Below are 72,089 nucleotides of genomic sequence, written 5' to 3'. Positions count from 1 at the left end.
CTCGTGACATGTATCCCCCACCACCTACAATCCATCAGATAACTCTTGACATCCATTTGCTTCCTTCCTGTCTCTCCTATAGGCCTTTGCGTCTGGAAGATGGTCTGAGCTGTTAATGCTAACTAATGCCCTGAAGGGACAACAAGCACCTGTAACCCAAGACTGCAGCAGGTGTCGGATGCTGAGCCTGCTTAAGGAGGCCAAATGTACCCACTCCCCATAGCTAAGATTGACTCTGAGAGTGGAGCAGTATAATTCTAGCTTCAGGCAGCTCTTCTGGGTGGCTGCTTCCAAAAGCGTAGCTTCAAGATGCACTGCTGGTCTCCGGTCCAACAAGGATGCATTTCCCTGCTATGCCTATCTCCCTGGTAATACAGAAATCTTTTGAGAGAAGGCTACAGCCTGGGTATACTGCGTTACAACTTTTGTATTTAATTTTCCTAAATGTTATGTGCTAAACAACTTTAAAATACACTACATGTGATGGTTGTAGTTTGGAAACAAGCAGACAAAGAGATACAAATCAGAGTGACTCTTTGTAAATGTTAAAGGCCCTCAGGATAATACCACAGCATAAATATAGACATCTGTACAATTCCAGCAGCAATTAAGAAACAAAAGCATCGTATTAAAATCCGCAATCAAATACACATTGCAGCTCTCACTCATACAGACAAACTAAATCTTCTCATCAAAAAACCACAAGACTATATCTATCACCTCACAGTCATTTATACACCCTTAAACTACATTAAACACAACATTAAGATTGTAATACAACAAGTAATAATATACCAGCATGTTTAAGCTATTCAAACATTTTATTGCTCCACCTCTTACTTCTCTTTGTAACCTCTCCCTCAGCACAAACACAATTCCAAAAGTATGGAAGTCTGCTTATGTCTTGCCTTTACTGAAACGAGGGGAGGCAACTATTTTAAATAACTATAGGCCAATCTCTAAATTGTCAGTTCTGGCTAAGGTTCTTGAACGCCTAGTGAGTGAACAGGTAAAGGAGTTTTTATGTACAAATTACATCCTGTCTAATCATCAGTCAGGCTTCAGAAAGAAACACAGCACCATCACTGCCACAATGAAAGTGGTAAATGACATTACTAGTATTAGATAATAAGCAGAGTTGTGCAGCTCTGTTTATTGACCTTTCCAAAGCGTTTGACACCGTTGATCATCGCATTTTAAAGCAGAGGCTAGCCAGTATAGGCATATCCAGCCTTGCAGTGGGGTGGTTTGTGAATTACCTCTCTGAAAGGTCCCAATGTGTTCATTTTGATGGACTGTCTTCTGAGTGGTTAAACATTTCTAATGGTGTACCACAAGGTTCTGTTTTAGGACCACTTTTATTCTCCATATATATTAACAGCGTCGGTGATAATGTGGATGAAGCTACTTTACATTTTTATGCGGATGATACTGTGATGCAGGTCCCACCATTAAGGAGGCTGTTGTTAAATTACAGGCTGTTTTTAACACTATTCAGACTCAGTTCTCTGAATTAAAGCTTTTTTTAAATGTGGATAAAACCAAGGTAATGCTCTTTTCAAAAGCAAAAAAGACACCAGAGCCTGTTTTAGATATTGTAACTATGCAAGGAACAAAACTTGAAGTTGTTGCCTGTTACAAATACCTTGGTATCTGGCTTGATGATTGTCTCTCTTTTAAACTTCATGTCAATAACCTGCTAAAAAAACTGAGGGTTAGGCTAGGTTTCTTTTTCAGAAACAAGTCCTGTTTCTCGCTTGAGGCCAGGAAAAGGCTAGTCACTGTGACCTTTTTACCTGTGCTGGACTATGGTGATTTGATGTATATGAATGCACCTGCCAATTGCCTGGTCAAGTTAGATGCTGTGTATCACAGTGAACTGAGATTTGTGACAAACTGTAAAGCATTAACCCATCACTGTACCCTGTATGCAAGGGCTGGTTTGCTTTCACTAACTGTACGGAGGCTCAGTCACTGGTATATTTTTATATACAAAGCCATGTTAGGGAAACTTCCATCTTATATCTGCTCCCTGATCTCACGGAGAATTGTAAGTGGCTACTGCCTGAGATCGAATGCTGTGGTTTTATTAAATGTGCCAACTGCTAGGACTGTCTTAGGGAAGACAGCTTTTAGATGCGCAGCTCCTCTGTCTTGGAATAGTCTGCAAATTAAATGGAAACTTAACAATCTGGTGCCACTAAATGTTTTTAAAGCTCGGTTGGATGCTACTCAATCGGAAGCTATTGGTACCTGTTTATGTGGATAATTTTGTAAATGATGCTGTATGATGTCCTTTTGTTGTTCTGTTTATGTTTTTATGTTTCATGTGGAACTACTTGAGCAGGTCTCCCTTGGAAAAGAGATCAATGATCTCAATGGGATTTTATCTGTATAAATAAAGGTTTGAAATGAAATGAAATGTAAGATACAAAATAAAAACACTATGTAAGCCTATAAGACTGTACTCAGGTAATATAAACACAAACACCCACGGTGCGGCGACTAACCTGCCTGCAAGACAGTACTCAGCTGACATTAACACAAACTACGGTGGCCCTGAAGTGCAAGACACCACAGCATTTCAGAAAACACCACAGCATTTCACAAAACACTACAGCATTTCAGAAAACACCACAGCATTTCACAAAACACTACAGCATTTCACAAAACTCCACAGCATTTCAGAAAACACTACAGCATTTCAGAAAACACCACAGCATTTCACAAAACACTACAGCATTTCACAAAACTCCACAGCATTTCAGAAAACACTACAGCATTTCAGAAAACACCACAGCATTTCACAAAACACTACAGCATTTCAGAAAACACCACAGCATTTCACATTGGACGGAAAGGGTATTCCTTTAGGGAGAACACTTCTTGTTTGTGATTGGACAGAGCCAGAGAAGCACTGCTGTGATTGGTTGTTTTTGCTGCCAGTCAAGAAATGACGCTTCGTGATTAGTCAACACAGCGAAATATGTCCCAACACATCAGCCGTTAGCACACACTCAGATCTCACAGCTCCTCATATCTGTTCAGAAACTGGACAAAAGTTAAACATGTACAAACCACAGACTGTCTATGTCATGGTGAATACAGTCGCTGCTTTATTTATGTCTGTATGATGTTGTTGTGAGTGTGGACGGAGCAGCTACAGGTTAGTTTAGCCCAGCGTTTCTCAAAGTGTGGGGCGCGCCCCACTGGTGGGGCGCAGAGATGTGATAGGTGGGTCGCGAACAAAAAAAAATTATTTAAAAAAAAAAAAATTCAAATTTGTTTTTACATTTTTTTTCCACATTTATTTATTATTTATACACTGGTGGAATATCAAAACGACGTCCGCCCGGGGTGCAACACGTATCAATGAAAAGCGACCCTCTACCACACAAAACAACACCTGTAGATAACCCAATTTGTGTTCTTTGAAATTGAAAAGGATATTGCATTGTGTTTGTTACTTTCGTTGCAGTTGTATGTCTTAAGTGTAATTTGGCATGCTTTTACTTTGAAGGCAAGTTTACGCTGTTGACAGTTGTTGTTGCTATGGAAACAAGAAACGTTTCACAGCGGGCGGAACTTGTCATAAAGTCCGCGATAATAAAGCCCACCCATTTAGAGGGAAGATATGATTGGTCAATTGTACTGTCATTTGACATTACTCTCGTTCAGTTACTATAGCTGGCCCTCTGTGAATTCATAGCTGGACGTCCAATCAGCTCCTGTCTTCACAGACTCGCAGATTCACATTCAAACAGAAACTGAATAGGCAGATTCAAAGGATTTATTTCTTTGGAAATGTTATTTTAAATACAATTTAATCAAGTTATTTTTGGTAAAACTATTGACAAATATTACTAAAAACATATTTAAAAAAAATATATAAAGAAAAATATAATTTGTTTTAATGTTTTTAAATATTATTTTGTAGAATATCTTAGGCCCTCAGAGACAGGCTCGCCACTGGTAAACATCTCTCATACACACATGTGAAACGCTCTCACAGACACACACACAACAGCGTTGCAGTTGGGAAGAAAAGCAATGTGGAGCGAGAGAGCGAGAGAGCAAGAGAGAGAGCACACCTTCATCTATTTAATAAAGTTGTACAAAATAAAGTAAGAAATCATTCCAATGTGTACTATAAGACAGTAAAAAGTTTAAAGGGGGAGTGATTAGTCAAATATGCATAAATAAAAAGAAAGAATGCTAACTAGGTAACATAAGATAAGAATAAACAAGTTTAAATGATTTGTTGTGATCATATTCTAAAGATGTTTGGATTATTGAAAAGAATACAGCTCCCTTTCATCCGAGTGTTGAGAGCTGTATCCATAATTCATGTTGGGCTCAAAGTAGGGCTGCTCGATTATGGCAAAATCATAATCTCGATTATTTGGGTCAATAATTGATATCACGATTATTAAAAACGATTAACCATTTACTTTGAAAAACATTAATTTATTGAAGAAAATAATTTGAAAAGTATGTTTTAACAGTTGATTACCCTGAACTTTAAGTATAATTCAACTGAAAAACCTATTTAAAAAATAAATAAAATCGTTTTATTTCGATTATGTTGTTCTCATAATCGTTGCAAGCCAAAATCGTAATTGCGATTAAAATACGATTTAATTGAGTAGCCCTAGCTCAAAGTGCACCAGATTGATGCATTCCACTTCAACATTTAAAAATAATCTTCCTGGGGGTGCATGCCCCCGGACCCTCGAGGATGTGACATCCACCACCAAATAAAGCAGGTTAAAATAATTAAATTGCATACATTTTATTTTAGTAAACACTGAAAACGGGTCCCACAGACCCAAACAGCACTCAAAGGTTAAAGGTAGCATATAATAATGTTAAAATGTGCTAAATATATACACTGCAAAAAAACAAAAAAGAGGAGTAAAAGTAGCTCACGACTTGTTTTATTTTTTGAAAGTAACCCTCATCCTAAAAAAGGTTGGAGACCCCTGTTATAGAACGATACATTTGACAATTTTAAGCTTGGCCTACCATTTTATTGGAGCGATGAGGAACAGGTGGGGAATGAAAAGGACCAGCTGTTCAAAGTGGGGAATGACAGAAAAAGTTTGAGAACCACTGGTTTAGCCTGATGAATCCGATTCAGAAAACACGCATTTTAAAAGCTTTTCGCCTGCCGTCTTGTCTGCAGACTTGTCAAAGCGTTAATTCATGGTTTTTACTAACTTTTATCAGTATGTAGTTACTTCGGCATCACTTTGAAACGTGTATTACAATTAAATCACGGTCAAATATGTTCATTTTGTTGTAGGATTTACATGGAGATACGCCCCGTCCCCTCTCCAGCGCCTCTTGTTTGAATGACAGCATTGACAGGAGCAAACACAGCTGACAGCCGCGGTGAAACTCGAGCGATTAGAGCGATGCGAATATTGGGTGGTCTACCATAGTATTTACATGGAGATAAGCCCTTTAAAAACCATGAGTTAATAAAGCATTAATTCTGTATTTACTCCTGTCATTCAAAGAAGACGCTGGAGAGGGGGCGGGCCGTATCTCCATGTAAATCCTATCGGAATCGGATCCATCAGGCTGAGCTAACCTGTAGCTGCTCCGTCCACACTCACAACAACGTTATACAGACATAAATAAAGCAGCGACTGTATTCACCATGACATAGACAGTCTGTGGTTTGTACATGTTTAACTTTTGTCCAGTTTCTGAACAGATATGAGGAGCTGTGAGCTCTGAGTGTGTGCTAACAGCTAACAGCTGATGTGTTGGGCTAATCACAAGCGTCATTTCTTGACTGGCAGCAAAAACAACCAATCACAGCAGTGCTTCTCTGGCTGGCTCTGTCCAATCACAAACAAGAAGTGTTCTCCCTAAAGGAATACCTTTTCCGTCCAATGTGAAATGCTGTGGTGTTTTGTGAAATGCTGTGGCGTTTTCTGAAATGCTGTGGTGTTTTGTGAAATGCTGCGGAGTTTTCTGAAATGCTGTGGTGTTTTGTGAAATGCTGCGGAGTTTTCTGAAATGCTGTAGTGGTTTGTGAAATGCTGTGGTGTTTTCTGAAATGGTGTGGTGTCTTGCACTTCAGGGCGACCGTAACAAACACCTGCAATGGTCGGCATATTGGCTTACCTGCCGATAACGTCGCAATATCAAAGTTTATAAAGTTCCACACAAATGTTCAAAACGATGTCAAAAGATGTGTGTAAACCCTCGCCATTACAGCACAGCGTGAAGAAGTTGACATTGATCAATTTAAACCACCACTCACCTGTAAAATGTAAATCAGTTCGTCATCGAGATTGCGTCTGAGGCAACCTGATCTCACCAGAATGCGTGACTCCACCACGACTCCTTAACACCACAATGCGTGGTGGAGTCACGAACTTTGTTACATTTACGTGTCGGCACCACGCAAACAACCCCAATGTAAAGTGAATGAGGCTCCTTTGTCGTGGTGCACACACGCATTTCTACAACGTCCCGCAGTGAGCTTTTATTCTATACAACGTTTTTTAAATCTACTTTATAGCGTGTAGTAACTCACGGGAGGCTTCTTTTATTTTATTTGTATTCATAATAATTTTTATTTTTCGTCAGAATGTAAAAATTACATTAGTTACGAATTTGTGTTCTCAAAAAACAGTGCATTGTGTGTAATGCAACTGTGATTTTTATTAAATTAGTTTGTTTTTAAGGAAGGCCAGAGCTTCAGCTGTGTCAAATAGATTGTTCCCTTCAGTTAACGTTATTTAAAAGATAATGATCATGTCTTGTATTACGAGCGTCCATTCGCATTGGATAACGGAGAATTTTACACCTGGAAGTAAGTAGCCTATTCTCCTTACTGTCGATTGATTTTACAGTGATATCTGCACTACTCATCGACTAAAAAACACCAAATTGTCCATCTTAATTACACAACATTGATTGGTTTGAATTGTGTACAATGCTTTTGTATTTTCCCCCTTCGATTCGGAGAAACAAATATTTTTTCGGAGTTTTTGGACGGCAGAAGACACTACACTACCCAGAATCCTCAGCTATCGTTGGGACTACACCATGAACCCCGTGATCAGCCCTCAAGCTCTTTGATTGGTTGACCTCCAACTGCATTCCATATAAAAAAAACGTTTCGTAAAAGAGAAAATCATACTTTATTCAGCAGTGCTTGCTTTACTCTTTGATAGTCATCACATTAATGCATTGTAATAAATGGTTTGGCTGTATTAAATATTACACATCTGTCTTAGTTCTTTATTTATCTACAGAGATCGGGCATCAGAATAGAAAGGAAACTATTCTTTTACCGTTCTGTTTTAATTTCACAATAAAGTTAGTAGTAATATTTTGTTTTGATATTATTGTTTTTTATTAACTACTAGACGACTGGGTCATGTTAAGACCATCTTTTTTTGGTTGCTATGGGTTTTTTCTAGAGCCGGGACTCGATTAAAAAAATTAATCTAATTAATTAGAGGCTTTGTAATTAATTAATCGAAATTAATCGCATTTTTAATCGCATTTTTTTAAATCGCATTTTTAAGCACAGGGCCATCTAAGCTAATTTACAGATGGCCCTGAGCCCAATAGAGATTGCCCTGAAAAATGCATGCGGACGAAATGGCACGAAGGGTTTGGGGGGCCTCCCCCTAGACATTTTTTCATTTTTGCAGGTCTTAGATGCTGTCTGGTGCATTCTCTAGACTGAATTATAAGATGAACCACCACAATATTATATTGTACAATTTCAATTGTATTCTTCATTTCACTTGTTTGTTTGTTCTTGTTTGTGTTTGCTCGCTTCCTGCATAGCTATAAGAAACACTTAAGTTGTTGGTCAAAACACTTTCTATCTGATGAAGGCAAATGCCTTCCCAGATGGAAAAAAGTAGAAAACATTACATTCAGTTATAACTGCCAAAACAAACATTATTTACACTATTATGGCCCCTGTTAAAAATGTTTGTAATGTTAACTACTGTAAATTGGTCGAACGAATGCCTCCTCATCCGGAAGCTGACCGAGCAGACCCGAGCAGCAGTCGAGAGGAGCCGAGCGCATCCGCGAAGCACACGTCAGAGTTCCCGTTAGCCGGCAAATCTAAATATCTTCGGTCAAAATAATTTCCCTTTAGAGCAATACCGCTTCAGTTGCGCCACTTATGTGACAGACAAGAAGAGTATGTGACAGACAAGAATAGTCAACTCTAATGTCTAACACTTAATGTGGAGAAAGAGATGTCCTGTGTGGGTTGATTGTGCGTTGATCTGTTGGTAATGCCTCGGGGTTCCGGTGGGCATGTAAACAAATGCATAATGCTGTGCTATACTTTGTGGCCTCATCCAGTTGCATAGTGACACTTATTGTGTAGTTGTCTTTTAATAAGCAGGTAGTCTATCATTAGCTAGAACTAGCTGCATCTGATCGATATGGACATAAACGCGAGTGAAGTCTAATCTGACGGGAGAGAGAGATCAGCTGCTGCTGACGAGTCGAGACTCGACACGCAGCTCTGCATGATCGCATGCAGCGGTGAGCGGAACAAAAGTAACACACACTTCAGGTTAGAATATCACACGTAGCTATTTTAATTACCTCTCAAACTACCTAAACTAGTTATACTGTAGATATGTTTAGTTTTACTGTCGGGTCACTCATTACTGGATCCGCGAGCTGCATGATACTGGCATAATAGGTTGCCCGATCGGGCAACCAGCAGGTGAGGCTTCATTGCCCGAGCTAAATGCTAGATGGCCCCGGGCCATCGGGCAGTCCTTAATGTCGAGCCCAGTGACAATCCAGTGAGCTGGTTATTTTCTCAGACGTGGACTTACTTATCCTGGCCCTGAAACCAGTCATCTGGTTGAGTTTGGGTTGGGTCAGGGTGTGGTTCCTTGCACTCGGAGTCGGGCTAACGTCCACGCTAGCTGCTACATGCTTTGCATTTAGGTGATACTTTAGGCTTGATGTGCTGCGGTGAGATGCACATTCTTTTTTGCATAATTTGCACACAGCCGTGCTCTTATCGACGCTTCCATCCGTCCGTTTTTTAAAACAAAATGTCCCATCCACGGGGCCGACCAAAGCGGTCTCATCAGCTTGTTCGTTCATGTTTGACTATTGATCACCGTGGTTTGTTGTTGTTTGAAGTCCCATGCTGAAGTCATGAACGTTAGTTGGTGCTCCAGTATAATCGGTACGCTTGAAACTCATCCAGTGAGAAACGTTCCGCTGTGCAAAAATAAGTGCGATTAAAGTGCGTTAATTTTTTTTAACGCGTTAATTTTTGTGTAATTAATTAACGCGTTAAAGTCCCGGCCCTAGTTTTTTTCCATCGCTTTTGTGTTACAAATATCAAAACAATAACAAAATACTATTCGTCGTAAACTAAACCGGAAACAGCAGTATATTTTATTTTGTTAACACTGTAAACTTGACAGCCTTTTAACCTATGCTTTTAACCCAAACCACCTACTGGTTAAAGCACGTTATTACACGTTTAGAGTAATTGCAATGCAGGAAGATTGTGTTGCTTTTTAATGACTGTTTAAAATGCCTTTTTCTTAATGTCTTTCATTTTTGTAACGCACTTTTGAATGTGTTATATTTTATGAAAACATTCAAATATTAAGAGTACATACAAAATAGTGGGAAAGTAGAAGGTCAATTATATAAATATAGAATAGAAAATATCAAGAAGATACTCAAATGATATCTAGAGTAAAACAGTTTAGTGCCTGATAGGAGGATGTGCTAACTAATAAGGCTTTAATTAAAGAAATGTGCAGAATACGACAGTGTAATGGTGGAAGTATACACACATTGATAGATGTCTTGTAATGCACTGTTGATAAACCTGTGACCCAAGTTTGTCATTCATTGCATAACTACGCTATTGTGTATATGATATGTCAATAAACCTTAGAAAATCTTGAAATCTTGAAAGGGATGTGCAAAATAGCAATTATATACAGTCTTTAATGAACTATTAGAGAATAACGAGTAATGAATATGCTTTAAACGGATCTGCAGATAAATATTTAGTCTTCTCAAGCACCAACTATCAAATATCTCGCCTGATTGTTGGCACTTGACAATCACCTTCACTGAATTTCATTCAGGTGTAACTAAAGTCTGATTTAAGGGTTGTTTATATTTCACATCATTAATCCAAATCTGTAAAGTAACTCAAATAAATGTAGTGGAGTAAAAATACCAGGTTAACCTTAAAGAAAGCCCTCAGGATTATAAAAGACCACCATCACCCCAGCCACAAACGGTTCTGTCTGCTGCAGTCTGGCAGGCGGTACCACAGCATTCGGACTAAAACCACCAGACACAGAGACAGCTTCATCCCACAGGCCAGAAGACTATTAAACACCTGAACTTAGAAATAACATTCATCTGGCTGCTACTTAGAAATTATTTATCTAATATATCATATTCCAATCACTTGTATATAGACTCTTATTGCACTATTTCACTATTTTTTCTGTGTATCTGTTTTATTGCGTAGCACTGTTGGAGGAGCCTGTGACCTGGGGGGGGGAGGGGGGTAGGACACGTTCGATTCCTGTTTTGAATAGTGTGCCGTCGATGGGTTTCATTCCATTTCAAAGTCCTTTTGGACTCTCTGTGTAAACGTCGCGCATCCAATCACAGAGGTTGAGGACTGATCACGGGGTTTGTCAAGCTAAGCACATGGGCTGCAGTCGGATAGTTTAAAAATCAGCTCCTAAGTTCTAACCCTATCGTCTATTCCTTGACCTCTGAGTGAAACGTCACGGGGTTAAGGGATAGTGGACAGGAGAATTCAAAAGGACTTAGGAGAAGAGACTGCTTCAGAGAATCCGAATGCACTTTCACTATCCGACGTGTTTATGATGCGCCAGCGGACGTCATTGTGTGCGTCTGCTGCTGTGGGGAAACTATGGAAACTACAGTTTTCTATACAGCGGACTACAACATGGATGTTTAATAAGAACGAGGGACTACTGTGAACTCATCTAGAGACTATGCACCGTGCTCTGAAGCTGCTGCTTTGCTTTATGAACGTGGACAACAGAGAAACATATTCTTCATGACCAAAGTTGGAATTGAAATAAAAAAGGAAAGTGAAACTTATGCTCGCCACCCTCTCCCTCCGGTCCACATTAATACCAATGATCCCAATACGTATGATTGTATGAACTAAAGATCTTAAAATCAATACAGATGTATTTATTATAAACATTAGTCCTTAACATCTATCACTGTGTATATCACCATTCAAGCATCTTTTAAAAGTTGAACAAACCCCACACAGCTCAGTAAAGACTGTGAAATGTTGACTTTATTTGATAACTTCAGTGAAAACTAACGTTCATATTTCTCTTTTTGAGTATAATACTGATGAACGTTCAAAACAAAGCACTTTGGCAACTTACCACCTATGTTTTAAAAAGCTTAATAAGCACCGTAACTCTCATGATACAATTTCTCGGTCATAATCGGTTGTTTCCGTGAACGGCCGACTGTTGAGTGACGGCAAATGCTGCGGCTGCAAGGCATTGTGGGGCAGCATTTTCGCTTCTCCTGCTGGTTAGGGAGGTCCAGTGGTTCCTAAGCTAAAGGAGGTTATAAAGGAAGTTTGAAACCTCCTTTCCTATCATTCTCATCATTCTAGAGCAGGGGTCTCCAACACGTCGATCGCGAGCTACCGGTAGCTCGCGGGCAGCTTTTCAGTAGCTCGCCGCTCGATTATCGATTATAGCGTAGGTTGCTTCTTGATTTTTCGGCCGCCGCTGGACAATAACGTTTTTTTATTTTAGAATTGTTTCTGTCACACGAATATCAAATTGGTCGGTGACGCAGAGATCAAGGAACAGACGTGACAGCGGCACAGCGACACCACACATGGAGCAGTCTGCTTTATCCAGCAACACCAGTCCAGAACCAACAGCGACACGGCCCGCTCTGAATCAGGCCGCGTCGCTGCGGCTCAGAGACACACAGGGAGGGATTTGTGTTTTTGAAAAACACTCGTTATCGTCATGTCAGGTTTTTGGTGGATTTAATCAAGTCTTGGATTGCAGAGTATGAATGTCCTCTTGCTATTTTCAGTTGATAACACTAAAGTTTGTGAAGGCAAGGGGAAAGCTTCCGCGATCACCGTCTCCTCCGTTCCTCCAAGCCCCGCCCCCTCCCTGAAAATAATGAGTGACAGGCTGACAGTGACCCGATAGAAACTTTATTATTCACTTAATCACTGATTGAGATATGATGAAGCTAACTTAGTCTCATACATTCATGGGATTCATGTAACAGTAAGACAGAGAATGTGAGTGTGCACCCACATGCACTATTTTAGTTTTTATACTCCTGTTGTCTGCTGTGTTCAGACTCAAGTCATGTGTGTGATGCCACATTCAGGACATTCAGTGTACTTTTTTAACATAAGACCGTAGCTAGAAGCTGCAGCTCGACTGCAGAAGCATTATTTTTTTGTTTTTGAGGATGGAACAACTTCACACACAGATATATGGAGGCTAGACCTACAGTTGATTTATTATGGTTTAAAATGTCATGTCAAGACGAAGAAGAAGATGAAAAAGATGGCTGAACTGTTCAGTGTCAATCCTGTGGAGATGGAGATGGAGGTTATACATCTCCAAAATCATGCTCAGCTGAAGTCTCAGCAAAACTCACAACATTTCTGGAGCCTTGAAGACCCAGAAAACTATAAGAACATTCACCAAGCAGCACTGAACACGTCTGCTTTGGTTGGTTCTGTTCTACAGACCTTTGTGAAGCAGCTTTTTCTGACATGAATGAAATCTAAATACAGAACAAGGCTGACTGATGAACATGAAAATGACTCTATTAGAGTGAACCTAAGTGGCTACACTTCAGCATACACCTATGGTGGACTCCATGCAGCGCCAGTCCTCTCACTGACTGTAACAAAGAGTGAATGCACTTATTTGACCATAAGTGCCATAAGATGCTTGTCAGGTGGTGATTAAGGACATGTATGTGAATTCTCAGTGAAGTACTCACTTTGTGGGCCATAATAATATGTGAGACATTTTCGTTTTCTTGGACCTTGATGTGAAGTTAAGATTTGTGTTAAGCTTGAGGTATTGCAATTGCACACGTGTACAAAAGTATAGCTTAATTAAACTGATGAGCGCTATGTGAATAAATGTAAGCGATGTGATGCAAGTAGCTCTTGGCCACTTTCATTTTTTCAAAGTAGCTCTCAGATGAAGAAAGGTTGGAGACCCCTGTTCTAGAGAATTCGAACGGCACTTATCATGGCTGCCACTGAGGGACTTCCGGGTCATTTCACTCCTTTAGGAAGGTTCCTAAGCTAAATGGACTATTCGACTTCAGCCATAGTGTAGTCCCAAACGATAGCTGAGGATTCTGGGTAGTGTAGTGTCTTCGGCCATCCTAAAACTCCGAAAAAATATTTGTTTCTCCGAATCGAAGGGGGAAAATACAAAAGCATTGCACACAATTCAAACCAATCAATGTTGTGTAATTAACAAGGACAATTTGGTGTTTTTTAGTCGATGAGTAGTGCAGATATCACTGTAAAATCAATCGACAGTAAGGAGAATAGGCTACTTACTTCCGGGTGTAAACTTCTCCGTTATCCAATGGGAATGGACGCTCGTAATACAATACAGAGGACATGATCATTATCTTTTAAATAACGTTAACTGAAGGGAACAATCTATTTGACACAGCTGAAGCTCTGGCCTTCCTTAAAAACTAACTAATTTAATAAAAATCACAGTTGCATTACACACAATGCACTGTTTTTTGAGAACACAAATTCGTAACTAATGTAATTTTTACATTCTGATGAAAAATAAAAATTATTATGAATACAAATAAAATAAAAGAAGCCTCCCGTGAGTTACTACAAGCTATATAGTAGATTTTAAAAACGATGTATAGAACAAAAGCTCACTGCGGGACGTTGTAGAAATGCGTGTGTGCACCACGACAAAGGAGCCTCATTCACTTTACATTGGGGTTGTTTGCGTGGTGCCGACACGCAAATGTAACAAAGTTCGTGACTCCACCACGCATTGTGGTGTTAAGGAGTCGTGGTGGAGTCACGCATTCTGGTGAGATCAGGTTGGTCTGAGGAGTGGGCGGAAGTTTCCTCCTGAGACCACCCGGGCCGCAACTGATCCCATGTCAAAAGTTCCCCCGGGTGCTGCTTACATTTAACAGATGTTATGCTGCTTAAATTAGCCATAAACTTCACAATGCATATGTACAAATGTGTGTGATTGTCACCTGCATTATTGGGGATTATAATATAGATTTTGGAAATCAAGGAAATTACTGTTAAGCTAATTTAATTAAATAAATGAAAAAGGGGTTGCACAATCTTGGGGTGCACAACATAAATATCACTGTTTTGGATATAGACTGCAATCAGTGACCTAAACTCTCTAGACATATCCAACTTTTATGTCAAATATAAATCAAGGTGACCCCACATGTGTCCTTAAACTGCATGTTCTGATGCCGGCTGCAATTGAAGTGGTAGAGACTTTTTATTGAGCATCAACACAGATACACAAATACAACAATGGGGGGGCACTATCAAGCTACAACATTTAAAGTCAGTTAAATTCTATAAGAATATTACATTTTGGGGCACAGAGAAAATACACACACAATTTATTTTTGGTATATTGCTCGATAATCTCTTAAAGCAGAAACTCTAAATCCCAAGAGATCATTTCCAAGCACAACAGGAGAACTCTGGGGAAGGTGAGAAACAAAGAAATAAGTGGTCAGTACATTGCTATTGGCAGACGGTTTATCTTAAGCTCAGGAGATTACTGACACCTGCAGAACATTGAGTCCTGATCCTATCTGATGATGAATAAAAGTTACCTGCAAAGCCATTGTGCAATTGTACCTTAACGTCACACCCTGTAAGCAACAGGGAAGCAAAGAAGTTAAATGAAAAAAATGAAAAATAGGCAGACAGACACGAGAGGCGAGTGCCTTTTCTAGGAACAAAATCTCTCAAAGCATGGTGATGGAGGTGAAGAAAGGTCATACAAACCTGAGAGGGAGACAGATTCAGAAGCATCCTTGATGCATGAAACTCCCAGAGGAGTCACACACTGTAGTTATAAAGTGACTCATTGAACTGAAGCTATTTTAACCAAATGATAATTTTGACTCCAATGATGGTCACTTTCTGTTGTGGTGCATTAATGTTGGGATTTGTGTGAAAAGTAAGATGGTATAGAGGTTTAATGGAAAAGCAAACACCCTTAGATGCTATTGAGGTCACATATGAAAGCACATATGGATATATCAGCATGCACAGATAATACAATAAAGGTATTACTGTTTCTATGCATGCCGGCCTCACATTGAGCTTGGATTAGTTGTATACCTTATTGCTGTGCTGTGTCCTTTTTACCTTGATTACTAAAGGAAGAAAGGGATTATCATGGGTTGTAAGTCCCTCACTATTCATCCCACTGCTGGATATTAAATTGGAACTCAAGAGGGGGGCTTTGCAGCTCGTCATCAAACAGAAAAAGGAAGGAAAGGACAAATAAAATGTGAAATTGAAGCATTGGTTGAATCATAAAGCCTAGAACGTCTATGCCTTTGTGGTTTATTTATATTCTGCTCTATTCTGCTCTGATGCATAGGCTGTATGTATAGTGACAAGGACTTTTATAAGACTTGTGATCTTATAAAATCTTTAAGAAGTGAAATATCACCTCATACAAGCTGTTTCAGACTTGTTTTTAAAGTATGAGTACTTCGCTCACAACAAGGTGACCAACCAATATCCAATTGAAGCCATAGTGTGGTTACAATTTCAGTAAGTACATAATCCTAGCCACTTGCAATACGTAAACCTTTACACAGGGATAATGCTTCCTGCTTGGCTATTTGTTAAGATTAACACAGGGAACAATAGGCTAACATGAATGGGAAATTACTTTGGACTTCTGCAGTTGTCCTATGTTTGCTTGATATCTGAGTCGAAGAGATCATACAGAAAAGTCATGTAGGGTTATTTTGTAATAAACTGGGGGAGAAAGCATTCAAATCCTGCTTATGTTGCTCAGTTAGCGAATTTGCCGAAACTTCGATTTTTGTCCCTTCATACATTTTCCTTTTGGCATGTTTTGAAGAAGAAAAAATACTTCTGTGAAGATATTTCCTGTCATGCCTTTGTACACGCTCCTCTATAATATTTTCTCTATTTGTTCTGCTTTAATTGTTTTGTACTGTAAAACTGAAACAAACTAAACACTGATTTGCAATTACAATGACACTTGTCTACCTTTTTCTGCAAAATAATTTCTTACATATTTACAGCTGAAAGGTTTCACTTCAAACAAACAGTATCAACTTTATCCATTTCTCTACCTTTCTAAATACTGTAAGCCAGGCATGTCTCTCTCTATTCAGTCTCTGCCAGGCCTTCTGCTCTCTACTCTGCCTCCTCTTCCCTCATATTCCTTTCTCTCCTCACCATGCTGGGCACACACACACACACACACACACACACACACACACACACACACACACACAGACACACACACACACACACACACACACACCCCCACACACACCCACACACACACACACACACACACACACACACACACACACACTTCATGGTGACAGATGACACTGAAAGCAGGGGGTCTCTGCCAGTCTCACCCCTCTAACTTGGCATATGCCAGCCTCTGCACCACTGCAGCAATCACCTGCTTGACTCTCCATTAAAGAACGAGGCAGACAGAGATCCAGCCACTAAATGCTCTGCACTAAACTGTTTGACTTTCAGTCGGCGTCCCAGGGCTGTCCGTTTCAGGGATTCAGTCTGCAGCCTCCATCTTTGTCTCTGTCTGAGTGCATTTAGGGAAAGCAAGGAAGACACTTCCATTGAAGCGGCCTGCTAGCGCATCGCCAGACGTCAGGCTATTCTGTCACACATCAGTGCTTCCTCTCAGCCCTGTATGGCATTAAATTGCACAGGCACACTCATGTGTATATAGTCCCAGACTGAAACGTGGACATCAGGCTTGGACCAAAGAGAAATGGTCCAAAGCCTGACCATTCACTTTGGTCCAAGGAGGTCTTTGGTCTCCATATTATGGACAATAAATATGCTAAAGGATGAAGAGATATGCCAATGGCCTGATAAGTGTGTGTTCTTTTTAATGTACAAGTTCTGTTAAAAATGTTCACATTGGATATTGAAATTGAAAATGTATAGAACATGTCGCCATCACTAGTTGGCAGAAGGGAGACTCCAACAGACACAACACCAAGCCTATTCACTTTTTTTTCATTTTATCCCATTTATGTGTTAGCAAACAATTCCAAAAATTACTGACACCTCCACAAGAAACAGTGCAACATGGGCATTCAGTGAGAGCTCTATTTCTCGCCAACTGTTTAATGAAGTCCAAAACGTTCACTGGCGCTTTTTCCAGATTATTCACGCCAACTCCTGAGAAAAACATCTGGCTCTCTCTGGCTTCCTGGACGTCCGACTGTGTTCACCAGCCACTCAGTGACTTTGGCGCTCCACCACATCACGCTGGGCAGGAAGCCTACAATCAGCTTGTGTGTGGATGAGAGCTGAGAGTGGCTGCCCACAGTTTAATATGCGGGGGTCGGTGGGAGCAGGAGTTACTCCACAATGTGGACCAGCAAACCAAAACAGTGAGATGAAAGGGGCTGGTGTTGCATGATGCTGCTGGTGTTACTTATCTGTACAATCTGTTACAACCCACAGCAATACATTTCAGGGTGTGATTTGAATTAATGTTAACATCAAAATGATTGCTTAACAGATCTTTAACATGTACAACCTTGTGCTCTGAATAATCTACCATTTGTGACATCCGGTTTCAGCTAAACAAAATGTGAGTTTTCTGCTGAAAACACTTTCAAAACCCTCCTCGATTGATTTCACCAGTAGCTTCCTCCATTTGTAATGGAACATTTAAAAGGAGACGTGTTGGATTCCCTGTGGATTAAAACCACCATCGAGCACACCAATTATTGCAAATCACTCGGTATGCACGAGTAAAATTAGTCCCATGTGAATAGGACTTTTCCTCTCTTTCGATCTGCATTTGTCATTTATTTCCGTTTCTCTTATAATGCATTCTTCATACAATAATGTCGTAGTAGCTTCTTGTCCTTTGTTCTGCATGACTTCCTATTATATTTTTGTCACGGCATAAAAAGATAAATCCTCTGAATTAATCAATCCAGGGCTTAAAACGATAATCAACAATGATTGATCTAATTATACACTGAACAAAAATATAAATGCAACACTTTTGTTTTTGCTCCCATTTTTCATGAGATGAACTCAAAGATCTAAAACATTTTCTATAAACACAAAATAACCATTTCTCTCAAATATTGTTCACAAATCTGAAAAAATCTGTGATAGTGAGCACTTCTCCTTTGCCGAGATAATCCATCCCACCTCACAGGTGTGGCATATCAAGATGCTGATTAGACAGCATGATTATTGCACAGGTGTGCCTTAGGCTGGCCACAATAAAAGGCCACTCTGAAACGTGCATTTTTGCTTTATTGGGGGGGTCCGAAAACCAGTCAGTATCTGGTGTGACCACCATTTGCCTCACGCAGTGCAACACATCTCCTTCGCATAGAGTTGATCAGGTTGTTGATTGTGGTCTGTGGAATGTTGGTCCACTCCTCTTCAATGGCTGTGCGAAGTTGCTGGATATTGGCAGGAACTGGAACACGCTGTCGTATACGCCGATCCAGAGCATCCCAAACATGCTCAATGGGTGACATGTCCGGTGAGTATGCTGGCCATGCAAGAACTGGGATGTTTTCAGCCTCCAGGAATTGTGTACAGATCCTTGCAACATGGGGCCGTGCATTATCATGCTGCAACATGAGGTGATGGTCGTGGATGAATGGCACAACAATGGGCCTCAGGATCTCGTCACGGTATCTCTGTGCATTCACAATGCCATCAATAAAATGCACCTGTGTTCGTCGTCCATAACATACGCCTGCCCATACCATAACCCCACCACCACCATGGGCCACTCGATTCACAACATTGACATCAGAAAACCGCTCACCCACACAACGCCACACTGCCATCTGCCCTGAACAGTGAAAACCGGGATTCATCCGTGAAGAGAACACCTCTCCAACGTGCCAGACGCCATCGAATGTGAGCATTTGCCCACTCAAGTCGGTTACGACGATGAACCGGAGTCAGGTCGAGACCCCGATGAGGACGACGAGCATGCAGATGAGCTTCCCTGAGACGGTTTCTGACAGTTTGTGCAGAAATTCTTTGGTTATGCAAACCGATTGTTGCAGCAGCTGTCCGAGTGGCTGGTCTCAGACGATCTTGGAGGTGAACATGCTGGATGTGGAGGTCCTGGGCTGGTGTGGTTACACGTGATCTGCGGTTGTGAGGCCGGTTGGATGTACTGCCAAATTCTCTGAAACGCCTTTGGAGACGGCTTATGGTAGAGAAATGAACATTCAATTCACGGGCAACAGCTCTGGTGGACATTCCTGCTGTCAGCATGCCAATTGCACGCTCCCTCAAAACTTGCGACATCTGTGGCATTGTGCGGTGTGATAAAACTGAACATTTCAGAGTGGCCTTTTATTGTGGCCAGCCTAAGGCACACCTGTGCAATAATCATGCTGTCTAATCAGCATCTTGATATGCCACACCTGTGAGGTGGGATGGATTATCTCGGCAAAGGAGAAGTGCTCACTATCACAGATTTTTTCAGATTTGTGAACAATATTTGAGAGAAATGGTTATTTTGTGTATATAGAAAATGTTTTAGATCTTTGAGTTCATCTCATGAAAAATGGGAGCAAAAACAAAAGTGTTGCATTTATATTTTTGTTCAGTGTAAATAAATACATTTTGACGCATGCTTACTTCCCATTCATTGAACATGTCAGTGATTCAACTTATAGCCCGCTCATGAAGACACTTTTTAGATGCATTGTTGTAGTCCTTCTCTGGGTGGATGCAAAGTCGCAGCTAATTGGAGTAAATGGTAGAGCAGACAAATAAAACTGGAGCCCAAGCAGATACTGCGACTTAATTAACAGAAATTGCAGTTAATAGAAAGACATCAGCAGCGGCCATGCTGTTACATTCAAAGGAGCAATCCATGACCTCATGACATCTCATGAGCAAAATAAAACACGGAAAATTGGAACTTGCATTTGCAGGTCTTTAATACTAAAACAAAACTTTGTACAATGTTTTTTGCATCCAGTATTTTGTCCGAAATCATGTATCTTCAAAACATCTAAACAACATTTGTTTAGACATTGGGTTCTTAAACTAACAACGTATGTGGTTGTTATTGTAACAACGACAGTGAAGCCCCCCCATAACCCTAATGGAGTTGTCACTTCAACACAACCCACAATGTTTCCCAGACATCTTTCAACCTCATTATTAACATAAAGGAACAATTAACCAACAACATTTGTCAGGGAATGCCTCCCTGCCATCTCCAAACTCATAACCACAATCATTAACTCCTCCCTCTGCTCTGGATCAGTCGCCCCCTCACTCAAACTGGCTGCTGTTACACCCATACTGAAAAGACCTGGACTCACACCTGACATCATGTCCAACTTCCGGCCCATCTCCAATCTCCCCTTCCCATCAAAACTACTCGAACGTGTTGTAGCCTCCCAAATAAAATCCCACCTCAGCTCCAATAACCTGTTTGAACCCTTTCAATCAGGATTCCGCACAAAACATAGCACAGAAACAGCCCTCCTCAGAATCACTAACGACCTCCTCCTCTCCTCTCCTCAGACAACCTCAACATCCTCATCCTCCTCGACCTCACAGCAGCGTTCGACACCATCAACCACACCATCCTGCTGTCCCGCCTGGAATCATTACTTAACATCACCGACACTGCACTCTCCTGGCTGAAATCCTACCTCACCAATAGACACCAGTTCATCCATATCAATAACTGCACTTCCTCCACTGCTCCTCTGTCCCAAGGCGTCCCCCAGGGTTCGGTGCTGGGTCCCCTCCTCTTCATCCTCGATATACTGGAAAAATCATCCGCCGCCATAACCTTCAGTATCACTGCTACGCGGATGACATCCAACTCTACATCTCCACAAAAACCATCACTGCCACAACTCACTCCACACTCACCAACTGTCTCTCAGAAATTAAATCCTGGATTCAAACAAACTACCTTCAACTGAACAGCGACAAATCAGATATAATAATAATTCCTTACATTTATTATAGCGCTTTTCCAGATGCTCAAAGCGCTTTACAAATACACATTACACATATCATACATGCAATGGTCACCACTGTGGACAATACCCACAGGAGCAATATTATCATAATCGGACCCACATTCCGCACCAACACCACCCAGAACTTCAACCTCACCCTTGACAATGCCACTCTAACCCCCTCTCCTCACATTCACAACCTTGGAGTAATTTTTGATAGCCAGCTCAAATTCAATAAACACATAAACCATATCACCAGGACTGCCTTCTTCCATCTAAAAAACATTGCCCGCCCCTCACTCTCCTTCCCGGCTGCTGAAACCCTCATCCACGCACTCATCACTTCAAGACTGGACTATACTGTAACAGCAACCTGTATGCCTCATCATCCAACATTCTAAATACACTTTTTTTGTATTCTATTATAATATGTGTTGCTGTTTTAATATTTTTTTATTCTATTACATCTCGTTTTATCACCACTGTAAAGCGTGTTTGAGCACCTGAAATAGCGCTTGGAAATTAAATGTATTATTATTATTAATCATTCAGTGATGTAAATATATTTTTTATTTGATAATTCATGAATGCAGCACGAAGGCCCTTGTTTGAAACTTTGTTGCAGATTTGCCTTTAATTGGGCTCTTCTATCTGCGCATTCCACCTTTCAACCAAGTTTCATGAAAAAGTACTTTTTCCATAAACCTGTTGACAGACTCACAGACAAAAAATGCCCAAAGTATAACCTCCTTGGCAGCAGTGATGACATATATATATATTTTTTGAATCTTCGGCTATGAAATATGGTTCAAATTATATGTTAAAAAGACACAGCTCAAGAACGGGTCTTTCAATGGAATTAAGGTGCAAAACAGCACAGGTAGGACGACCCATAAGGACAACACATAAATAAAAAAAACGGAGGATTTGCAGATTACCACCTAAAACATCCTCCTTCCTTTCTCCCATCAGTGCAGATCCAAATTGCAGCCCCTCCCTCGGGGGATTCTGGTTAGCTACTATCGCTGGGTTAATGGGCCGTCTCCTCTCCATTCCTTCAGCTGGTTCTATTGACCCTGCCTGCAACCATCCCAGCCCACTCCCCCGACACACACATCCCCACGCCACGACACACTCCACTGGGCCCCTTGGCTCTATTCATTTCATGCCCTTCACTCCGCGGGGCCACAAATCTTTCTCTTTCATTCTTTCGCCATCTCTCTCTGTGTACACTATCTGGATCTGCTTGATGTACGCTGTCCCATTTGCCATACCTGTGATGTCAATTTCTGTCCGTGTGTGCTTTGTTTGTATTCTCCTCCCTCTTTTTTCATATCAGTTCTTTTTCTGATTCCTTTCCTGTTCCTTCTGTTCCTCCCGCTCTCATCTTTTATTGCTTCTTTCCTATTTTCCTGCACACACACTCGCTATCTGTTTACCCTTCCTCTTTGCTTCCAAATCCCCAAATGGTGCGATGTGCAATTCATTGCCAACACATTTCTCATGGTTGAGGTGTAGCACCACATTCAAATATAATATAGAATCTGTCATGCAGAAAACATTACAAGACATACATATTTATTCTCCACTTTTCATTGGTTCTGCCTCCATCTTCATCTGTTTCTCCACAGGACTCCCCCTCTCTCCATCTCTCCCCCCTCTCTCTTTATGCGTTTTCCATAATTTATTTGACTGCTCTCGTTCCAACCTGCACTGGGTCAGGTCCGAGCCTTTGCTTGTGTGAGGAATAAGTCCTTTTTTATCAAAGAAAAAACACTTCTGAAAAATGGATCCACCATATAAAAGACCTGAGCTCTTAATGAAAAAAAAAGAAAAAAAATCAATTTCAGTTGTGCAAGCTGATGTTTTTCTGGCAGTGCCCGTGGGACTGGAAGAAACAATACATTTAAACAGACAAAACACTGTGCAGGTAAGAAATGGTAAAAAAATTGAACAATGTAATCATTCATTTTCCGTATATAATTTAACATATCTCTCTAATTATCTCTTCTATTTCATCGAGGCCTTTGAGGGGAAGGCATCCCTTGCAGAGGATCTCTATGAAAATATAAATTGTGCTCACAAACAATACAGCGGAATTGGTCTCCTTGATTACATTTGGCCACTTGCTTCAATATTTTTCCTAGGGTAAAATGAAAACACTTCATCAGACTAAACTAAAATTCAGCATTGAGATAATTTGCTCATTAAGCCAGAAACCCACAAACAAAGCGGCATGAACAATTAAAACAGAGTCCCACCAGCAAAAGGCTTTGTGTAGCCAGCATAATTAGAACGCTTATACTTTATCTTGCTCTCTTTGTGTTAATGTTAAGGTAATTAACTTTTTTTTGATTTACCTGTTCTTTGATCGTATCTGTTACAATTCGGCAATCTTTCATATTTCCCTTTTTACTACTACATTCTCAAATGTTGGACAATCATTTCACATAAACCAATCTGTTAACCTTGCACCACCGTTTGACCCTCTAAACACAGTAATTCAGACTCGTCCAGGCGTCCCTCTCATATCTGATCAGCTGGTTGACACCCTGTGCAGTCATCATGAGTGACAGGAAGGCGTTACCTGGTTGGAATAAAAACCAGTGAAGTAGAGATTTGGTTACCATAGCGCCTGCAGCTCTGAATCAGCACAGGGACAAGCCAGGCAGAGCATCAATCACAGTGCCAGTCTGTGTCAGCCTTTTCCTCTTTTCCATATAGTCCTCTGCAGGATCAATGCAGGTCCTACAAATGAATCGGTGCAGCGATAAAAACGGAATGACATTAGGTTTTCTGGTCGTGCAGGTCGTTGCATTTTTGGAGAGAAGATTGGTTGATCATGAATATGTGTTTTTATGCAGTTTGCACATGCTGAGTTAACTGTTTATGTATGCTGATGGGTTTGTGGTGTTTGCTCACTTGAGTGACTGGATTTCCTCTCCTGTGCAGCAGAGTTGTATTTTATTTATCCGGCATACTCATCGATGTCAGCAGGATGTATGAGCGTGAGAATGGCAAGGTATTTATGATGTTGCTCGATGTATGTGCGAGAGCGAGTGCCTCTGGATTAAGGAGGTTTTCGCTCTGGTGCATCCATGTTTGCCAGGGCGTTCTTCTTCTACCTGTCCTTGTTACATGACTGCTCCCTGTAGCTGCTACCACCTACAAGCTTGCTGTAATTAAAGTGTTTGATCTCCTTTGCCTCCCCGCCGAGACACATATTGCCAGACCGGCAAACACTGTGCTATTGCCACTGTGATCAATGACTGAAGGAGAAGCGAGAGCCACACACTGACAGTGCAGAGATTGAACAAGGGGGTGCGGGGATGGCGGGAGAGTGAGGCAGGGTTGAGAGGAGAGGCAGAATAAGTTAGTTAAGAGGAAAAGTGAATAGGACAGGGGTGAAGTGAAGGCTGATGAGATAAGTTGAGGAATGCACCGGCTCCATGTTGGGCTGCGCATTTTAAAAAACATCAAATTCCCATTATATGTGGATGCAATCTTCATGTTAGTAGAGCTGCACTTTCCCTAAAGACGTTTCACACAGCTATACGAGAGAACAAATTGTTTTGCTGTAAAAAGACCTTTCCAATGTAATTCAAATGTCATTACAGAAAAGACTCATGCAAATGTTATTTTAACTGCATTAGCAGCAAAAATATATCACCTGATTTTAATGCCATTGAGCTCTAAGTCTAAAGCTTAGCTTCACATTTTGCAATAAATAAATAAATGTTATGTGTTTTTTTGTTACCCTTATGGTGCACACAATTGATTTCTTTGAGCTATACTTACTCAGCTGAATCTACAAAGAGATGATCTAGTGACATTTATACAGTGCACTCATGAGGCTCACATAAGCACACTGACACTCAACTCACATAACACACACAAACACATGCCTCACAATGAAAACACACTGATAGTACACAAACACTGTCAACAAACACACACACATAAATATGTGGGTGTGTAGTAGAGAGTAACAGCGATAGCCCAAAGCAAGTTGATCACAATCTGGAAAGAAAGATTTGATGTCAGGTATCAGAGGAAAAGACGCCACCACACATCAAAATATGGCCTCCATACTAAAACACTGCCTTGAATTCAGAATGAAAAAACAAAGCCTAGCAAACCAGACGTCTCTCTGTTCTTTCTGCTTTTTAAGATACCAAAAGGTGCTTTACAAATTGTGATAAAACACAAAAGCCACACTGAACGTTGAATTAAACATTAAAAGCTGTTCTTGTAAGAACCAATACTTGGGTAAAGTCTTTATATCATATTATTATATTATTATATTGACAATTATATTGTCAATATGATCTATTGTGCAGGTCCCTCCACTAAAGAGGCTGGTGTTAAATTACAGGCTGTTTTTAACACTATTCAGACTCAGCTCTCTGAATTAAAGCTTCTTTTAAATGTTGATAAAACCAAGGTAATGCTCTTTTCAAAAGCTAAAAAGACACCAGAGCCTGTTTTAGATATTGTAACTACGCAAGGAACACAACTTGAAGTTGTTGCCTGTTACAAATACCTTGGTATCTGGCTTGATGATTGTCTCTCTTTTAAACTTCATGTCAATAACCTGCTAAAAAAGCTGAGGGTTAGGCTAGGGTTCTTTTTCAGAAACAAGTCCTGTTTCTCTCTTGAGGCCAGGAAAAGGCTATCACTGTGAACTTTTTACCTGTGCTGGACTATGGGGATCTGGTCTATATGAATGCACCTGCCAATTAACTGGTCAAGTTAGATGCTGCGTATCACAGTGCACTGAGATTTGTGACAAACTGTAAAGCATTAACCCATCACTGTACCCTGTATGCAAGGGCTGGTTTGCTTTCACTAACTGTACGGAGGCTCAGTCACTGGTACATTTTTATATACAAAGCCATGTTAGGGAAACTTCCATCTTATATCTGCTCCCTGAACTCACGGAGAATTGTAAGTGGCTACTGCCTGAGATCGAATGCTGTGGTTTTATTAAATGTGCCAACTGCTAGGACTGTCTTAGGGAAGACAGCTTTTAGATCCTCTACGGCATCAGCTCCACCTCCCTCAATAGACTCCAGCGTGTCCAGAACGCAGCCGCCAGACTCCTCACCCACACCAAATCATGGCATCATATCACCCCGGTCCTCAAAGAACTCCACTGGCTCCCCGTTTCACACCGCATCCACTACAAACTCCTGGTCCTCACTTACAAAGCCCTGCACCATCTGGACCCCCCTACCTCACTGACCTCCTCACCCTCTACCAACCACCCCGGTCCCTCAGATCCTCCTCAGCCGGTTTGCTTTCAATCCCCAAGGCCAAACTCCGGAGCTTCGGGGACAGAGCCTTCTCTGTGGCAGCCCAGAAGCTCTGGAACTCCCTCCCCCAAGACCTCCGTGAGTCTGAGTCCCTCACCCTGTTCCAGTCCCGCCTCAAAACCCACCTCTTCAACTCTCTATCCATAAGCCCCCCCCCTCTCAATCAACTTCCTCCTGACTGCTTTTCTGTTGTGTTTTGTTTCTTTTTGGTTCTGTCTTTGTTTTTGTTTTGTTTGTCTACCCTCCCTCCCAAATGTAAAGCGTCTTTGGGTTCAGAAAAGCGCTATATAAAATTGATTTATTATTATTATTATTAGATGCGCAGCTCCTCTGTCTTGGAATAGTCTGCAAATTAAATGGAAACTTAACAATCGGGTGCCACTAAATGTTTTTAAAGCTCGGTTGGATGCTACTCAATCAGAAGCTATTGGTACCTGTTTATGTGGATAATTATGTAAATGATGCTGTATGATGTCCTTTTGTTGTTCTGTTTATGCTTTTATGTTTCATGTGGAACTACTTGAGCAGGTCTCCCTTGAAAAAGAGATCAATGATCTCAATGGGATTTTATCTGTATAAATAAAGGTTTGAAATGAAATGTATAGTTATGTTTAGGTACTGACAGCCTTTGGTTAAGGTTAGGTAAAGATTATCTTAATTTAATCCAGAATAATAAAAAAGATCCTTTGCTTTATTATAATTGATCATAACCAGGATCTTTTTCTAATATTGGCCAAATTGTTTTTGTTGATTTAACCGAACAACAAACTAAACTTTGGTCTCTAGTGTCAGAGTACTGCATATTTTACCAGCCTGAACACCACCACACCACCACTATTCTTTAATTTAAGAAAACATTACAACTGAACATGATCAAGGCAGCAATTAAGTTTCCCTCAGAAACTATTTGGCAAAACAAATTAGTAGCGTGTAAACATAATTTATGGGAGACAGAGTTCTACTGAGAGTATTAACGCTCTGTCTTGGCTTGGAAAAACGTTCTTAAAATGTTTCAAATTCTAATCTAACAGGAAGACTCTTGGACATAGTAGACAAGTAGAGCAACAATCAGTAAACGCTAGATGTTTCCCTTTGAGTTGAGCCACCACGGTTGATGATGATTTCTCATCTAGCAGGAGAGTCGGGTGAACACAGGAAGTTGGCCCTGGTTTAATTCCACGTGGCGAAGGAAACCAAAGCAAGACTAATATACTTAACTGCAGGTGAGCCAAGCAAGCCGTGTGCTGGCAGGCTCCATCCCTCTCATATTTTTAATTCCTTGGCACACACAAAAACACACACATTGAAAACACACAGGACACACAGAGGGCACACACAGACCTACTCAGACCCAAGTCATGTACCTTGCTTTTAGACTCCCTGACATCTGTCTTCTCCCACTCTCACCCACACCCACACCCACACCCACACCCACCCACACACACACACACACACACACCCACACACACACACACACACACACACACACACACACACACACACACACACACACACACACACACACACACACACACACACACACACACACACACACACACACACACACACACACACACACACACACACACACACACACACAGCCGCAATTCATCTTATGTCGGCATGCCAGCCTGGCCAAACAAGCTTGGGGAAACAATCCCTAGCAAGGCAGAGCTGCAAGCATCAGCGGCCTGAGTGGCACGATCCGTCAAATTACCTGCGCTCTCTGGACTGAGGCCCGGGCCCCATGTCGAGAGGCCGGATACAGGCTTATGGATGAGCACACAAACACACACACTGACGTTGGGCTCCCACACGGCAACATGGGATCACAGCCTCTTCCATGACATTTATTTTGTTGGCAGTTTTTGTGGATGTCGTTATGCCTCTGACCTTGTCTCACTGCAGTGTACCATACTTCTTGTTTATGGAGTCTTCTTTCTTCCCACAGCGCATTCAAAAATCTCATAACTTTTTAGCTTTATAGTTTTTTGGATGGATCTGGGAGATGGTGCTCTATCATCCTCCCTTCCCTTCTACCTCCCACCTTTTTAGCTTGTATAAAAGCAGCTAACCCCATTTTCTCTCCATTTTGTGGGATGCACAATCACAATCAGCGCTATTGTAGCCTTGTATTTTTCCTCCTCCTTTCTTTTTCTTCTTCCCATCTCTGCTGTCTTCTACCTCTCTCCCACTTTCTGCGTTATTTGCTTCGCTTTAGAAAAAGAAAAAACCCTGACACCTCTTCAGATCCACTGCTGTGTTTTTTTTTCTTTTTACATGGTAATCAGTTTGCAAATCAGTGCAGCGTCAGGAAGAGTGTTGCCAAGTTGTTTGGATCACTCTGCCTTAATCTGCTAGACGGCGGAATCGTTGCGGACTGCGGAGCACGCTAGTCTGGAGTGGATTTATGTTTTAAGGGAGGCTCAGAAGGCGGAGAAGAAAGAGATATTACATTTGAGAAATGAAGTGCTCTATAAAAATACCCCAAGCACCCAGGATGCAACAGAATAAAGAGCCGCCAAGTCATAATACTGTTCTTTATGATTCGTTGATGAATTATTTCAAAAAGAACTTGTCGGATGGTTTAGAATCCATTTACTGCGGTCCCATGGTGGATGAAGATTCTCAATTTTTTTAAACGGCAAAATGTCAATTCAAAAGCTGAAAAGAAAGCTTAATCGGTAACTGGTGGGACTTTCAGCATTGTAATGACACATAAGGAACATAATTATGTATGAAATCATTTGGTGCAACTAATGCGTATTTTGTAATTCTGGTGTACAGTAGCATCCGCCAGGAGTGAATAGTCTCTGGTACATTGTCAGTGGTTTTGTATTGTCTTGCTACGATAGTCTACAGAAAAACAGCTAAAGGTCATGATGGTTTACAAGCTAAAAAGTCGATACTTTATCAGGCTTGGTGGAATAATGGAGGGCATAAAACAGGAGGAGCAGTAGCTGGGTTTTTATACAAGTTTCCCCCGGGGACCTTATCTAACCACAAACTGTTTCTAGAAGATGAGAAAATGAAAAGGCTCTCTGGGCGTGACGATTTTTCCTGATGGAGTTACTCAATGTTTCAGTTTTGGCCTTTGATGGCTTCAGTACAGCCCAAAGGCAGAAGCAGATTTTGAAACGTTTACATGGGGTGGGGAACCATGGTTTTTAGCAATAATGAACCGTTAATGGTTGCATTGTGTATTCAGTGAATGTTATATGCTATAAGACGAAACATAGCTGGGTTTCCCCCCCCCCCCACCTCATCTACCTGAGGGCAAAACATCCAACCTGAAAGGGACACAAACGTTTATGTATATGTGTGTTTCTTTGTGTCTTTTATGATCTCCGCAAGGTCATCATTTGTGTCTTTGTTGTCATTTTGTGTCTCATTGGGGTTATTTTTGGTCTGTTTTGCTACAAGAAATTGGTAGGAGGCTAGCAATGGGCCGCTGGTCCCACCGCTGCCTGGATTTGTTGGAAAAGGAGTCTTCCAGGATGGGTAGTGAGCCATGGTGAATGGGCACATGGAGGATAGGTGGGATGGCAGTGGATTAACAAGGTGGACTAACTAGAGCCAGGATGGGCAAATGAGGGAGCACAGCTGGGTCTGCACAGAAGAAACTGAAATGTTGACTTTAATTAAATGTATTATGCACATATTATGTACAAAACTGTATTAGGATAGTTTAAAGCAATACTATTAAGTTAAACCTAATATTTTTGACATATATGTTGACATAAAACATTAAATTAAAGTCAACATTTCATTTTTGTTAGAGTGCTTGCAAAATGACGTTTCCCTCCTATTAGCACATCAGAAGTTGACAAACACAGACAAGATGTTTTTTTAGGGAAGAACACTCAAGGACCAAGAGGACCCCCCCCAAACTGTGCCGTGTGGTGGCTGTTTGGATCGGGAAATGTTAACGCCTTTGGAAAAGCCTGGGTGTGTTTGGGGCGTGTTGGTGCAACAGATGAAAGCCAGTACAACACCCACTCCCTCAGAGGACTATGAGCAGGGATGGATTGATGTTTGGATATTTGGAGAAAAAATAAACTTACTTTGCTGATTTTTGCTCTGAAGCACCACTGGAGAGCTGAATCAGCAGGATGGGGAGATGCTGCGTCTAATAGATAAGTCTCCCCATCATGTTTTGTTTTTCTTTCTTTAATACCCAGAATTTCTTGGCGCTATCTCAATTGAACTGAAATGAAATTGCATTTTCAACCAAAAGAAAAGAACACAGAGCAGTTTATGTAACAAGAAAGCAAGCTAGAGAATGAGGGGAGCCTTGAGAGAGGACCTTGTCAAAAGTGGGGGAGGGAAGGCGGAGGAGGAAGACTGGATCGATGGATGGTGCAACCTAAAGCTCATTTTTAAGTCCGGGAGGAAGTTATTTGTGCAAGAGCCGTGGCACCGGAGACGGAGGGGCAGTAGACACGCGCGCACATTTGCCTACAGATGTGATGGCGTCAGCAGGAAACACAGCTCCCCTGGGACTCAAAGGGCCTGCTAATATCCGTCCCCACTGTACCGCCACACGTGACCTTACAAATCACCTGCCTCACAGCGCTATACTCGCCATGCCTCTATCAAGCATATACACAGAGGCAGCTAATCGTAATCATCCATTATATGAGGGCAGACTTGTTTCAGGCCACTGGCCATTCATGGTGATGGATGTGAGCGAAGCATGAGGGAGAGAGAAAGAGAAAGGGAAAGACCTTTAGAGAAGGAGAACAGATTAGGGAAATCATCTAAGGCATGATAGTAAAACATGAATATGCACTGATGCATGATGTAAATTGCATGTATGAGTTTGTTTAATAAATCCAGAACACATTTTGACTACCTAACTCTTTCACATGCTTTCACTGATTGACAATAAGATGCTTTGCTACAGTCTTTACAATGGAGGATTAACATGCACCAATTCACAAAGCTGCTCTTTGGGGTAAGGCAAAGAACCTCATTATCTTTTTTCTATCATTCACAGTGATCTAAAAGAGTTCCATTTATGAACAACATCCACTTTAGTGTCTCAGCGCTCATTGGCTGGTAAGTGATGGAACGTGTGTGAAAGCTGGAATGACAAATCCATGCTGTATGATTTTGTAGCACCGTTACATTGACAAGAGGCACACAGGGGAGCCTATACGGCTACATGGTGGAGTGTGAGCCAGTAAAACAATGACAAGCCCTATCTATCCACCCCAGGGTGGCTCCTCCGAAGTCTTGCGTATTAAACTGAGCCCTGAGATAAAGCGGCTTCTTGCACAGTTCAGCCATGGGGGGAGATGCGCTCACTCTCCTTATGTATTCCAGTCATGCTGCATATTGTTTGATATAATCAACGTGGACCAGGGGGTACTGCGGCACTCAAACACGTAGCCCTCCCAAGGGTAATATAAGTCTGAGTAACAATGACATGATTTATGCAGATTTCAACACATGGCTATGTGCAATATTGCTTGTGAAGGGACACCATTTTTTGCAGTTTTTGGAAAGCATTGAGCTATTTAAAGAACACTGTATTGGGTGATGGTACAGTGTGTGGTGCTGGTGTGTATATGTATGCATATACTGTAGTGGTTTTATGGTCACAATCCAGGAGAGAACATTGCTTTTACTGCTGCAAACTGTGTCAGAAGCCGGCCACATGGCAATGCTTTGCCTCAGATGTAATATATTAACCACACAGGTTGCCTCATATCCCAGTCTAGGCTGGAAGTGGGAGCATAGAGTAGTTTTCGCAATTAACTTGTGTATACATTTTCACAGTTTGGTTGGGATTCAAGAAGCCCTGGATAATTCAAAAGTTCCACATGTCTGAACCAAGATAGGACTTTACATACCAATGGGACTGCCTGAGTGTTGCAGGTTTTCAAAACACTGGACTTGCCAGACCCCTGCAGTCTGGCATGTATTTGAAGGATGAGGTAAAGTCTAAACTATTACAGTAGGCTGGAAGGCTGTTTTGAGTATTTGACAGCAAGGGACAGGAAGATTTGATAGGTAATGTAAATCATGGAATATGCTTCGGTGGAGAGGAGGGGGTGAGGGATGGAGCAGAGACATTCTATCAGGAACCAAATCCTCCAAATGCAGCTTTGAATAAAAATGAAATAGATAAAGCTTGGAGGAGCCATCATAGAAACTGTAATATTAGCTCAACAGGAGATTTGCAATAGTGTTTTCTAAAATATCAGAGGACATTATCAGCACATACTGGCTAATCTCATGCTTTGCCAGAATTTAGAGGACAGGGCACTTGCTTTTCCTCTGCTTCAGCTAACATGGGATCTGTGCAGTGTGTGGGTGGAGTGTCAGGGCGGTGTAGGTGACTTCAGGCCTTATCACTGTTGAGAGAAGGGTTGGAGAGGGTAGGCAGTGTTTAAGGATGCTGGAATCTACTGCTCAACGGTCAGGAGGTTAAACTCATGAAATAAATGTGGAAAGTTGCCCACTTGATAAGCCATGTCATTCTCTTTTCACTGACATTATTCTTCTCTGGAATTCCCTCCCCCAAGATCTCCGTGACTCTGAGTCCCTCACAGTCTTTCAGTCCTGCCTCAAAACACATCTTTTCAACTCTGTCTACCCATAAGCCCCCCCTCTCAATCAACTTCCTCTTGACTGCCTTTTTATTTTTTACTTACTTGTTTGCCTGTCCTTGTTTGTCTACCCTCCCTCATACTGTAAAGCGTCTTTGAGTTGTGAAAAGCGCTATATAAATAAAATGCATTATTATTATTATTATTATTCTCTTTTACAGCAAAGTGAATTTAACAAAGGTCTCACAAGTGGTGTGTATTTGAAAAGCTGTTATTGTATGATAGCAATTGGCTCCAGAATGGGAAAAAACAATTGCTTTAATTAACCAATTGAACCAAACTCATCAAAATATTGACCTGAATATTTATTTTTCCATCACAACAAACACACGCACAACAAATGACTAAAATTAGTCATTCTGGGTCTGTTACATCAATTAAATACCAATAAGAAAATAAAAGAACAAATGCGCAGCAGTCGAGGGTTGCATCAGTATTCAGCTGCTCCTCAGCTGGGTGGGTGAGTGGGAGGGAGGGGTGAGGAGCTCCTATCACTCCCCTCCGCTAATTAAAACTAACGGCTCCAGGTGCTGCACGGCGCCAGGCCGAGGAATGGCCGGGCGGCGTGTTTTTGTTGGTGGTTCGCCTTCATTACCACCTCCATCCATTCTCCTTAGGAGCCCACCACAGTATCGACTCGCATCCCAGCACACAATGTACAAAGCAAGAAAAAGGGGTGATCTAAATGCAAATGGTACGGTGTGATGCATTACACAGGATGTGAAGAGAAGTGATACGGGCAGCAGGAGGAAGACCCTTTCTTTTAGTAGAGGTGGTGGAATTTCAATGATGGCCGCCGGTCAATAGTATCAGTCTTCTAAATGTTATCCAAAAGCTTGGGAATGGGCGATGCTGTTTCTCAGCAACTATGGAGTTGATTAACATGTTCTACTCAGCCTTTGAGCGAAATCAATGGAAGACGGGAAGAGAGCGAGAGAGCAACTGTGTCTATTCCCAGCCCTGTCTTTTTAAATCACACCAGGTCTCGAGAGCCCTTAGGTCATCCCAGCATTCCTCTAACACACATACACACACAGTATTCAGTGTGGCTCTCGCCTTAGGCAGCCCTGCACAGATCCATAAATATGACAAATAGTTACCTTTCATGATACTGCCGGCTACATCACAAGTGCAGAATTCAGCTGCATGTTATTCTGGGAAATGGATTTGACTAAAAGGTAGTTTGAAGCAGATGATGGTCTTTTAGTTTAAGTGGACTCCCCACTGACAGCAGCATCCCATCCAGGTAAAATAAAATAGAAATGGCTAGATTAAAAGATATAAAATATGGCTTTTGTAATGAACTGTATGAGGATCCAACTACATTTGTATCACTTTCTGATACAATTAGAGAAGGTACATCAAAGTGTTTCCCCTTGTGTCAAATACTCTAGTGGCCAGTGATTAATGTGAACACAGCTTTTTTGGAGAATGTTAAATCATGTACATTTTTAATTTGTAGAAGTATAGTTGTGATTGGCTACAAATCCCTGTCCTGTACATTACATATTCTCCTGTCATTGTCACAACTGCACCACTTCCCCATTTCCCTTCATCAGTAGCTTCTGATCCAGTGCATCCCATGTAATGCACTGGATAGCAGGGCCTTCTTCATAAAGGAAAAATGTCAAATCTCTGTAAAACTTGTAAATACATTTTCTCTGGTGTTGTAGGCAGGAAAACACCAATATCACTTTGGTGTATTTGTAATGCAACAACACCCGTGCTACTAAAAAGGATTCAAATAATTCCCAACCCAAGGCAAGTTGCAAGAAAAAAAACATGACCACATTATATTTCTCAACTGATGAAGACTGCCTGAATGCCACTGACGGCTGCACAGTGGACTGAGGCCCTGGTTATGTTCTCCGAATCTAAGCAAAAGAAGGCTGCATTTTAAATGAATGGATTCACAATGAGTTATTTTTACTGTAATGTTGGAAAGCATAATAATATACTGAAAGACCTTGTTATAATGAGAGGAAGGGGAGAGCAACCAGACCCCCTGACAAAGGCCCAGAATGATCTGTCATTTTGAAAATATGGCCCCCAGGCAAATCAGTTTGAGGATTACGCGTTTAAAGGTCTCCTATTATGCTATTTGTAGGCATATATTATGTGTCTCAGATATATACAAATATATAAAAAAACATGTCTATAATGTGTTTTGCTAAAAATTCCAAACAGATCATGCATTTTAGACTCATATCCCTCTGTTTCAGGCCTGTTAGAGAAACGCTGTTTTGGGTCCTTAGCTTGAAAAAAAAGAAGAGGGGGAGCTTCTGCCTAATCAGAATTCTACGAGATACTCAGCTAAATGCTGCCGTGATTAAACGCCATATCATGTTCCAAACCACATAAAGGATTATTTCTGAAACAGTATGGAGCTCAAATGCTTTTTCTCTTGCGGGTTTACCACAAGTTGAGTTCCTTTTATTATGTCTTCACACATGTGCTCTCTCCAGTACAGGTTAGCTCTGAGTGTTAGCGATGCTTGCTAATGTAAACAAAGACCACATTAGGTCCAAAACACATTGCGCATTGTTTCTGATAGCGACGTTTCTGATTGGGCCGTGGGTGTAAAGCCAGCCCATATTTCAGATATCACGTCATATCGGACGCAAATCTGGATCAGCTCCGTTGTAGCCCCGTTTTTAGAGGTTTGGGTACGGAGGAAAAGAGAGGGTTTTGTTTTCTGAGTTCCCTGACACAACAGGGACACATATTTATGTATAAAAGACATAGAAAGACATGCACAAGTGCATTTTGCATGATAGGTCCCCTTTAATGGCCAGAGGGGAGAGCATACACATCCAACGTTTTACAGGTTCTAGATCAGCAACTGATACTTCAAATACAAAAATTAACAAGAACAACGGCACTATATTGGCACATTTGTGGCCAATATATTTAATAGAACAATTTCATGATCCCTAAGAGATCATTGGCCTTTCTCAAAGAAGACATTTTGCCATTTCATAGTAGGAAAAAGCATTTGTGTGAATAATAAAATTATCCATGGCTTGAATCCTCCGAGGAAGATAATAATTGCTGTGCAAACAAAAGAGACTTTGTATTTCTTTGTCCTCGGAGAAGGCCTATTTACGATGTGATTCAGGAGGTCAAACTCTCTCTGCAGGGGGTCATCAGGACAGTCCAAGGTTACGTTCACATTACAGCGCTTAATGCTTCGATTTTTCTCCAGATCTTTTTGCCTAGACTGTTCACATGCCTGTTGAAGTGACCCAAACAGTGATCTGTATGAATTGAGCTCTCATATTTTATTTATTGGTATAACATCAAAGAACGTTGCATTTCTGCAGATGTCATGGGGCTGCTTTGTGGTGAAGGAAACAGAGCAACAGTTCCTCTAAAACATGTGGAGATCCATCAGCTGGCAACTGTAGTTTCGACAGACTGCTGTTGGACCTTTTTAGAAATCGTATCTATGTTTGGGTCTCCTTGATATCTGTCAGTTGAGGGGTCGGGGGACTACCTCCTAAAATCAATGATCATGTCCATGGTTTTAGAAACGTTCCACTCAAAGTCATCCACTACTGGTTCTCGTTTCTCTCCTTCAAAGAGACTTGGTCTAACCACATGTTAGTATTTACTTTGACAGCTGTTTGTGTAGGGAATATAAAGGAGGGGAGTCAGAACGCAACCTTGAGGTGAACCAGAGGATGAGTAAAGATTTTCAGAAAAGATATTATGACCACTCCGTCAAGAAGTCTTGAAGCAATCCAGTGTCGTTAATATCAAATTGAAGTGTCCCTGCAAGCCAACATGGGGGAATAATATTAAAAGCAATGGAAAAGTCCACAAAAGAAGCCTGTCTTGAGTCAAGGGACACTCAATGGGGGTGCATGGCACATGTAGTTGAGGAAGGTCAGGCCAGGGTGGCATCTTGTCCTCTAGCCCTCTGCAGACCATTTAGCTATCTGTAGAGGGGCAAGTCGTACCTCAATCTCCTGTAGAAAAGCATATTATTATTATCTTCTCAAGAAACTATTATCACTGAAAATGTAAGGCTCAAGGTCTTAAGGCGTATCTTTGGTTGTTTAAGATATATCAAGTTAATAACATTTAAAAAAACTGCAGAGCCATACATTTCATCAGGACCTGAGCTCTTTCTACTATCAGAAGGCCAACTTTATACCAGCGTCAACACCAATGGTAATTGCTATAGACTTAGTCTTATTCTTTAACTTATCTGTTTGTTCTTTGAAATTATGTTTTTTAAACCTCTGATAGAACAGATAGATTGTCTGCCAGTTTAATATTAAAGTTCAAGCCATCACAAAGACTCCTTCTATACTCTCATCATGGCATCCTTTCATTAGTTCTAATGCAATTCAAGACGGCTCTTAGGTTGTTAATTATAATCTCGGCCTCTTATTCTTGTATTTTTTTTATTAAGGCTTTAAATCTTCCATAATTTTTCCTTCATTTATTTCATCCCCTCTAAAATACGCTTTCCTTTGAAATAAGCCCTATCAATTGTTGAGAGATCGAAGTTTGTCAGGTTGGTGATTTGGAAAAAAACGTTTAGCCCTTTGTTGGAAATCACTGAACCTCAACAAAAATCAATATAGCCGTACACGACATCAATGAGCATGAAAACAAACCTCTGGTCAGGGATGGTCAAGGACACATCACAGAGCACAGCTGGAGAAAAACCCTCTGGCGGTGGAAATATTCATCATTAAAATGAAAAACAATTAAATAGATATTTTTCTAGGAGTCATTTTGACAACAACAGTAACACACATAATAATGTACAAAATGACATTATTGATAACTGATTTACATTGAGCTACTTTGATTTTACAGAGTCCAGGTACTGTGCATGCATGCTTCACTGTCACCGGGGCAACTGAATAGAGGGTATACTCCAACATCACTATCCCAACAAACTTTTAACAAAACACATACACCCTGCAGTCAGGCACAGTAGAAAAATAGCAACAAAACGACATGCAACATGGCTGCTGTTACTAGGGGAAACTGCAAAAAACGAAGGCATTGGACACAATAATGAATAACTTTGAAACTTGATCTGTCCAATGTTGAGATTTTAGTTGTGCACATGTGTCAATTAGAACATAGTTAATAACATATGGCCTAGTTTTCTTGTTTAAACGTGTCATTATTTGTAGTGCCTAAGCTATAAAAAGGAAGTTTTAAACAATTTTGACTGAAATAGACCCCCCTCATTTCTCAGTCGGAGGAGAATTAATCCTATTGAAGCGCTGTCTTCATACCTCGGTCACATTCAGTCTGGTTGTACGTGCAGTGTGTTGTTATTTAATGCTCCTGTCCTAACTGTCCCACACACCCACAATGTGTTGCACCTGACACCAGACGGCCTTTGTGATTGGTCAACTACCTGCACAGCTGTTTCTCTTTGCTCCTTAACTCCGCAGTGTATATAGGGAAGGTGAGTTTTCACCTTATTCACGCTGTGTGTTTGTTGAGCAGTTCATGTCTGCATGTTGGTTTGAGCCTGATCAAAGCAAGTGTCATTGAACCCTTTCACTTTTATCAGTACCAAAAATGATTTCCTCACCACTTCTTCTTCCTCCAACACATACAATTCCACACACAAATGACCAAACTCGATGTTACTTTAATTTGAATGAAATCTAATAAACAAACTTGCCTGAAGTGGAACTGCTAAGCTATCAAGGATGAGACAACAGAGATCATTGTGCTTGCTATGCCTGTGGCATCCATTCTTGTTGTATCATTAAATATTCTTATTGAAGTTTGCCTTTGCCCTCAATGATGTTGATTTTCTTTTGATGACTCTTTGTTTCTCCTCTCTAGCATTCGGCTATATTAGGGCTTGGTCTTGTTTATTTGGCCAAATTAGTGTAATGGATCAACCCAGGGCCCCAGCTCCAAGAAGAGCCGTACAATTTGAATCCATCTCATTGGTAACCATTTGAGATAGAATAACTTGAATTTCGAGTCAAAACAATTCTTGATGAGGCCACATTCCTGGATTAAGACTTCAGTATGCGCCACATTTTAGTAACTGTATATATAAAAAAATCAGTTTTTTATGATTTTTATGATTCTGATCAAATAAATCATTGTATCCTTTAAGAACGCTTTTTGAAAAGAAATGTAAGAAAAAAACATGAAGAGCACCCACACCAGAAAACACAGTGGTAGTGTCATGCCAATCAAAAGGTAGCCCCACTATAAAGCATACCCTGCATTTCCAGGTGAATGGAAAACTACTAGAGAATGATGGAGCAGACTGTGACAGTGTGTGTGTGTGTGTGTGTGTGTGTGTGTGTGTGTGTGTGTGTGTGTGTGTGTGTGTGTGTGTGTGTGTGTGCGTGCGTGCGTGCGTGCGTGCGTGCGTGCGTGCGTGCGTGTGTGTGTGTGTGTGTGTGTGTGTGTGTGTGTGTGTGTGTGTGTGTGTGTGTGTGTGTGTGTGTGTGTGTGTGTGTGTGTGTGTGTGTGTGTGTGTGACAGTCCTTTACCCATATAGTTGTGCGTGCAGAGCCAATAGGAGACATTTCGGACATCCTATGTTGCATTTAATCATGCTTAAACTCCCTGGTGAATTCACTTTAATTGTAGCCAAGAGGGAACCTGAGCTCTACCTCTTCAGGGTAGAGAAGGGATTTTGGCTCACTAACACAACTTTTCCACACTTCTCCCCGGGCAAGCTTTAAAACTCGGGGAAGCTTTTAAACAGGTTACATACTGAAGGAACCCAAATTCTTAAACATTACTTTTTTTTGTTGAAGAAATTAACTTTAGTGGATGTCAAGTGGAAGCTCAAATCTGTCCACTCCCTGAATGACTAGTAAGAAGGCAGGGGAATAAAAAGTACTTTTTATTTAAAAATGAAAAGAAGAAAACATTTACGATAACATTTACAAATAAACGTTTCCGGCAGTCAGATCCTTTCTTTGAATCAATCAAAAATAAATCTAACTTCAAGGCAAAAACCAGGTCTGAAAAGTAAAGTCAATGCTGTATCGCCTGAAAGTTGGGTAGCCTGCAAAATGAGATAGAGAAATCTATGAAGAATTAACTCATATCTCACTTTATTTTTCACCTTGGTAAACAAGACACTTTCTTGACTTGAATATATTTCCTCACAATTGCCAGTTTCACGTCTTCTTCAATGTAGCATGATTTTCATTTTGAAAATGATTGTCACATTTAGAGTAAAATGGATGAAAAGGCAGCGAATGCTTGGTGACGTGTCTAACATTTGATTGACAAATCAAATCAAGTTTTATTTATATAGCACATTTATAAACGATTTTTGGTCGAGCCAAAGTGCTGTACATGTTATGATTCTGTTTAGTTTTGTTTTTGTTGTGTGCTTTTTCCTGTCTCCCCCTCCCTTCTCTGTTTTCCTCTGCAGGGCTGGTGTGTGACAGGGAGTTGGCTGGCTCCTCCCAGGAGTAGACGAGGCACACCTGTTTCCACTCACCTCTTCACCTGTAGATATAAAAGCCCGGTCCTCATGCCACTTCCCTGCCAGATAATTCCTCTGTGTTTCGACCCTCCGGTGTGTCTCGCTGCTCTCCTCGTCTTTTTGATTCTTTGTTTGGATTTTTGCCTCCTGTCCCTGACGACTCAGTGCCAGCGAACTTCCTGACTCCACTGCCGTCTTTTTTCTGCTTGAAGAAAGCTTTTGTTTTTTACCATCTCTCTCCAGTCTTTTGCTTTGGGGTCCAAACTTCTATCGGCCTTAACAGTACATATAATAAAAATAGCCTACAGTAGAGACACTTTACAGCTAATACAACAGCACAGGTGACAGTATGACAGGACGCTTCACAGTGTTTTGGATGCTCTCCGAGTTTTTCATATTATAAATGCTATTCTTTTACAGTGTGTCACTGTTTCCAGTTAATGAAAGTCTATTGTAATATTTTGGTACTTTAAAGCAGTGGTTCTCAAATGGGGGTACGCGGACCCCTAGGGGTACGTTGGAGTACTGCAGGGGGTACGTGAGATTACACACATATTTCAAAACATGAAGTGTAATAACTGCAGTTTGCCTCCCTGTCAGAATGACAAAGATCCTCAGTGAAGCACAAGCCCATGTTTCTCACTAAATTGTACGTACAACTTATTAAAAAGATTAGTTCAATGCAACTAATGTCATCTTAGTGTTATTGCATGATGTTAAAATTGGTTTGCCATGAATTTAGTGATGGATTGTAAACATTTTAAATGTAGCATTTAAGTGTTTCTCAGTTACAAGGTTGTTGTAATAAATCAGACACTGATGGTGCAGCGCTGTACCTCTTTATATAGGCATGTTGTCCCTAACAAATAGTTGTTGTGCTGATCAGGGGGTACTTGGCTGAATTTTGTTTTCAAAGGGCGTACATTATTGAAAAAAGTTTGAGAATCACTGCTTTAAAGGACGTCATAGTTGACTAGGTCCACTTCTAGTTTAGAGTCTATGCTAACATCAGCCTTTTACCAGACCATTCTCAGCCCCAAAACAGCTCTCAGAAGCCTCAATCTACTTGTAATGCAATGCAATTTCTTTGTTGATGCACATTACATAAAAGGTCGTCAATGTAACAGGCTGACAGCAGTCCCTTGTTTGCAAAGCGAATAATGACACAAGTTCCCTCTTAGATAGCCCAAAGCAATATTCTCTCAATTATGAATAAATAAAAAAAGGCTGTAAACAGTGAGCGGGAGGGATGTCATGGTAAGTAGTCTGTTTATGTGATAAACAGAGTTAGGACACAGACATATTTCAAAAAAATTATGCGCTTGCCAACAAAGTGTATCAGTGTCCAAAACTTCATCAATTTTTCATTTAATCCACAGAGGCATTAACAATTCATAGGTGGGTTACAAATCAAAGCAGAAATAAATTGGATTGCACCATGAGTTTTACTCTTCTTTGCTCCAGCCTGTTTGGGTGTGTATGTTGGGCCAATAGAACGTGTTCTAAAAAGCTGGTTAAGTATTTTCACTGCGTTATTGTGTTTGTTCTCAATGTGTTCTAATGCAGTCTTGATTAAGAGTAGCGGGAACCATAGGGTTGCTGGTTCAGATCTCTACGAATTACGCAAAGTGGACTGGAAGCTGAAGAGGTGCCAGTTCACCCCCTGAGGAATGCCATTGCCCTAAAGCAGGCACATGCCCCCAAAACTTCTTGAGGTGCCTGTTCATGGGCAGCCCCCCCCCCCCCCCCCCCCCACCCTCACTCTGACATCTCTCCATTATGCATACATGGGCTGATTAGGCCTGTGTCTAATGCGTACAAATAACAACAGACTAAAAACAATTTCATTTCCCCTCAGGGATCAATAAAGTGTGTCTTCATATTATTTTTTATTTATAAGCAAACACAACTTTAAAAACACTTGACCTCCACGCTTTGCTGCCATCCTGCCTTTACTCCGAGCTTTCTCTATCTAATAAAGCAGACATTCTAACAGTAGACACTAGATGTGTAATTCCTTTCAAGTGTCAGTCACTCTGCCTTTGAAAACTCTGTATTTCAGTTCTGATGTTTCTTGTGGTTTCTGTTTCTGTATGTGCACTGCTTTGATTGTCGTGTTTCACACATGCAACCACCCCCACCCACACACACACCCCCACACACACACACACACACACACACACACACACACACACACACACACACACACACACACACACACACACACACACACACACACACACACACACACCCCCACCCACACACACACACACACACACACACACACACACACACACACACACACACACACACACACACACACACACACACACACACACACACACACACACACACACACACACACCAACCTTCACTATCTTATTTACAAGATGGGACATTATGACAACCAAGAATAGCTGTTTAAGATCTCTAACTGCACGACATCTTAAAATAGTTTTTGCCTTCAGCAGTTAGTTAATTAAATGCAACAGCAGAAACTTAACACCCATAATATGACACACAAAGCTCGTAGTAATCGGCAAGAGAACAACACATTCTTATGAAGAGATGATCACATCTTGAATAAAAAGGTTACATTTCAGTCATTTATGTGAGCAACTGGATGGTGAATTTAATCTCTGCTGCCTGTTATTGTTTGTGATGAAAACACGATGGGAATTCTTACGACACAATCACATTTCTTTTCTCAGGCTTTTACTGATTGATTTATCTGATCTGCTGTGGTTCAGTAGGAGATACCACGCTCAGAGGTAGAAGCTGCAATAACTAGCTGAGCAAGCAGAGGGCACACTGTCGATACCGGTGCTTTGTTGGATTTTCCAATAACATGTTCCACACAAACACTGAATGAGAGTTTCTGCTGTCACAGATCAGACAGGATATATGCAGTGCACTTGTAGCTAGATTTCGAATGACTTGCCATTTCAAAAAACAATCGTGCTGAGATGCTTTTTAAGTAGATATGTTAAAGAATTACTTTTCAGACACTTTTATCCAAAGCGACTTCTACTGAATTCTGTGGCCTATCCCCACAGGAGCATTTTGGGGTGAAGTGCCATGCCCATGGACACAACGACATGCTGACTGTAGTGGGGTTTGAACGTATGCCCCCTGATCCAAACACCAACGCACTACTCCACTACACCACACACCTCCCTAAGATCTGAGTCACGGCACCAGCTTAGTACACTTCTTCTATTTACCGCACCCGAAATAAACTACAGGAAACACAACATTTATCACATCCTGAGGTCCACTAAAGAAAGTATTTTGAGTTGAAAACACTTGCAGCACAATGCTTAGAGTCATGAAGACCTGAAATATTAAAACTAGAGAAATTAGGATCATTTATGTTTGTATCTGAGAGGAACATTGAAATGAAGAATGTGTTTCAGAGAGTCCTGTCCAAAGGGAAAACCATAGACGAGGTACAGTAACTGACATACATGTTAATGCTTCAAAAATTGCAATTAAGTTAGGTGTAATGTGAGCGATAGAGAACAGAAAGACCGGCTTAGAGTATATGAAAGTCATCTATTTTATATAACTATTGTTTGGATGCTGTATTCACAACAGCACAAATGGCTTCAATTAGGCCTACTGCTGATTTATATATTTCCCACTAATGACACAAAAACATTTTCGAAGTTGCTTCAAATGTTCATTATTTATTCAACACCAAATATTAACTTGTTAGACTTAGAGCAGGCAAAGAGACAGTCACAGTCTGGATTCTTTAAGAAACAAATTGACATTACAAAAAGACTTAAGTATTAAAACATCCAAAATAAATACATAGAATCATTTTTTCCAGTGCTTTTACACGAATCATACCTCTTTAAAAAATGATACAAAAGAGTGTGGCACAGGCAATGCATTGGAGAAAGAGGTCAAGAAAAGGTTATTTCTTAGGATAAGACAACAACAAAAAAAGCTTCATATATTAATATTTTGTGGTCGTTGCGGGAATCTTCAGAACCTGCAGCAGAAGCCGCAGCCCTTGTTGCCCTTGCAGCAGTTGCAGCACCAGCGGCACAGGGAGAGGTGGCTCTGCCGCTTCTGCCTGATGTGATTTGGCATCTGAGTGAAACAAAAACAAGAGACATGAGCAAGAGCTTTCATCTCCAACATTTCAGCCTCTCCGTATAGGGAAAGAGAGGACCAGGGCACTCCATAGGGAAAACACATCCACTTACATTTGAGTTTTACTCAAGGTAATTGTCTTAATTAATTCAGTCAATTGAACATACCATCCTCGATTCCATTGACATTTCTTGATATACCGCAACTGGAGTGTCATTGGCCCCTGCCTCCTCGAGCTCCTGCACCTGTTAATGAATTACGCATATTTAGGAGACACATTTTAGCATCCTGACAAAACATGTATAGCTCATAAGCAAATGAAGTGAGTTTAAGTCAAATTCTTACCCCAGTAAACGGGCTGGCAGAGCTCTCCAGAATGCAAATAAAGGCGAGCACGAGTGTCACTGCAACTGCAATGCTAAATGCCTTCATTTTTAGGTTGAGGTTAAGGGGTTTAGTTATTAAATCCTTTGAAGATTAGACTTGATAAGTCTTCTTTGTCATGGGTGTCGGGCTGTGGAGAAGCACCACAATATCTCAAATGTCTTCTTCTTCTCCAGTGATGGTTGGTTTGATTGTCTGAGCAAGTGGATTTCTTCAGATCTTCTGTGACCCTGGTCAGCTGTTTAGAGTCCTTCCGCTGTCTGATGGTTGAGCATGACGATTGTGTGGTATTTATACAGTCTGGGGCTCAGTGTTGCCTCATCATTCCGGGAGGTCCGGCCCACTTCTGTCAGAGGTTACCTAACTGCGCTGGAGAAGTTTTGACCTCCTCCTCTCCAAAGTGCTGCAACACTGGAGATCCTCTGAAATATCCTTCACTGTGGGCCCCACTGTCTGTTCAGAGATATCAAATCAACTATGAACTTTTATATTAAATTACTTTCCGCTCACAGAACACGTAATCCCACACATGAACAAGCTGCTGCTATTGCTGGAAACCATTATTTTTTACAATATGAGAGCAATGTGTATTCTGTATTGATGCAACGCTTCATACATACATCAAAAATGTAACTTTTTCCTGGAAAACAATGAGCTGGAGATTCCCAAAGCAAAGGCCAAGATTGCACGGGTCAATCTACTGCATGGCTGGCCGAGCTGCACTTGTTTCGACCCAGGAAATCCTTCACTTAGGAGAGGGAGCCGCTTTGGAATATCCATTGCTCAGTCTAAAGCAGGGGTGTCAAACTCAATTTCATCTCGGGCCACATTAGCATTATGGTTGCACTCAAAAGGGCCGGTTGTAAATTTAAGACTATATAAATATACATTTATATATATTTAACCCTTTCACGCATAGAGTCTACTACAGTGGACAGCTTTTCAAAAGGTGTTTTATGTTTTTTGTATATATATATATTATATTATTTTGTATTTATATTTTTATATATATTGTTTTTTAACTATACTTTAGCTTGTGAATTTCGCCCAGGGATCAATACAGTTGTGTTTAACCCATTATAATGATAATATATTTTTGGATTATAATTTGTTTTTATTCATCTTAATCTGCAAAGTATAACTGTCAGAAAAATGTAAAATTAAGAAAGTAATATTTCCCTCTGAGGTGTATTGTAGTACATTCATTCATCAAATCTAGGGCTACTTCAGCTGTGTCAATTAGAAATTGCGTAATCCTCCCTCAGGGACTTATTCCGGTGTGAACGCGATTTACTAGGACAGTTCCGGGTATAAAGAGTTTGGCGGGACTAAGTACTGGGAACTAAGTACGGCAAAGTACTTTTGTGGGACATGTAGTTTATGGGCAACGTGCTTCTGTAGATCGGCATGTGGCCGTATAATAAACATATTATATTCTTTGCAAGCTCTTGTGGGGCCGCATAAAATGAAATCACGGACCGGATTTGGCCCCTGGGCCTTGAGTTTGACACCCTTGGTCTAAAGGATGTAATTACTACCTCTCAAATTGAATAATTAGCCCCTCAATTTTAACACATTCAGTTTTTGCATAATACACAGGAACCTGAAGTTGAACCAAATTAAATCCCTTTGAGAGTGGTTGAAAAGAAGCAAGGATTAAAATCCTCTGTTTGAGTGTCAAGATGTTTCAATTTGCATTAGTTAAAGATGAATATAATGTGATCTGATGAGGTTTATTATGTCTGGACAGCGACGACTTGCATTGCTTCAGGTGTATTACCCCACTGACAAAACAAATCTCTTGTATATCATTACTTTATGTGCATGACAAAATGCTTTTTTGTATTTCCATATTCCTTTAATAAATAACATACCACATGACAAATGACAGCTGCTTTTTTTTCATTAAAATACCATTAGTAATTTCCTGGCACACCAATTGTTGAAACCTTAACAAATATTCCAGTGTGAAATTGTAACAGTGTAGATTTAATGATAATGGCATAATAATAAACCAGATTGTTATCAATTGCATATAAATAAATAACATACACAAATTGTAAGGACCATTTTTCCTCTTATCACTGAAGCAGCGATAAACACCTTTAGATTAATTATCCTGTCAGGGTAAGAAAACTATTCCACAATAACATAAGGCTGTGAATAAAATACAAACATCAATAATGTTGGAAAATAAATAACAAAAAAAAGGCAGAATAAAGGTACAAACTGATAAAATGTGGCCTGTGCATGCTGATAAATTCAGAGGCCATTTGAATTCTCATTATACCTTCAGTATCTTTTTCAAATTGCCTGTGCGGACTCAATTAGTATGTAACATGTTACATACTAACATGTAACATAGTAGTAACATGTTGCGGGAACCCTGCGTCAGTGGGTCTCGTTCACTGATAACCCCGCTGCTTACTTTGGGTGACCACAACATCAGTGTCAACAAATACAGCCATGAATGGCTCCACATCGGTTGGAATCTACCCACAATTCTTTAATATGGAGTAAGAGACATAGCTCTAGTCCACTATGAGAATCGGCACATAATGTCCACTCACATGTCGATGAACACATGACATTTTGTTTTCCATGCTTCACTAGGCATGACTCAGCTAATGAGAAATCTGAATATGACACAGGTTGACTGGACCAGGACAAAAATATCAGATTCAATTTCAGTGTGAGTTCATTAGAGAAGAAAAAAAAATAGAAAACTTTAAATAAAAAGTAAACAGTGAACAAAAACAACAACTTTCAGATCTGGGTTTTCCAAGCATGCGTGGCCTGTCGTTCCTAAGCATTTGTCTCGTATCGGTCACTGCAGCTATCAGTAGGAATCTTCTGGCCAAACAAAGACAGGCACCAGCACGGCAGACAGATTCACCTCAGCAGGGGCCACTCTCCCTTTTTCTCCTGTTCGAGGGCATTGCCCCCTCTGTCCCTATTTCATCATCGTCCTCTGTTCCTGCCCCCTTTCCCCCCCTCCTCCCGTCCCTACAGCTGCAAGACACTCCACACATTCTACTTATATCAGCTTATCTGCTACCTAACCCAACACAACACCACTCGCCACCAAAACACAGCCAGGGCGAGTGTTTACTCAAAACTAGGACATGGAAGAACCAGTGTTGGAAGAATTTGTAAACAAACATGGGAACTTGTAATAGTCATGGCCTCTGATCCGGTACTGCTCCTCAGTTCAACCAATGCAGTGTCGTTTTTCAGACTAAGGGGGTGGTATGGAGCAAGGTTGATGGTTTCTCGGAAGCTGACACTGGAGATAATTCCACACTTTGAAGCATGTTGCAATACATTACTGGAAATTACAACATTGTCAATATTAATTCCATTCAAGAAAAGGGGAAATATCTCCTTAAAAAATAGAAAGAAGAAGTTTACAGCAGATTTATATGGTACCTTTTCATAAAAACAATTACGCTAAGCACTTTACAAAAAAGTGTCGAAACTAACACGGTCAAAAAAACTGAAAAACTTCAGTAAAGGTTTTCATATAAACATGTCAAGGCACTTAACTCTAATGTTTCTGTTTCAAGTCGGGGAGGCGCCACTTCATTACCCGTCTCTGTCGAAATGGCACCAAAATGCCCCAAAACATACTCAAGAGAGAAAAACAAATCAGGAAAACATCGCATGGCAAAATACTTGCTCAATATTCCTTTAAAAAAGACAATAGGTGATTGGAAATGTGTCCATGCAGAGATTTGTATCATAAGATCTTTGAAACAAATCATAGTTAGAAACTGATAGCTTTGTAAATATGAGCTGTAGTCCAGTGTTTTTCATTTGATTGTGGTTGCTATAGGCTACATGATGTTTTGCTGAGTTAAAATGTTAAACCATGATGATAACACTTTTGTCATTGTTCGGCGGTCCTTAATAAAACTCTATTGTCAGCAGAATCTGTGATTTGTTTTTGTTTTACCCTGCGAATACTTTCAAAACTACACTCCCCATTGTTTCTTCTTATTTATGAACTGTGTGTTCAAACTCCAAGTCAAATTTTTTTTTTAAGAATCTGCTAAAAAAAAGTAAAACAAATAAAAATGTCTTGACAGCAACAGAAAACATACCTTGGTGCTGATACTACTACTATGAGCGAGACAGGTGCTGTGTAGTTATTAATGTAGGCCCAAGAAAGATGAGACGTACAATGTACGAGAAGCATTGTATGTCAGATGGAATAAGACTCTTTCTGTCAGCCCTTTCTCGACAAATAACAACCTCAGAGAAAGCAAATGAGAAACAGGCAGAGGCATCGGGCAATGTTTGCTGCTCACAGAGAGCTGTTGTAGCCCCAAAAGCACAAAGAAAAGCCTGCAGGACATGAATCTGTGGCTTTCCAGGAGAATGTGTTGCCCAGTTTGATGAAAATCAGTCAACCATGTGCATAGGTAGACTGGCCTGAACATAGATTTAAAAAGGCTTTTCTCCCCCATTCATTTACAGCAGTTGGCTTTGTCCCACCCTCCAGGCAAACATGGACATTTGCTCCGTACTGACCAGAAATGAGCCACTGTTCCAAATCTACTAAGTGCAGCACTAACCATGTACTGCTCAAAGCGGAGACACACCTCTTCCAATTCACACATTAATTAGTTGTAATTCTATTATCTGCAGTGAGAGGTCAAAGTGAGAGTCCCTGTCACTCGCGACATTTTACATTTGTTAGAGTAGGAACAAATATGTTGTTTTAGATTTTTTTTCTCCACACTGAGCACTCTTCAGAGGGCTTTTACAGGCATTGGGTGAAAGAGGCACACTGACTGACAGACTGAGAGTAGTATTTCCCAATCTGACAGGTACGTGGGATCAGAGATCAGCCACTTCAAACACAGACAGGGACACACAGACGTCCGCCTGGCTGTGTGTGTGTTTGAATGGCAGCTGACAAGCCTGGAGACACTGGAGGGGGTCGGAAAGACACAAGCAAGTCAAATTAAACAGACTAATGACGACTGATGGATAATGAGTCTGTGAGTTATAAATACTCTTAATTTGTGCGCATGTACAACACCACAGTCCGCATTTAAAAGATTATCCAAAGCATGACTTCTCTCTTTAAGAACCGCCAAATGATGCTTAAGTGCCTTGACCTGCAAAGTCAAACTCAATCTCACTGAAGGCTTAGATGCGCCTTTTATCCACCATTGATCTTCCTCACCCAAGGTGCCCTCTGTGTGTTCCGACTGCTCACAGGTTTCAATCTTACCAGAGGGTTGATCAATCGATCGGATGAGCTGGAGTACACAGGGAGTGCCTACTTTCTCCAAGGAAGCTTAATCCTCCAAATGTGTTTTGTTAAAAAGGCTGTCTTAAAAATGTCTTTATCTGGAACTGTGAAACGCTTCCAGGCTGAGCATTTTTACCCATCTACCATATCAACGAATATTAAGGATTTAATCAATATTGAATTGGGCCTATTTTGAAGGTAAAGAGCCTCAGGTCTCTGCCATTTCAATTCATTAGGTTTCTGTATATAAACCCCATCAGTTTGAATCTGAATCCCTCAGAGACAATGGGTATTAAATTAGTTTGATTAAAAGTATGGCGGTAAATCTCAATAGGACACCATTAGGGAAACGTTAGATGTTTTAAGTCATTTCTGGGCTCTTTTTGAAGACTTTAAAAACCTATTTTCACACAATGAGTCCTCCCTGAACCAACATTGCTTCGTAGAATTATTAAATGTTTGGTAATTTTGAAAGATTTATTTGTAGTTTTCATCTGGGTTCTTTTCCATTGGGAATGGTGTTTTCACATAAATGCACCAATCAGGATTAAGCATGATTTTAATCAACATCTGACGAAAGCTGGTGAGTTGTTTGCTTGTGGAGCCGGTGCTATCAATCCAATCTGTTCAAACCACACCTTCAGTCTCAAATCCTAATGAACGACAACTTGGAATGTTTTTTCAACACAAACAAATTTAAAATGTAAGGTGATGCCTTAGATTTAAACGAACATTACAGGGGATTTACTATTTCACATTTCAAAAAAATAAAGAAAACAAGACGTCAGATGTCATGTTTGTGTAGATGGGTGAAGACTACTGAACAATGTCTAAAACTAAGTGAGCATTTCAATGCCAGTCAGGATTCCAGTAAAGCCCATGACTCATTTCTCAATCATCTCTATGGTTACAAAACATCTTGCTGACTAACAGTTGCACAAACATATCATGAACCGAAAACCAACTTCACAGAAGTAATAAAGTATTGACGTTTGCATAGTTCCAAGAACTTCAGAAGGACAATGAGACACAACCAGTCGATAAATGTTATTAGATAGTGAAAGTTTTATTTTACACCATTTTACTTAAAAAATGTCTTAAGATCTAACCTGAGAACAGTGAGGCTGCTACAGAGAAAAACACTTTCTTTTGCCATTTCAAAAAGAAAAAAAAGAATTAGCCACAAGTGACCTTTCATTTGTGAACATCCGTCTTCCAAAGCATTATTCATGTCTTCACATTCTCTGCTCTCACTGGGGTGTAAAAAATTATACCGCAAAACATCTATCATTCAACCATGGCGAGGAGCCTTGTTTGATAGATCAGACACTTGCACTATTCATATCAGGTTTGAATCTAACAGCAGACGCAGAACAGCACTTCCAAAGCACAAGCTGTTAACGTGCAGAGTCTGAGATATTAAAACGTGATAGTCGGCCTGATTTCTCCAGCGGTCTGAGTGTTAGTTTTTCTTTGTTGGATCCAGAAATGTTGACAAGGGGAAGCAATCGTGCTCTAATAAGTGGCTCTGAAGCGTGATATCTTTTTTCCCCCACATGACCTAAAGCGGAATAGAGACATCATGTATATTCATTCTCAAAATCATCAACAATGTTAATATTGGCTCTTGCTGTTTCTACAACCAATTACTTATTGTTCGCCTGAGAGGGCGGAGAAATGTGAGATCGAGTTTCCCTCTTTCAAACTATCCCTTCATTTCGTGGAGAACAAGTTGTGCTCAGCTAAGAAGTGCAACACAGAATGTGTGTGGACTCCTTTTTCCATAGAGTCTTTGAGTGCTGCTCTCCAGGGTGTCTCCCCCCTTGTGCGTGGAGCTGCATTTGAAGTCTTGCAACACAAAAATAGACCAAACAGCTAGAAATGAAACATGTGGGGATTATTCTTACACCTAGTGAGACACCGGTAAATCACACGTTAACAAAAGATAAAAAAAAAAAAAAAAACTAGTTTCGATATATAGTTTGGCAAAACTTGAAATTTGCACCGCATCCCACTCCAGCGTGCTGTGTTTGTTAATCGCCTACATTTCTATTTGTATATTCCAATAGCATTTAAACAGTTGGAAATTGAAAAAGGGATTTTGTTGACTTTTGAGTCATTTCTCTTGTTAAGCAAATGCCCAACAATTCAAGTACACCACTTTAATTTGTTTTCAAATCAAGCTCCAAGATAGCACACACTTCATGGTAATCATTATGACAAAGGACCAGCGGGAGTTATTGATTGTTTTCTCCCAGAGATAATCTGCTCTAACATTCTTTAACATCTGTATTAAAACATGACAAGTCCTATTTACATAAGTCAGCCCAGAAGCAGAGGCCAGCACAGCTCCGTGTTCGTCTTTGGGTCTAGGGAAACTGCGTGTATTACATTACTTCTGCCTGTAGAATCACAATGTTTTGCATTCTTTGATGTTTTCTCACTTAAAAATTCTATCTGCTTTTCTCGTGTGCACGAGCTTCACTGTAACTGGTCTCCGACGAGGCTTCTGTCAGCAAGCGGACTAATAAATTAAAGCAGCTAAAAAAAAATATTAATACAGAACTAAAAATAAAAAAAACGAATAAAAGCTTGAACTAAGTCCAAATCAATAGTTTGGGGTAAAATACACTGACAGGGAGCTAAATTAAAATGTACATGACTAACAGCATAGTCCACGAGTGACGCTACATAAATACAAATTATGGGAGGAGTTCAGCAGAGGTTGTCTCTCATAGGGTGTGCTAGCAAAGCACTGGTGGTGGTGAGTGGAGCACATTTCTACAGAGTTATAACGGGTGGTTATCTCAATAGGAATGAAACAGTCAGCCACCACAGGCCGGTGAAGGGTTCGCAGCCTGGGAAAGATGCATTCACTAGAAAAAGTGATTCTTCACAAGTCCTTTTTGTTTTTTCCTCCATCATCTCGCCTTCTTTTTCATCATGTCGACTGTTTGTCTGAGTGGTGGTGCCCCTCCTTGTTCTTTTTGTCTCTGCTTCACTGCGGTGGCGTCTCTCCAACCATCTCGATGCCGTGCTGCTGGAGTTGCGCTCGGAGCAAAGCATTCTCATTCTTCAGCTCTTCAATCTTAAGAACAAAGAGCAGAACAAAAAGTCTCATTATCAACATGTTCATCTCTGTGACAGCTTAATATAGCTGCAAGTTTACAGACTAAACTTTTTTCCGTTTGAACACATTTGACTGTGCTGCCTGTGTGTAATGTACAGACAGGGCTAGTCAATCCCCAGGACTAAAGAGTGGTATGTGCAGCTCCCCTTTTCAAAGACACCTCTGTCCACCACCAACTGGATTATCAAATCTTGAGGTATGTCATTTTCGCTACATTTCCCTTGGGTGCATCCCAATTCTCTGCCTCCCTACTGAGCGACTGAGGAAAGAATGTTGAGCTTTGAGCATCAGAATACGAATATATTGCCAAGAGCCTCGCAGGCCCGGGACTCAACGGGGAGATGTGGCAGCCTCAGAGCTGCAGGACTTCACAATACTTTGGAGCGCATTAGCATGCGGTTAGCTCTCACGCAACCGCTGTGAATACTATTCCCACAGACTCTCAAAGCGCTGATTTCAGGTAACACATCTCATTATATAGGCGCAAACTCTTTTGATCCCTTTTAGTCGGGCTGTGATGATCAGCTCCACGGGCTGAAGTCCCAGGGGGCTTTTTTTGGAGGAATGAGGATGCATATATAAAGCAAGCTGGATTTCAAGTTCCTGAGACTTAAGTGAATGGATGTTGCAATGCACGTCCAACGCAAACTAATCAATTCAACGCAGTGGCAATCTTCACAGACACATATGCAGCCCACAATGGCGGCCTTATTATTATTTATCTGCTACACCCGACCACCTCAAAGGAATATTTTGACATTCATAGACCTTCTTTTCCCATTATTGAAGTCCTGGAAACTGGGCTTGATGCAAATATTTGTAGGCAAGAGCATAGATGGATATTAATACCTGCTGCCTGCACAAGTCATTGTCCACTTGTATCCTGTCCACTTCCTTCACACTCTCCTGCAGTCGCTGGTTGCTTTGCCTCAGGTCTCGGATGTAGTCACAGGCTTTGGACAGGATGCCCCCTTTGCTCTGTGAGGACAGAGATGACTTAATGCCAAGTAAAAAAAAAGATATTAAAAATCACAAATAATCATTCAAAAGGTTGGCATGTGCGAAGAGTGAAGTAACAGTGCTTACTGCTCCAGTCTTGGCGCTGTCCATGTTGCAGTCCGGGATGATCTTGGAAAGCGTGACAATCCAGTTGTTGATCTTGTCTCTTCGCCGCCTTTCAACTGTAAAGTAAAGGTGACAAATATTAAATATAATATGAATGAAAGCAGCATTTCCTAATTTATAGTTATTTAAGTTTGAGAGATCAGAGGCGATTTTGTTTGAACGAACCAGGCTTTAATTTCCTAGATTTTGTCATTTCAGTAGCGGCACTATGGGGGCCAAATACGGCTTGGCTTTGACAGCTCAACAGCACCCTCTAGTGGCCGGTCCGTAAACACATGTTGTCATCTATTCTTAATGGAATATTTTGACAGGGCTTAGTAATATTCTTTCAACAAAAGAAGGGTCCATTTAAGCACCACGCTGCATTGTGCTGCACTGTCTGGTGAAATGAAAAGCCACAATCAAAAGCTAATTACCCACCTTCATTATGTTGCGCTCTTCTCCTTTCATCTCTGGGTGTTCGCGGTCCATCCATTTTCCTGCAGACAGAAAGGAAATAAAACACTTTTCACACACACACACACACACACAACAATATCTTCCATCTCTGGCTACCCTACAATTAGGAACAAATCCAAACCAATCCCCAAAAGTCACTTAATCCCGTGCCTATTGAAAACTATTATTCACTGTTATCTTTCAATTCCAGCCTTTTGTAATCACAGCGCTCGTCACTAAAAGTGTGCTATTTAAAAGAAGCTGGAGATTCTGACGTTGAGCATTGCCTTTGGTAGAAATACTAAAAGATGCGCAGCCATATGAAGCAGAACATGTCACCCCTATGCTGCCGATGGCCTGAAGCCGGGCTGCTTTGACTGCACAACTGAGACCCAGACAGCCTTCTTATTGTTGTTGGCCGTCCTTTCCCTAGGTGTGGCCCGAGGGAGCTTTCTGCTTTATTATGCTGGGAAATTACAACATTGTAAAAAAAAAAATAGATTCCGTCTATTGGAGTCTGGGCTCCTGAAGCATTCCGTTAATCAAGTCCCTGAGACGTGACCGGCACCACCACCACAGCAGACAGACCCGCACAGTAACATAATCACAGGTCAATTAATAGGTCAATTACATTCAAAATAAAAAAACATGTGAGAGTGAGAAGAGAGAAAATCTTGAATTTGTTCCAAGTCTTATAAACGCATGTTCCCTGTATGTCCCTGTACGACACGTCTTTATTCTACAGCAGGGAATTTGTGACCCATCAACATATCTCCTCTCTGTTTGAGATAGTCAGCCAAACTGCAGTCTCTCTTGTATCTCAACGCATCTTAATGGGATTTCAGCTGTATAATGGAGCCAGTCCAACAGTACTCTTAAGCACAGTGAAGGACTGTGTGAATAACTAAATATACAGGCTCAGAGAAACGTAAACCTCGTCTGAGTGCTCCTGAGAATGATTGTTGCGGGAGGAATCAGGAAAATGAGCAGGACCCAAGCCGCGGCTGAGGAGCTCGATCCATATAATTTGAAGCAAGCAGGGAGTTAATTTGTGTAGTTTTATATAGATCCCCGATAAAGAAATGCAATTGGCACTCCTTCTGCCCTCCCCTATATTACATCGAGCCAGGCCCAGTTAAGATTACGTCGAGATGCAAGTGACTACAGCTTGTGCTTTATATTCTCTAAATGGATGATATTGACAAAGATGAGCATTTGTGACCATAAACTGCTTCTTTACAAGGAGCTATGTAGAAGGTGAGATTGACATCACGTGGCTTCTATTGTTTTCACATCAACAAATAATACAGCTTTTATGAGCACATAGGAAAAAATTACTCTAATTCTGTGTCTAACTTATTCAAAACTAGGCTACAGAAGAACACTTTGAAAATGATACTAAAATAAAAGTGACGTTTGTTTCCAGATAAAGAACAACGACCTAATTCTTTAAGTCCTAATGGAGACACACATTTGCCACAAGCACAACTAACAACAATGGATCAGGGTCAGCAAAGAAGATGTGCTAAATCTGTGTCTCGCACCGGAAGAGTCACCGGGGACATAAAGGAAGCGAGGGGAGAAGTTTGTGTGCTTCTTCTCTCTTCTTGTGATCTAATTTGAGAGGATCATTTGCTGTAGAAAAAAACAACAAGAGAGAGAAATGTGGAACTGTCCTCACCAGTTTAAACCTTCCTGCTGCAGCAGCTCGTTTTCATCTCTGCGGCAGATAGGGTTGGAAATGTTCATTCATTTCACTCACATGTCACTGTTCATTAGTTTACACCTAAATATAACTCTTCAGGCTTGTGTCAAAAAAGAGAAGTCATAAATTATTCATGTAAGAGGAAATAAATAGAAACAAACATATTGCAGATAGACATTGGGAGAGATTCAATAAATAGTTCACTTTGCATTTCAACACATGGCAATGCAGACGTGCAACGCAACAAAGCCTGTTCTTTACTCTTGACTGGAAAGCAGTCTGTTGTACGCTGTGAATATCAAACAACATCAAACGCCAGAGAGCTGCTGCCAAATGTAAGGCGGATTGCCAACTCTATTTAATGCAGCCCACAACAAAGAAGCCTACGTCTTTGAGGAATCTTAATGTGCATGGGAATCACAGAAGCAGTCATCACCCATGATGTCGAACCATATTGTTTCACTCAAAATACCAAACGATAGATAATAGGCAGAGAAAGTACCGTACTTTTCGGACTATAAGCCGCGACTTTTCCCCCCATTTTTTTTGTACAGCTAACGGCCACTAGGGAACCTCCTAAATCTATGGATTTTACAGGTAAAATTAACCACCTTTAACACGATGGGCTCTATGACCGGTCCGCGCCCGCCACCTTTAAGCGGCGGGCTCCAGCAGGAAAAGCTGGAGGCCGGAAAAGAGTGAGACAGGTAGCGCGCCAAAGTAAAAGTGGAACCGAGAGACAGAACGAGAGCAAGACAGACGGACAATTTAGCTGCTGCGGCTTATATGCAGGTGCGCTTTATAGTCCGAAAAGTACGGTAATAGTCTGGTGTCTGTCTCCTAAACCAACTGGTAGCCACTCCCTATAGCTGCTATAGCTTAATAACTATAATGCCGTTTCACATGTTAACGGTTAATATAAGCCTGGTGAGAAATGGAGGATCATTGACTAAGATCAGTGTTAACTAGGGCTGCTCAATTAATCGTATTTTAATCGCGATTACGATTTTAGCTTGCAACGATTACGAAAACAACGTAATCGAAATAAAACGATAATTTTTTTATTATTACTTTTTTTTTGTTGGTTTTTCAGTTGAATTATACTTACAGTTCAGGGTAATCAACTGTTAAAAACATACTGTTCAAATGTTTTTCTCTCCAATAAATGGATGTTTTCAAAGTCAATGAATAATCGCATTTAATAATCGCAATTGCAATTATTGACCCAAATAATCGAGATTATGATTTTTGCCATAATCGAGCAGCCCTAGTGCTAACTCAATTGAACAATGGGTCTTGTGTTCATTTCGGGTGACCAAGGTAGCAAATGGCTGTGCTTTGGCAAGAGAAAGTTGCAATCCTCATAACTGTACCACCTTCAGTAAATATCGGTACAAGGCAAGAACAAGGCGGGTATCATGCAATTAAAGTGAGAACTTGGTTTGCTGTTGCCCACGTGAGCCCGCTGATTATCTTAATAACAGCAATCAGCAGCGTGCGGCTAACAGTTGGAGATAGTCTGAGATGGATCCCTTCTGATGCGTGATTATAATAATGCATGTGGAGATTTTTAGGAATAGACATCATAAAGAGATTTGTGAAAAATAGATAAGCCAAAATCAACGTTCAAATCAAACTCTGGAGAGAGATGATAGACTCACTAATACAACAACTACAGTAGCATTTAATGGAGCATAAAGTTAGCCTTGGGGTTGATCAAATAGGTGTCCACGTTGTTTTGTGGTCACATGTCTTTATAACATCCAATCATTGATGGACCTGATCGATTTTAAACCAATAGGCAGTCCATATAAACCAGTGTTGGTGCTCTTTCTCTCCGTGTACACCTCTGCACAGTTCCCAGCAGTTTAACTCCCTCCACTTCCCAGGCCTGCATTTACATTTATGTGAATTCTGCATGCTTTTTTTGTTCAACTCATGTGTTAAAGTCTGTGTCAAGTGTATGTGAATTTGTTCAAGCCGTTCACAAAGTCAAACGCTTGGTATTCTTCCAATAAATGCTTTGAAACCATGACAACATGTCATAACTGAAATTAAATGTCATTAATAGCTGTGAAAAGCCCCGTGGAAGAAACATTAAAAAGCAATTTGTCCCACTGTTGAACTCCAACCACCTTTCAAGCAAGTCACAAATGGCCCCTTTTGAATGGAACAAATGAATTCTCTTTTTACAACAGCTGCCCAGAGTTTTCTTTTTATTAAAGAAACAGCAGGATATCTAACTGCTATATCAATGCGGTCTCATGTTCCCAGACAGCAACTAATAGAGCCGATACTCACGCAGGGTAGGACTGTGTGCGGGGGGCGATGATTCGTTGTGTCCCTGTCTGAATGACATCAGGGGGGGTCATCATCACATAAAACTGACCTGTGGAGACATGGCAGGCATCGGTTAGCAGTGAGAGAAAGAGACAAAGGGGCATAAAAGAATCGATCTTGTGGCGATAATGAAATATCTCACAACAAATCATCACAGCCCAAATCCTTGTGGACAATTATAAGACAACACTTATAAGAAATAAACAACTCTGCTTGAAACCCTCTCATGTACAATTATCACGTAGTGAAACCATCATATTCCCAGTCCCCAAAGACATTCACAAAAATGAATGTCCCATCAAACAAAACCATCCCCAGTAAACCAAATAACCGGGCTTGCATTTCTTAGGCACATTTTGAATACTAATGAACAGTTAAAGATATAATCCTAACAGCCTTTAGGGTTCAGCCTGTAGTTTATTCCTTTTCCCAAAAACGAAATGATGATGAAGGATATCTGTCGAGTTAGCAGCTCGTTTGCATTTTTTCTTTCAGCTGTTTGGATTCATAATGACATGGAATCAGTGAGTTTTAACAGAATTGATCCTTTTAAGAAATATTGTTGTTTTTTTTAAGGGTGAAAAATGATGGTGGTTGCCAAAGGACAACACTACGATGCTCTGTAGAAATGTCGGGCACTCCACCCCTGAATCAAGTCCTGCCAGATTGTGGTTTACTTCCAGAGCTTCATGCGCCATCAGCTCATAGGAGATGGAGGCTTGAAAACCACTCTCCACCTTCACCCGACAGTACGTTATGCCTCGGGCTCACAGAAAAGTCAAACAGCTGCCCACTTCCTCCTGCAAGGCCCTGGCTTCAGCCGTGACCCACAGCAAATCAACCTCATGGTCTTCTTCCCTTTCTGTGGCATCACAAGGCAACGGCTCAAAACACCGAAAAAACTAAACAAAGCAGCAAATTCCTTTTGGTTTTGTGCCTCTGCGTTTTGAGTGTGTCGTAAAAGCCCTAATTGAGTCGTGCCAATTCACACAGCTAAATGGCTTTAAGGGCGTCAGAGATCTCTGAAAGTGCTTCATGTGATGCAATTGCAACACAGTGAAATGCGCACTTGGCTAGAAACAGACATGGAGTGTGGAAGTGCTGCATTTGCCCTAAAAATGCCTTCGTGTCAGTGAAGGGTGAAATGCACAAGATACTTGGTAAAGAGGAGCTCATCAAGAAATCAAAGACTCAAAGAAGGCTCTTTCTCAGAAGAAAAACAATGACCCGTGACTCTGAACTGTGTACGTTTGTATGAACATTCTCAAAATCATCACATCTTGCTCAGGTCACAGAGTGAGCTTTTCCTTTGACCCTCATTTCATTCTTTAGTCCAAAGCGGAAGTTTGTGCCAAATTTGAAGAAATTCCCTCAAAACAATACTGAGGCATCTCATTCTCTAGAATAGGATGGGTGGACGTATGAATGCACATACAGGCACCCCCGATATCACAATGACATGGGTTTTGTGATATGTGACAGTAAATTGAACATCTACGGGTTCTGCTGTTGGGACAAAACAAGCGTGTTTTTTTACAAGCAAACATTTTTCTTATAAACAGGAATAGCTGAAAATCAACATAAGATAAGACTGGGTTAGAATTGGGTCTGAAGATGCGGGTACAGGCCTCGGTTGTGAGTCCGTTTCATGCCTATGCAGACCTCTAGTCTGGGCCAACAGTGCGGCATAGAGCAGAGACACCAGCAGAAACACAAGGCGATTCATTTCACATTCCTCCCATAAACACTGTCTGGGCAACCGTTTGCCAGAACAAGCAGATGTTGGTTGTGTATGACAGAGCCAGGGGGCTGCATCCTGCTCTATAGTTCCACCATCTACTGACCACCATCACTCACAGTCCACCAGCCGCGTCAGGACCACCATGAAAACGCAAGGACACTTAGTAGAGCCAGATGAAGACACGCAGCATTAAAGAGGAAGAGCAGCGGTGTGTGTGGACATGTGACATGAAGCACACATGATCAGTGTAAGGGAGGCGTGTGGTGTAGTGGGTTGTGCGTTGGTGTTCGGATCAGGGGGTCACAGGTTCAAACTAGGGATGGGAATTTGAAAGCAAATGTTTATTCGAATATTCGACCCCCCAAAAAACGGTTAACCAAAATGTACATATCCTATAAAAAAAAAAAATTGGGTAAAAAAAACAAACATTTTTTTCATTAGCTTTTGGAAATAAATAAATACATGTTCACATAAGTTTAGAAACCAAGTCGAATTTGTCAAATGTATTGAACTGGTGATCACAGTTTGACAGCTACAGCTTTCATGTGTGGGATTCACAATCAGGCCAGCTGTAGAGAACACCCTCTCAGCAGGAACGGAGGTTGCGGGTATAGCAAGGTATAGCATAAGTTTAATTTGGCATAGTTTGACATCTACACCGCACTCACTAACCTGGTCGAAATATTTCCACACATTACTCCTTTTTGACGCCATGTCTGTTGTGTAGGACACTTCTTAGAGTGTAAATAATTACCGGACTATGACTGGTCAAATATGTTGAATACCGGCAAAACTAAATCTCTCCAGTCAAAATGTTTATGTACTTTGCCGCCACACACGGCTGCCAAGCAACCAAGTGGTTGTTGTTTAGGCTGGCCACTCATGTGTCGCAAGTGTTGACAGGGGGCGGGGGAGCCCTCATTAACTGTTAGCGCCAGAACCTCACAACGGCTGCAGAGCGCATTTGCGCCACATTTGGGCCTAAGATGAGGTTTGAGTCTGCGTGATCTGCGTGTAGGGAGGGGCAGCAGCCATGTCATTGGCTAGAACTTGCTAGATCTGATGGATTTGGACATAAACACGAGTGAAGTATAACCGGACGCGAGAGAGAGAGATCAGCACCTGCAGCTCTGCCCGCTGTGAGGGACCGGTGAGCGGAGCAAAACACACCTTTAGACGTCAACTAACACATGTAGCTATGGCACTGTCGTATACATTGAATTATTCAATTTGATAATATGTAATCAACTTAGGCATCCCTCCTAAAAAAAAAAGTAAAAAATTAATAACTCATATTCGAAACCTGAATAATTTCGAATATTCAATTAATCGTTCCCATCCCTAGTTCAAACCCCACTGCAGTCAGCATGTCGTTGTGTCCCTGGGCAAGACACTTCGCCGCAAATTGCTCCTGTGGGGATTGCCCACAGTATTGAGTATGCTTTGGATAAAAGCGTCTAACAAGTGACATGTAATGTAATGTGTAACTAACCTCGTTTCAGCCTCCGATAATGTTTGTCATTTGCAAACTATTATAGGAAGCTTTGTAACTGGGCAAGGAATTTATATTTTTAAACTGAGCAAAAAATGTAGCTGGGTGTGTGTGATAGAACGTCTTTCATTGTGTGAACAGAATGTTAATACACTTCAATAATCATAAAATAAAAAAGCTGAGGCACTGTCGAAGGTATTATCGACCTGTACCACACATCATATCTTAAGAAAAAATGTTAAAATCTGTTTAGGGTGTTTTTTTTCTCATCAACCAGAGCTGTGGGGGTTGTTGGTTCATTTACGACTACAAGAAAATAATGGCTCTTGTTCTCTCATTTTCCGTGACACTGTTCTCAGCTTCGGCCTGAATTATGTGTGAGAGCTGACTCACCCCCTGCCTGTGTGAGTGTGGGGTCTGCGGCAGCCTGCACAGACACGGTCCCGTCGCTCACCGCAGTTGCGGGGAAGTAAGCGAAGCGCGTCTCCCCTCCCACCGTCTCTCCTGCCGGGCTTCCTCCATTACTGAAAGGGTTTTGGATCACAGCCTGTGACAGATAGGAGACAAACAGAGGAGAGGCTTGAACAAGTAGCAAAGGAGCAGTCACAGCAGGTGAACACACATCTCAGTCTCTGTCAGGCTCAATAACGGTGTCACCTCTAGACCCCCCATGCAAGACACAAAGCAGTTAGACAGCTGGAATGAGGGGAGAAAAAGGAGGACCCGTGATCTTGTTAGCAGAGATAACAGCAAGGTGGGCAGAGCCATCAGTGTACGGCAAATACAAACAAAAAACAAATCTGTTCTTGCAAGGAAAATGTTCTGTTTCTGTTCCAAACGTAGCTTTGAACATTGCCTTCTTCTGAAACAATTCTTAGGTGTCTTTTCATGTCTCTGTGCAAAGCTCTGTGTTGGGGAAATGTCTTGCTCAGCCATGCTTCACTCACTGTACTGCTTTTCTAGCTTTCTGTGCACAGAGGAATTACCTACACCAGTAGCTTAAATCAAAACCAAGGATTATGTCAACCAGTACAGTGGTTTGTCTCTTTCACCCGTTTACTATAGTGTTTGTACTAATTAGGTTTCACAGAATTGACAACATCAGGATACTTGTACAGAGACAATACTTGTTAGCAGGATGAATTCATTGTTGGTTTTCATTTCCTTAGGCAGACTGTTGGAATACTAAAAGCTGAATTATTACCAGCCTTATCTCTAAGGACTGTGGAATTACTTAAAAGCATGCAGTTAATCTTTCAAAATAGTCCGTATTACCAGCGGCTTTTCTTCGATAAAAAAGAAAGAAAAGAGTACAACGATTTTTGTACCTGAGCCACAGCCTGGGGAGACCCAGCAAAGGCGGCTGTGGAGACGACACTCACTGCCCCCCCCCCATCATCTCTCCCATCGAGGTGCTGGTCAGTCACCTGAACAACGCGGTACGTCACCTGCAAGAGTAGAGAGAGAAACACGTGTCAAACTTGAAAATTAGAGAAGGACCAACTATACAAAAATTCTATTTCCCTCCCACCCTCCCTTTGACAGGCGTACTGTGCCTGAATCAATACCTCACCTGATTTGTAGATTTGTTTAGCATATCTAATGCTACAGTTCCCCGGAGCCTAGTATTAAACACAGTGGTCCAAATTGCAGTTGTGCATTGATCTTACTTCAGGCACATTCTGAAACATAAGCATATTGTTTTCCCTCTCAATTTGCTTATGCATCAGAATGTGCCTGGTTCAATTTTGAAAACAAGTCAGAAAATGAGCTTGTTTGTCCCAGGAATCCGTATTTGAATCCTGATATCATGTGACTCTCCTCCTGACTGACATGTGACAGCGGCCCCATGCCAATCCCCGACCAGACTGGAATCCCATGATCTCTCACACTAGCCTTGTTTACGCAAAATGAGCCACATGGATCGCTGACTTTATTCCCTCCAGTGTTAATCCTCACAATAAACCAACTTGGAAATCACACATTTGGTTTTTCCGAACGTATTTATCCGCTCTTTTAACTATGCCACAGTCAATCCGAGACCACTGCTGCGATGCGTGCCACATTATTGGACGAAAAGGAGACACTCTTGAAAAAGGTCACCGGTAAATCACGGGACTAGGGAAGAAAACCACACATTCATTAGTTCAAGCCATTTAGAGTAGGGATGCTCCGATCGCCAATTTCGGGGCCGATCGCCGGAATCAGCCGACACCGATCGAGTGGGCGGGGCCTAAATGGAAGATTTAAACATCACTTTAAATCTTCCATTTAAAGTGATGTTTAAAACTCAGTTAATGGGGCTCATTCACTGGCGCTTCCACAAACAACAATCAACTTAATTATTACATTCAAATGATTTACATTATTCAAGTTAAAGGAATGGTATGCTCATGACACTCATTTTTAAATAATTATCATCTGATAAAACAGACCAGTCTCTGCCAGTCTTTCTTTTTTTTGTTTTAATCCGATGACATTATCAGTGATTTTAAACTGATTATATACCGAAATAACATCAACACTGTGGGCGCCGCCATTTTCCGGACGTGACGTAAACCATGCGTTTGGTTTTCGAAGACACGTTGATCTCCATGTTATTTACTGTAGTTTCTCTCTTCAAATATGCCTCACTGTATCGCGAAATATTGCCACAATTCTGATAGGAACAATCCACGGAATGCTCGGTTCCATCTGTTGCCAAAAGGTAAGCGTAAGAAGTACATTCAGAGGCAGTGGCTAGCGAAATGTGGCCGGCCCGAACCGAAAGATTCACAGGCTCATGTATGCAGCGAACATTTCAAATTTCCGGACGACTACTATCGAGTATGATAAAACATAACATGGGATTTATGGAAGAACCATTACTTAATGGAGATGCAGTACCATCGGTCTTTCTGGTGTCATCACCGACCAGGACACCAGTTCGGCCAGTTGAGAAATCGCCCTCTGCAAGTGTGAAGCGACGGAGGAGCAGAAGTAGTGCTCGGAGTAAGAATAAGGTATGTTATAGCGCATTTCCATTGCAGCGGCTAGCCCCGTTTTAACGTCCTTTAGCGTCCAGGCCAGGACAGTTTTTGGTGGCCTTTCCATATAGCGTAGTACCGACTAGTGTGTATTTTCCCCCAGTTTTTTCCGGCCCCATAAAATCGTGATTCTATGGCCAGGGACAACGAAGCTGAGTATGCTAAACTAGAGAGGGAATCGCTAGCAAGGGTGGTACTACATGCATACATATAGTATCTTATATCATCTTCCTATTATACACACATGCATTTCCAAACATCTGGACTACCTATGTTGCAAATGTATTATCTCTTCAATTTACACACGGCATCTATTGCACGTCTGTCCGTCCTGGGAGAGGGATCCCTCCTCTGCTGCTCTCCCTGAGGTTTCTCCCATGTTCCCTTTAAACTGGGGGTTTTCTTCGGAAGTTTTTCCTTGTACGATGTGAGGGTCTAAGGACAGAGGGTGTCGTATTGTCATACTGATAAAACATCAAAACTTCTTCCTCTGCTGACGAGTCCGAACTCAAATATTCCGCCATGTTTCCGTGTGTTGACAAAGTGAACGCATGGATGACGTCACGACCATCACGTGACTACTGAAAATGGCGGCGGCCAGACGGAATATAAAGGTTTTGATAAAAAAGAGCTATAAAATCATTATTTACCGCGGAATATCACTGAGTTCTTCAGGGTATGGTTTAAACATAATGTTTCACTAATTACTGAAGTTTTGATTAATTATCTAATGAGTGGACCATTCCTTTAACATTCACTTTGGATAACACGGGAGAAATGAGCGGAAGCGCTCTCCCTCCCCCTCCCCCTCTTTCTCTCCTGACAGCATCTCATGCAGCTCACTGATCCAGTAATGAGTGACCCGACAGTGAAGAATAAATATATTTATAATAACTAGTTTAGCTTGTTCCAGAGGTAGATCAAATAGCTAAGTAGGTCTAACTCTTGTGTGTTTTGCTCCGCTCACCGGTCCGTCACAGCGGGCGGAGCTGCAGGATTTCTGCTTCACTCACGTTGCATTCCGCTATTTTACTGTATTTTTCGGACACCTTGAAATACTGCCAGACCGGTGAAGCCATTTTGGCGAGCTTGTTTTGCCGCACACAGAGAAAAGGGTCATGTATTTTACATCATGCGATCGGCTCTCGCAATCGGCATGTTTAGAGAGCACCGATCGATCGGTAGAGAGTGAGTATCGGCCGATCTCGATCGGTGACCAATCGATCGGAGCATCCCTAATTTCGAGCCTGTTATCCTGACTTGTATTTCAAAAAGGGACACACGATCACATAACAAGAACATGCAACCTTACAAAGGAAAGAGTACTACCCAGGTTTTTCTCAAAGTGAGGTGGCTACGCTAACAACACTTATTGTGACAAATCTAAATATCAAAAAGTGGGGGGAAATTAATGTTGAGGTACTTACTTACTTGTATACTTTCAATGGTAGTGTAATTCTACTAAACATGACTTACTAGTTACTAGACGTATTTATATTATCAACCCAAAATATAAATCAACATATACATTTCCATATGTTTTGTATAGGTAAAGCTATCCTGCAGTTTATGAAGTAGTTAGTATTAGTATTAGTATTATGTCAGGGGTGCCCAACCAGTCGATCGGGGAGATTCCCAGTCGATCGCGAGATGTGTCTAAAAATAGAACAACAATATTCTGTTTTATCGTTAATGTCCTGTAACATAATCTTCCTGTGCCAGAATAATGCACTTGAACGCATCAAAGCTTTGTGATTGGCCGGCGTGACCCCATGTGTCGGGGCGTGGCTGGTGAGCAGTGGGCAGTGCACTAGTTCGCTAACGTTGTCCGTGTCAACAGGAGTGACAGTCCGCACACACACAAGACCGCAATTATGGCTGAAGCAAAACAGCCCCAAATATATAATTTTCACTCCGAGTGGGAGGATGATTATTTTTGTATCTATTCCAATTCAAAGTCCATCCGTCTCATCTGCAATGCGAGCGTGGCTTTATCGAAGAAGGGTAATTTAGGATCGGCATTTCAAAACAGTGCACAAACGCTACGAGTCGGAATTCCCTCCTAATTCTGCCCTACGCTCCAAAAGGGGAGGGGCCTGAGAGGACAGCTAAATGCACAGCAGTCCATTTTCACCAGGCCCAACAACAAGAGCAAGGCTGCTACCATAGCATCTTGTGTCAGTCACGTTCTTGAGAAACACATGAAGTCTTTCAAAGACGGCGAAGTTGTGAAAGAAGCATTCCTGGAGGCTGCCGACGCGCTTTTTGGGGACAGTAAAAATAACAGTAGCATTTCAACAGGTTTTTTATATAATAAAAACTCAAGTTAGATACTGTTATTAATCAGCTGTAAATTTGAGTTTGTTTGAACCTATTCATTATAATTATTGTACAAAATGGTATAAGAATGCAAACTTAAATTGATTATAGTCTATTATCAATTCAGGTTAAGAAACTAGTGTTGCTTGCATCCTATTTTAAAAAAGGCATTTATTTTTATACTCTACTAAAATGCAACAAAAAAAGGGTTTGATTCTATTAATTTTGTCTTTTTTATTGCACGTTGGCAGCAGATTCCGGTGTTGCTTCAGATCTGAGTTGTCTTATTAGTAAGCCTAATTTATACTTTTGTAGCAACACTATTTTTATATAATGGCAAAGAAAGGGTTCAGAGTCTTTTCTTTTTTCCTGTGTCATATGTGGCAGCACTGTTCAATGTTTCTTGAAAACATTACCCACTGTAGTGTGTGACGTGTGAATAAACTCCAACTCTGTATCAACAACACTGTTGTGTAACTTCAGTTAAATACTTGTATGTGTGTAGATTAGAAAGAGGTAAGATAAAGTATTTGCAGTATTTTATTAAGTATTAATCGTACAAAGGTCAGTTTTATACAAGTAGAAGTGTATATTTACCTAGGCTGTCAGTAATGGCTACGCCTCTATTTGGACTGGTAGACCTCGGCAGATTGGCAACTTTAAAAGTAGCTCTCGGTTCAAAAAAGGTTGGGCACCCCTGTATTAGGTTAATATTACCAGTTGCAACATCAGTGATTGTTATTACATTACATGTTACTTGTCACACTTTTATCCAAAGCAAATTACATACTCAATACTGTGGGCAATCCCCATATGAGCAATTTGGGGTGAAGTGTCTTGCCCAGGGACACAACGACATGCTGACTACAGTGGGGTTTGAACCTGTGACCCCTGATCCCAACACCAAGGCTCTATCCACTGCGCCACACGCGTGTTATTCATAGGGATGGGCAATATCTCAATATTGCATGAATCTTGTAATGAGACTTAATATCATCTTAGCTTTTGGATATCAAAATACATAATAGGGCTTGAGTGTTGTCTTTTCCTGTGATTAAAACTCTGCATTCCAGTTCAGTGGGTGTACTGTTCTATCATTTGCCTTTACCCACTTAGTCATTATGTCCAGTCCACATTACTGATGATTATCTTTCCAAAAATGCTGTTAACATTTAGATGCACAAAAAGTGTACTGTTCAATATGGTATTGATTGAGGTATTTGGTAAAAACATATTTTTATATTGCTTTTCTCCATATCGCCTAACCCTCTCAACATATTATTGCATCACTAATAATACACCAGTCATATAACATTCATAATTCCCAAATGGGCTATTCTGCACAAGTAATACTTTTAGTACTGATTTTGATTGCCTAGACTTTTGAACCTTCACTTTCAGGACTTTTACTTGTAACAGAATATGTTTACATTGCAATTTGCAACTCCTACTTAGGTTCCACTACTGCATTCATTTCATTTGTATTTGTTCCGTTCATAGTATGCACAATTTAATGTATAACAATTGTTTACAAAACATGTCTATTAACGCACCATTGACCGAAAAGGAGCAGGGAGAAGAAATTAATCTTATGTTACCTGCCCTATAAATGGAAATAGATGGTCTGTCCTTCATATTTTCTTATTCACACAGTATCATAGGATAATAAGAGACACGAAAAACGTACAACAAAAAAAAATACTTAGTTCCCACTTGCCAGTTAACAGAAAGAAACAAAACAAAAAACAACAACACCGAAACATCACATGTCCAAATAAAAAGTGCAACACCCTCATCTGGGTCCTACTGGAGAAGAAGGACTATCTTGGTCTTTCTGACAATGGGAGGAGGAAAACACAATCACAATCACTGACATAATAGCCTCCATTATTTGCTTACCTGCCCACCCTCTGTGCGGAACTGATATTGTATGTTGTGGTCACCAAATGCTGCAGCCTGCTGAACGCTGGCTATAGTAACAGCTGTGTGCTCTTCTCCTGTTCCGTCTCAAGGGTGAAAGAGGACAGAAAAAGACAGTTAGAACAGAAGAGGAGGGAAACGAATAAAGACAGCTAACAAACCCTGAGATAAACTGCAGAAACAATACATGTACCAAAGCATGCTGCAACTTACATGCATGCTACACACCTTTATTTTAATCAGATAAAACAAGTTAAAGACAATCCGTTATAAAGTCTCACAGCCCAGCAGGTGCCAGATGTTGTGAATGATTAGATTATGAAGCTTAGTAAATAGGTTCTTACCTTCAGAAGTCTGGACAACCTCTTCTTCTTGTTTTTCTTGGCTGCAAACCACATAACAAAAACACTGAGTTTTAACGTGACAAGCTAACGATGTGTTTATCCTGCAAAAATATATAAATATAATTACTGACACTCAACTTTGCCTTAGCTAATGGCAAACTTGTGCAAGACGCCAAACAACCAACAGCAAAATCGCAATGTAAAACACAACATTTCTACTGTCTTCAGTTGACCTACAGTTGCTCATTTTATGTTTAAATACTTAGCTTAAGCTACCATAGCTATTGCACCGTTGTATGCTAAGTTAACCATGATCATGTTTTTTTACATTGGTCTTTATGATACAACTTGTCAGCTATGCAGATGGAAACGTTTTTCACTTCTCTTTCTAACTTAACCGCCTTTCTCAGATTTTATTTAATTTGACAACAGTTTTCTTTTTAGTTCAGGCCTTGGTAAGCGTCGTAAACTAGCTATCCGAAATAGCATGTTGTAGCTAGCTTGTCCCAGTTAGCCATTTTGGCCGACTCTCGGTTACCTTGCGCTGTCCAGACTCTGTTCAAGCATATCCATCAGGGTTAGAATAAAAAGTGATATTCGGTGTCACAGATGGAGATGGAAGTGCTGATCACGGGAACAAACACTGCGGTCATGTGAGAGAGAAGCCCAGGACACGTGAGGTACGGCTCGGTGTCGGAGGTAAAATGGAGGCCACTGCTGCTGCTGCCGCTGCCGCTGGGTGACCCGAGCTGACTCTAGTGCTGCAGCTGTTAACAAAACCGTCTCTGCACACTGTCAGTGGTGGAAAACTAAATAGCCGACATATACTCGAGTACTGTACTTTATTTAAGTATTTATTAATGTATTCCACTCATGGCGATTATTACAAAACATGTACACTTTACGCAGTTATTTTTTCAACCAAAATAAAAATAGATCTTTCCGTCACAGCTGCTTACAAATACTTACAGTAACGTGAAACCAAAATCACAATCAAAAGTCAACACAACCATAGGCGTAATTTGCGCTGGGGACGCTGGACACAGATTTATTTTTAATATGCAGCACAAAATGTTCTATAGTTGGGGACTAAAACCCACGTCTGTGATCAGGATATGGACTGCCTGCCTTAACCTCTGAGCAATGTAGGCCTATGGGGCAGACCATGGATTGATTTGAAATGACCGTATTACATTAGGCTGGCAAGGACACAACATCTGTCAAAACATGAAAACTCACAAAGATGATAAAGGAAAAGAATAAACTACAAAGGCTACAAAGTCCTATTTGTGCGTGTTTCTTTCTTAAAGAAGCAATTAGAAATCTTTGTCCCCATTTACAAAAAATTGTATTTACATTTTTCATGCAGGTGCTCGAGGTTCAACACCCAGTAGAGGGACATATTTTGTCTTCTGCTATGCTGATGTATCTGGAGAAATTGTCCGCACCACTTTTTCTAACAATGTTACACCCACGAACACAACAATCAGAAAAACAGGTTACATGACATCTTTCTTTTCACATTTTCTAAAACCTAAAGATGTTCATACAGCCCTTTAAATCATATGGTAATGCATTCCACGGTTTAACGACTCTACAGAAATACACATTCTGCTTTAACGTACACGTAACACCATTTTGAGGGACATTTGAGGGACTTGTACTGACTTCTACTCCACTCTATTTTGAAAGGACATGTTGGACTTTTTACATTTATTATTGCTCCAACAATGAAACCTACGGTGGCCCTGAAGTGCAAGACACCACAGCATTTCAGAAAACACCACAGCATTTCACAAAACACTACAGCATTTCAGAAAACACCACAGCATTTCACAAAACACTACAGCATTTCAGAAAACGCCACAGCATTTCACAAAACACTACAGCATTTCAGAAAACACCACAGCATTTCACAAAACACTACAGCATTTCACAAAACACTACAGCATTACAGAAAACGCCACAGCATTTCACAAAACACCACAGCATTTCAGAAAACACCACAGCATTTCACATTGGACGGAAAGGGTATTCCTTTAGGGAGAACACTTC

At 40.9% G+C, this 72,089-nt stretch overlaps 2 protein-coding genes across 3 annotated transcripts; both read right to left on the bottom strand.

Annotated features, from left to right (window-relative positions):
* Window positions 1-44,372: 44,372 nt before the first annotated feature.
* Window positions 44,373-45,457, bottom strand: hamp (hepcidin antimicrobial peptide). Its single transcript, XM_034102534.2, has 3 exons — window positions 45,153-45,457; window positions 44,975-45,052; window positions 44,373-44,804 (listed from the first exon to the last, which is right to left on the bottom strand). Exons 1-3 carry the CDS (start codon window positions 45,237-45,239, stop codon window positions 44,697-44,699), a joined length of 273 nt encoding a protein of 90 aa, XP_033958425.1. The 5' UTR covers window positions 45,240-45,457; the 3' UTR covers window positions 44,373-44,696.
* A 6,042-nt stretch (window positions 45,458-51,499) lies between these two features.
* On the bottom strand, window positions 51,500-70,790 carry usf2l (upstream transcription factor 2, c-fos interacting-like). 2 transcript variants are annotated; one of them, XM_034102118.2, is made up of 11 exons: window positions 70,573-70,790; window positions 70,035-70,075; window positions 69,670-69,776; window positions 63,754-63,873; window positions 62,819-62,972; window positions 59,154-59,241; window positions 56,829-56,867; window positions 55,130-55,188; window positions 54,671-54,765; window positions 54,434-54,580; window positions 51,500-53,542 (listed from the first exon to the last, which is right to left on the bottom strand). In XM_034102118.2, exons 1-11 carry the CDS (start codon window positions 70,605-70,607, stop codon window positions 53,453-53,455), a joined length of 975 nt encoding a protein of 324 aa, XP_033958009.1. In that variant the 5' UTR covers window positions 70,608-70,790; the 3' UTR covers window positions 51,500-53,452. The 2 variants fall into 2 exon arrangements, with proteins under 2 accessions (XP_033958009.1, XP_033958011.1); XM_034102120.2 differs by lacking the exon at window positions 56,829-56,867.
* Between the last annotated feature and the right edge of the window lie 1,299 nt (window positions 70,791-72,089).

The sequence above is a fragment of the Pseudochaenichthys georgianus genome, chromosome 16 (genome assembly GCF_902827115.2).
Source record: "Pseudochaenichthys georgianus chromosome 16, fPseGeo1.2, whole genome shotgun sequence".
NCBI lineage: Eukaryota > Metazoa > Chordata > Actinopteri > Perciformes > Channichthyidae > Pseudochaenichthys > Pseudochaenichthys georgianus.
The sequence above is the reverse complement of the archived record's forward strand: the minus strand, read 5'-3'. Positions and strand labels throughout refer to the sequence as shown.

Bases quoted from the DNA above. Each gene is read 5' to 3' on its own strand.
- hamp (XM_034102534.2), bottom strand. From the start codon at position 45,239: ATGAAGGCATTTAGCATTGCAGTTGCAGTGACACTCGTGCTCGCCTTT. The intron at 45,053-45,152 runs GTAAGAATTTGA...ATTCATTAACAG, and splicing joins CTGCCAGCCCGTTTACTGGG to GTGCAGGAGCTCGAGGAGGC. The intron at 44,805-44,974 runs GTATGTTCAATT...TGTTTCACTCAG, and splicing joins TGTCAATGGAATCGAGGATG to ATGCCAAATCACATCAGGCA.
- usf2l (XM_034102118.2), bottom strand. From the start codon at position 70,607: ATGGATATGCTTGAACAGAGTCTGGACAGCGCAAG. The intron at 56,868-59,153 runs GTGAGTATCGGC...TATCTGCCGCAG, and splicing joins CGCACACAGTCCTACCCTGC to AGATGAAAACGAGCTGCTGC. The intron at 55,189-56,828 runs GTGAGGACAGTT...TTCTGTCTGCAG, and splicing joins CAGCAGGAAGGTTTAAACTG to GAAAATGGATGGACCGCGAA.